We start from the raw sequence: 72089 nt of genomic DNA on the forward strand, positions 1-72089 counted from the left end.
AGTGATGTTTAATTTCAGAAATAGAACTCAAAGACTGATGGCGATGTGGTCTCTGGGTACGAGTCTTTGCTGAAAATACTTAAATGATGAGATTCGCATGTAATGTCAACTTAAAATTCAAATAACAATAAACATGTAATGCTCTGAATTTTCTTTATTTTCTAATAATTCTTTAAACCACTCTACAAAATGCTCTATAACATTACTTAAGAAAACCTCTGCAAAATTTAAGGTGGAAATTAGACTGTTTATCTACCATCAAAATATCGTGCAAACACTTATTTTCTTTGAAAATATTTAACTTTGTGAGATTCTTTAGAGGTGATGGTATATTTTAATTCTATCTATACCACAGAGAATTTACCCCAAACGTATAACTCTTCAAAATAAAATAACATATATTTCTTTGCACTGTCTCTGATTAAGTTTAGTTTGTTTTCCTAGAAGTTAAAACTAAGCTCAACCCCCTTTCCCCAATCATAGCCTTGAGGTTATGGCAGATTTGTACAAAGTATATCAACTACTCCTTGGATTCTTCACCCAGGGACATCAATGGTTCATGTCATCACAGGTAGAAGAGAGAATTGGCTAATTCCAAACTTGGTTCTTTATGGATGCTCTGTGCCACCAGAAAGGTCAGCTTGTGTGCATAGAGGCATGGTGCTGGGATACTGATTAAGCCCTGAGGAAGAAAAGATATTGACCATAATTAAGAGGATAACTTTTTCTTCAAAGTATTTTTTTCTGAGTGTTTTCATCTACTGGTTACATGTACAATATAATATGTTTCTGGGTAAACAATAACCCAATTCAAACAACGAAGGGCAACCTCACTCACTGGGAACTTAAGCTCACTCGGTGAGACAGGGTGGAGGGCCAATCTGGCTTCCCAGTGCTGGGAGCTGGGAGCCAGCGCACTCAGGGTGAATCTCAGTTTCCTATGACCTCATGTTCCAAGGGCTTCAGAGCAAACCTTGGCCTTGGCCAAATGCACAGGAACATGGAGTAGACGCAAGCCTGTTAACACTTCCCGCCAGGCATAACATCTGAGCTGGCTTTAGTTTCCTTATTTGTAACATGGAGATAAAAATACCCTGATTTCCTCCCAGGCTTTATTATTATGTATATAATAAAGTCCTCTAGAAACTATAAGTATTAATTTAGTATAACGGTTATTGCCATTTTGTTTCTATGACAAACTGGGTCCTTCTGCTGTGGACTTAAGGAGTCATTCACTCATTCCTCCTTTGTGAAAAGTCAGGTATTGTGCTATGCCTACGGATACAAAGGTGAATCAGGTGACAATTCCTCGGTGGTAATCTTCAGTACCATACATACTTACACAGGGAAACAGCTTTCACTCACCATCCAATTGTAGTACAAGTGACACATCTTGAATGTAAGTCTCTGCATGTGGTCGGGCTTCAAGCCATTGTCATCATAGATGACATTATAGTAGGTGGGATTAACAGTTCCCCGAGAGGCGGCCTGGCTGACCAAGTAAAAGTCATACCTGAGGGGGAAAAGAAATGAATGAATGTGGGAAAGGAGGCAAACGGAATAAGGCCAAACCTAAACAACACACAATGAACGTTTTGTTAAAAGTTGGTTTCCCAACGGCACTTGCCATTCAGAACGCGTTGCTTGTGAATCCACGACCGTGCCAAGTGGGGGGTTCTCCACGGTTTGGCTCATTTCTGTAAAGAACCGTGGCACACACTTCTTCCTGACCACAATCACCGACAGTTTGGAGCTTAGAACCAGAGAGGCAAAAAATAAGAAGGAGAGAACTAAAACCAATCCAGGTAGCTTTCTGCTTACCAGTTTTTGTGCTTTGTTTTACCATTTTTTAAATTAAATACATATTCCTTAGAAAAACAATGCAAAACAAAGAAAATAAAAAATACCCACAATCTTCCTTTCCCTAGAGATACAATAAAAATTTTCTAAATTAGGAGTTTTTTTCATTTGTTGCAAAAATGTGGTATGCCAAGTCATTTGCTTGATTTATGTCATTTAAAGGGTGCAAAGGAAGGAATGACTAATAGGACAATGAACGTCAATGAGCACTTCCAAACAAAAATTTTCCAGAATTATCCATGGAGACAAGATTTTTCTTTTTTTTTTCTTTGCCATTAGCAATAGTCAACCTATTTCACCTTCACTCTTCCTCTCAATTTTTTTTCTGAGTATCAAAGGAAGAACCCCAAGTTACTCTTACTCCTCTAATCATCCCTTCTGAACCATGGGAAACTCATGCCTGTATGAACCAATGTATGGACTAAATATACATTTTGGCCAAGTGCTGAATGAACAAGTATTAAAGTGTTTCGTAAAGCCAAGGCCAAATCCAAATATTTGCCATCATGGAAGAAACCTCTGGGATGCAAGGATCACTGTGGAGTTTTAAGCATTTTAATTATTTTTTTTAAATATTGTAAATGTTTTCAATATTGAACTTTTAAAAGTTGATGTTATAGTGTGAGAAAAGTAACTCCTTAGCCCTGTCAGCTTCTAAATTTGCTCCTGCATCCCTCAATTGCATACTCATGATTCTTAATAGATACATTCATTGAGATCAGTGGGGAGAGATTTTGGCTCTAACAGTTCGGGTGTAGCTGAAGGTGATACTGCCACCAAGCTACCAGGCTTTCCCTCCTCTCTAACTGGCTGAGGTCAAAACTCAGCTCCTTTGTGACTCCTGGCCACAGTGCTTTGGTTGATGTGTAACCCTACAAACGAAGCTCTGCACTGCTTGGAATTAGATGCTTTCTGAATACTTTAAGAAGCTGACTTAAGGTCCTTGTCCTCCCCCATTTTCCATTTCTAGTATTGTTCTTGCATTTGCCACTTCACATAATCCCTGAGGAAAATTTTGTACTTAATCTAGAAATGTCACAATGGAGCAAGGTGGTCAGTGTTCAAAATGGTCTGATTTCCACCCGCAGTTCAGCTTTCATGGCACTCAGACTCCTCACATCACCTTCCACAGACCTTAACTGTAATTCAGAGGCTTCGGCCCTGTGTGTTGATTTGGGCCTTGAATTTGAAACCACAGCTTGATTTTTTTCATGATATATTAATATGTATGAAGCATCTTCACTTGCCTGCAGCCCTGCAGGCTTCCTGCTAAATCTCAGCATCAACTGCTCCGGAGGACACCTGCTTTCTTCTAGGAGTCCCCACCCAGGGCCCCCAAAGCTTACACCACTATTTATGTTACACCATCCTGACTACCCTCCAATCTAGGGGGAATCCATACAGCTGTACCGGCATTATGCAGAAACAGGGAGAAACTTAACTGCATAAAAGATAAAAGTTATGCTAGCATACCTTGTATTTAACAGTTACAGCTGAATACACTATAATTGGGAGTGTGGGGGATAAAACAATAATTAATTAATACCTGGTATTTGAGCTGGATTCTGTCACACTACTCAGCAGCTGTGGGACTTCGTATTCAAGAAGTGTTTTTAGCTGGCCATCCCCTACCCCATGACGGTAAACAATTATCCGTGCTGGCAAACTATGGTTATATTTGTACCATGTCTTGACTGCTCCTGCAGAATTTGGAGCTAGTAAGAAAAGAATGCCTTGCCCAATGTCAACAAAAAATAACATTTCCATATATTTCAATGTTTAAATAATTTTGCTATTTCAGACCACTGCAAAGTAGGGTAATACCTAATTTGGGTTGTATTTGCAATAATATAAAAATAAGTAAACTTAGGGAGCATTCCTTCCTTCTTCTCTGCTATTTGAAGAATCATAATGGTTTCTATGGCATAATATATTCTTAAACTTAGCATATCTCCTTAGTAATATTTTAATATTTAAGCAACAAATTAAAATATAATTCATGCAGTAGACACACAAATGCCTAAAACCAAATTAACACTAATTTAGTTTCTTCGAGTCTTTAAATCCTCTCAATAGATATGGACTAGATAATTTATATCATTTTCTTAATGAGAATAAATATGAAAACATGAGGAAATGACTTGGCTGCTCCTCTGCAATCATCTCTTCACACTGACTCACCCAATTATGTTCCAATTCTCATTGACGATATGAACTCTGAAAACACTTCCACTCACTCTACCTAGAAATTGCCTAAACAGCAGAAGCCAGGCAGCAACTGCTACCCAGAAGAAACTTTTAATTACAACTGCTAAAAATAATTTACCAGGTTTTGAAGTGAGTGGAAAGTAACATGATGTAATGACTTTTCATATATATACTGCACAATTGTTTTAAAAGATTTTATCATCCAGGAAATTCATTTCAGTCCAATAGAAGATAATCAATAATGTAGTTTCATTACCAACCTGTACCACAGACTTCAAATTTTTTGAAAAAAAATATTTACAACTCCCCAAAGTTTAAAAATGGGAAAATGTAGATTAAGAGAGGGAGGGATTGTACAAGTCACACTGAGAGATCTAGGCCAGGGCTGGTGAGGAAGTGGGAACCCTGCATCCGTCTTTGCACTGCTGTCTTAGCACTGCATCTCGCTGTGAAGAGGCCGTGGTTCCTCATCTGCTGTCTCCCCATCTTCTCCTGCTATGCCACTTTATCTGTTAGCATCCTTATCCCAAGCCCGAAGGCTTCTCTCCTATGTCTAGACTTAACACTGCTGTGTCATAATCCTAGCTCTCTAGGGAGGAGGTGTCTTCTGGCCTTCAAACTGCTTGCCAGGGATACCAGCAGCCACAAAATTTACTTCTAGTTCTTTATTTATCACACACAGACAAATGTAAATGCTACATAATCTGACTAATAACCTGAGTCAGCATATAGCTTTGGGGATCTTCAACTGAGTGACAGTTAACATAGATAGGCTTAGGGGAAGACACCTGTCTGGTCTGATATAAGCATGTGGACTCTAGGTCTGAAGGAACAATCTTGGAGCCCCCCCACATGCTATGTTTTTAGTACCAGTCATGAAAACTTTCAAGCAATCTGCAATATCAGTAGTTGCTTTCTGAAGGATACAGCGGGAAAACCACCTAAAGTAAGCAAAGGACAAAAGCAAAGTTCAACTTCAAGATTTCTACTATAAACATGCATTAATATTAAATTAAGGAATAAACATTATGAGTAAAAATCAATTTTCACAATTTTTCATATGCTATATGATCACAACTATATTAAAAAGTCCCTCTCTCCAAAATAAATTTATTGAGAAGAGAAACTAAAGTGTAGTCATCAGACGTATCTGAGTTCAAATTCTGGCCAGTATACTCACCAGCATGTAACTGTGCCATGTGAACCTAAGCCCAGTTTCCTCATCTGTATCAAGGAGTTTTACAAGATACCATTGTGGTAAAAATTAAATTAGATTATGTAAAATACTTATCGCAATTCTTGGTATACAGTAAACACTAATAAATAGAGGCTACTGTATTATTATTATAAAGGAATGTATTAGTTTAGCAGTAGTTCTGCTTTCAAAATATTCAAAGCTTTCTCAAGCATAAACTTCCATTTCTATAGATGAGCCTTTGGAACTTGAAATCTTAACAAGAGTAATTTATCTAGATTTTAGAAGAAAGAAAGTTCTTTTGCTAACGTCATCAGTTAATTAAAAGCACTTGGAAAATGAAATGACTTAGTGATAAGTATGCACCAACAATATTACAGTTCTCTAAACATATGCAACAATAGTAACACAATTAGGAATGCTGTTAACAAAGTGGAAGCCCTGTGAGAGGTCAGCAAGATCATTTCTCCCCTAGTAGCATCAATTTTGACAACTACCTATAGATGAGAGTACCTCTGTGGGAGTCCAAAAGTCCAATGGAGAAGTTCCAGCACACCGTTGGAGTAAATAATCCAAGAACACATGCATTGAAGAGGGTAAGAAGAACAGATTCACTTTACCTGCATCATACCTTCCCCAAGGCAGCACTGTTTGGTGCCATGAGAGACCTGCTTCAGCCTGTGATTTCTCCCACAGGGGAAAGTGAGGGCACAGTGAGTGAGCACCCAGCCCCTCCAGCTGAGCAGGAGGCTGGCTATGATGCTCACTTCTTTCTCACTTCACCCAGAACACCAAGTTGATTGGCATAGCTGAGAGGTTGGGACAGTCTGGGAGCAAGGAAGAGAGGCTGTGAATCCTACTAATTACTCCATGGGCTCCATAAGGAAGCCCACCCATGAACTACTTGGGATTCCTTGCCTGAAGAACACCCCAAATGGCCCACAGACACCCTAAATGCTCCACACATTGCACTGCTACCACCTCTAGGCCAGCTTCCAGAGTGCTCCCCCACAGATGGTCAGGACAAGTGTCTCATATAGACAGATAGCTCAACTCTGCATGATTAAGAGAAGGCACACAAACTTGAGCATTACAAGGCACCATCACAAGGAAAACAAATGGGAGGCTCTCAGTGCCTGGCTTTGTAAAATTGAGAGAAAGCCTACAAACTTAAGAATTCTTCTCAAGAGGGAACAAGAGGTGTGGAGTGCGCATGTCCATAGAAAAGTGTAAGAGAGCCTCAGAATCCCTAGCCAGGCTGACTGGTGAAGTTGTTTCTCTACTGAAACCAGTCAGTAAAAACTAGAGGAGGATGACTGATTCTGCAAATGTAAAGACAGCAGTGCAAGGCTTCAAGGAACACAAAAAATCAAGGAAATATGACACCACCAAAGGAACACAATAATATTCCAGTAACTGATCCCAAAGAAATTGCCTGACAAAGAATTAAAAATAATTTTTTTAAGAAAGCTCAGCAAGGGCCGAGCCTGTGGCCCAGTCGGGAGAGTGCGGCGCTGGGAGCGCGGCGACTCTCCTGCCGCGGGTTCGGATCCTATATAGGAATGGCCAGTGCACTCACTGGCTGAGTGCCGGTCACGAAAAAGAAAGCTCAGCAAGCTACAAGAAAACAGAGGTAGATCACAATGATAGAGAAAAACAACACATGAACAGAAAATAACTTCAATAAAGAGATAGAAATCATTTAAAAAGAGAACCAAACAAACTCTAGAGCTGAAGAATCCAATAAATGAAATGAAAAATGCAATAAAGAGCATCAACAGCAGACTTGAACAAGTAGAAGAATCTGTGAACTTAAGGACAGGTCATTTGAAAATACCCAGTCAGAAGAGAAAAATGAATAAAAGAATAAAAAGAAATAATGAAAGCCTATGGAATTTATGGGACACCATCAAGAGAGCTAACATCTGCATTATGGGAGTTTCAAAAGGAAAAGAGAGATAGAAAGGGGCAGGAAGTTTATTTAAAGAAATAATGGCTGAAATTTCCCAAATTTGGGGAGAAGTAGGGACACCCAGGTACATGAAACTCAAAAGTTTCCAAATAGCTTTAACCTGTGGAAAAATTCAACATGAACAAAGACAGAGAATTTTGAAAGCAGCAAGAAGAGAGGCTCATCATGTACAAGGGAACCCCCACAGGCTATTAGTAGATTTCGCATCAGAAACCTAATAAGCCAGGAGAGATTGGGATGATATATTCCAAGTGCTGAAAGAAAGAACCTGCCAACCAAGAATACTTTGCTCAGCAAAGCTGTCCTTCAGAAATGAAAGAGAGATAAAGACTTTCCAAGGCAAACAAAAGCTAAGGGAGTCCATTACCACTAGACCTGCCTTACAAGAAATACTAAAGGGAGTTCAAGCTAAAATGAAAGGATCATAATCAATAACATGAGAACATATGAAAGTGTAAAGATAAGCACATAGTTCACTGGTAAAGATAAGCACATAGTTAAATTCAGAATACTGCAATATTGCAATGATAGTGTGTAAGTCACTTATAATTCTAGTATAAGATTGAAAGAAAAAAGTGTTAAAAATAACTATAGCTACAATAACTTGGTAATAAATACACAATATATGAAGATGTAAATTGTGACATCTAAAACATAAAATGTTGAGGGAGGGAGTAAAAATAAAGAGTTTTTGTCTGTGATTGAAATTAAGGTGTAATCAACTTAAAATAGACCATTATTACTATAAGTGGTTTTATTTAAGTCTCACGGTAACCACAAAGCAAAAACCTATAGTAGATACACAAAAGATAAAAAGAATGGAATCCAATCATGTCACTATAGAAAATCATCAAATCACAAAGGAAGACAGCAAGGGAGGAATTAGGAACAAATGATCTACAAAACAGCCAGGAAACACTGAGCAAAATGGCAATAGTAAGTCCTTATGTATCAGTAATTATTTTACATATAAATAGATTAAATTCTCTACTCCAAAGACACAGAGTGGCTAAATGGACAGAAAACAAGACCCAACTATATGCTGCCTACAAGAGATTCACTTCAGCTTTAAGGACACATAGACTGAAAGTAAAGGGATGAAAAAAAAATATCCCATGCAAATAAAAACCCAAAGAGAGCAGAGGTAGCTGTACTCAGATGAAATAGGCTTTTGTCAAAAAACTCATAAAAGATAAAGAAAGTATTTATTTAATGATAAAGGGGTCGATTCATCAAGAGGATATATAAATTGTAAATATATATGCACATAACATCAGAGCACCTAAATATAAGGGTACTTCACAAATTTCATGCAAAAATAGTATCAAAAGGTAATATGAATCTTTCCATGAACATTTTTGAAGTGCCCTTGTATATAAAGCAAATATTAAAAGATCTAATGGGAGAAATAGACAGAACAATACACTCCTTAGCAACCAATAGGTCAAAAAAGAAATCAAAAAATATCTTGAGACAAATAAAAAGGGAAATGCAACATACCAAAATTTATGGGATGTAGCAAAAGCAGTTCTAAGATGAAGTTTATAGTGATAAACACCTTTAGAAGAAAGAAATCTCTTAAATAAAATATCTAACTTTATACCTCAAAGAACTAGAAAAACAAAAAAATGCAAATTAAATCCAAAATTAGCAAAAGGAAGGAAATAATGATTAGGGCAGAACTAAGTAAAATGGAGATGAGAAAAACAACAGAAAAGATAAAAGAAACTAAGAGATGGTTTTTTGAAAAGATAAACAAAATTGACAAACCTGTAGCTAGACTAATAAAAAAAGAAAGAAGGCTCAAATAAATAATATCAGAAATAAAAAAGGAAACATTACAACTGATACCACAGAAACACCCCAAAATTGGATAAAATTGGAGGAGAAATGGATAAATTCCTAAAAACACACAGCCTACCAAGACTGAATCAAGAAGAAATAGAAAATCTGAACAGACCAATAATGAGCATGGAGATTGAATTAGTAATCGAAAATTTCCCAACAAAGAAAACCTGATAGCTTCACTAGCAGATTCTACCAAACGTTAGAGAAGAATTCACAACAATCCTTCTCAAACTTTTCCAAAAAAATTGAAGCTTCCAAACCAATTTTATGAGGCCAACATTATCCTGATACCAAAGCCAGACAAAGACACTTTAAGAGAAAAAATTATAGGCCAATACTGCTGATGAACATAGATGCAAAATCCTTGACAAAACACTAGTAAGCCAAATACAACAACATATTAAAAGAATTGTACACCATGATCAAGTGGGATTTATTGCTAGAATGCAAGGATGGTTACAAGATGAATCAGTTCTGGACATTTAATGTCCAGTATGTTGACTATACTTAATAGTAATGTATTATGTACTTGAAATTTGCCAAGAGAGTAGATCTTAAGTATTCTCACCACACACAAAAAAGGTAACTATGTGAGGTGATGGATATGTGAATTAGCTTGATTGAGGTAATTATTTCACAATGTATTCATATATCAAAACATCATGTTGTACACCTTAAATATATAAAATTTTTATTTGTCAATTATATCTCAGTAAAGCTGGAAAAAACTGATGGAAAAATTTCCCACAAATGGTGACTATTTGGGGAGAAAAACTAAGGTGGATCCCTTCCTCACTCTTTACACCAAAATAAATTCTAGATGCATAAAGAAAAAAAAAAAGGAAGTCCTTTATCAACTTGATTAATGAAGTGACATATTAACAGGAATCTCATAAACCTGTAATGAAGTGTAGGCACACCAAGTCTGGTGCTATTTTTCCTGTTTCCCACAGCCCTTAATGTGTATCTGACTACAAATTTATCAGCACCGTCCTCTAATCAACTGAGCTAACCAGCCAGTCCTTAACTACAAATTTAATGGAGTAAATCAAATAACTTAAGCCAGGAAGAAAACATTTTGCAAGCAACTCCTACAGTTTCAAAACACATTGTTTAGTTGCAAATATTAAAACAATTCTAGGAACTACAATCTAATGCGTACTGTGAGCCAAAGGCATTATCCCTAATGTTGCCTATGTTTTTAATAGCTGTGTGAGCCACATCAAGTGTCTGAGCATCAATAACAATAACAACAACTAGCTCATATTGAGCATTTACTAAGGGTGGCAACGTTCTAAGCACTTTATCTTACATAATTCCCATGAATGCCTTATGAAATAGGCACCATTATTATCCCCATTTGACAGATTACTGCAGTGAGGCACAGAAAAATTAAATAACTAGACCTCGGTTACAGATAAGTAAGCGGCAGATCAGGGTAAAAATCCAGGGAATCGGATTCCAAAACTCAACCGCTTGACATAATATATGTAAAGTACCTAGTACAGTGTCCAGTACAATGTAGACACTCAGAAAATAAATAAATGTACAAGAATTTCTGCACATCCATAATTTGGAGAATATGACTAGAACACAAACAATAGTTTGTCCTAATGAATGTATAAAAAGTTCTTTAATGAGGCTACATATTACCCCAACATCATCAATCACATTTTTATATGTAAGTGCAATTTACGACCATAAGCATTGGTGTATAAAATATAGGTGAATAATACAAACTATTTCTTGCTGTTATGTTCTTCAGTTAAACCACAATTAATAGTCTAACTAACTGAAGAATACGTTAGGTAGATTTGAAGGTACCTGGTGATTCTGGGGTTAACACTGGCCACAAATCCAACCACCACCACTTCCTTGCGGAATGCATCTTTACAGACATCAATACCGACCACCATCAGGGACTTTAACTATAAAATTAAATTTGTCATGATTTAATGGGATGAGATATCACTTCCCCAAACAATGATTTAATATGAAGGGTTTTTTATTTTAATGTTTTAGTTAACATAATGTATCCAAAATGTTTCATTTCAACATGTAATCAGCATTTCAACATATAATCAATATAAAATCTTCTAATGAGATGTGTTACATTTTTTCTAATATGAAGTTTTTTAAAACTGTCCCCAATTTCCAACTTACTTAAGTTAAGCTATGTGTCAGGGAGATCAAGATCCTGATGACACAGATTATTAAACCAGAAACCAGAGAGACTTAAAGATGGAGGGAAGAATATAATACATACTTTGCTTAAAAGACTTGCTATAGTCTAAAATAGCCATCATCCTTCGTGGGGGTGGGCAAGGAGCACCAGTGGCTAAAGAGATTCTGGCAAAGAGGTCAGTCTATTTATCCCATGCCTCTGGTCCAAGGAAACAAGAAGAGGAATTCAATTCCCCATTCTTGAGATCTCACTTGGCTATGCACCTCCGGTGGGGGTGCTAGGGGTAAACGCACCCATTCTGGTTATGTGCATGTAAGAGAAAGGGCAATATGCCCTCATTTCTCATTCTCCTCACTTTCTCCCATGGTGGCTTCAGTTCAGGAAAGAGAAGAGGACTTTCTCAGTTCCCACCACAGTTAGGAGGTTCAGATCACACGCTATGCCAGTTCTCCAAGCTCTGGGGAGGCCTGATCCGAGGTGCAAGGCTATTCTGAGAGTGAGCACCCTGCTGAAAGCAGGTAAAAGCAGAGGCTATGGAACACAGATTTTAAAATAGCAGCTGGGAAGACCCAAATCAAGTTCCTCCAATTCCAGGGCAAACTGGATTCTCTGTCACGATACATTCTAAGTTAGCAGCTTAACAGAAGCTCTTTGAGAACAGTGGCCATACTTCACCTTTTGGATATCCCTGCAGTGCCTTGTGGAATGCCACAGCCCGGGGTAAAAGCTCAACAAACCAATAAACCAAATAATTCTGGGATCATGTGATAATATGAGGGTACTTCAAAAAGTTTGTGGGAAAATGGAATTAAAAGATAATACAAATCTTTCCATGAACTTTTTGAAGACCCCTCGTTATCTCCTACTTTTGTTTTTAAAAAATTAATTGATTAATTGATTACTGAAAGGTAAAACGTGACAGAGTCCTCACAGGTATCTCCACAGCCCATAGCTCGCCTTCGAGTTTGCAGGCCATTTGCATGGCGACCCTGGTGGCAATACTCATCATCATCCCCTGTTTATTCAAGGTCCGAGCAAGGATACACTGGCTTGGGACTGGGCAGTCACAGCTCAAATATTTTTTAATAGAATTATAATAGTTCTGATCAGAAGGCAGAATGCACATCACCTAAAAGCAAAAGACAGCAGAAGATAAAATCAATTTACTTATGCTTAGAAGTAGCTTTTGAAAAAATGAATAATACATGGACTCTTTAAACATCTTTTGCCGTAAGTTCCCCAGAAACAAATATTAACATGCCTACAGTTCCCTTAAATGGCCTTTAAACCATGGGTGAATTGATCAATGCCACTTGAAATGCCTTTTCATCAGCCACTCAGTCTGCAAAGCTCCACTCCAATCCTACCCATTGCCCTTGGCTTTTCCTTCCTCCTCATTTCTCTCCTGACTTGTTAGTCCGCTCAAATTCCTTTCTCACCTAGCGCCTTCTCTGGCTATCTCTGCAAGCCCTCCCCAACCCACTTTGCAGTGGCTCTTGCCTATGGCTTTCTAGCTCTCATTCTCACTGGACCCTTGCTCAACCCCACCCAAAGATAAGGGAAGTGGAGAATTAGCGTAAACGATGGTACTTTTCCCATTGGGTACCAGATAATCAAGACAAAGGAAACAAACCAACCAATCCATTTTTTTTTTTTTTCTTTCTTACTGGGAGTTGAGAATAGGGATATGGGGAAGGGAACATAAGGATAAAGAAGCTTCAGGTCCTCTAGTACTTTTAATTCCACCCATCTTTGTAACTACTCCTACTTATCAGGTGTTTCCCACACTGAAGGGCCCCTCCTGGACTACCCTCGTCTCCTTTCCACCTTTTATTCTCTACCTTCAAAAGCCCCCAAATTGTAGAAGAGGTAGGCATGTTCATGACTAGAAAACAAAAATAAAATGACATTCTACCTATAGAACTGTTTAACATCATAATGTCAAAAGTTAAAATTATTTACATTTAATTATATAAAGTGGGGGAAAATATTTTTAAATTGTCAGCAAAATCCTCATAGAGGCCTTCCTTCCTTCCATCCTAGGAGTTTGGTTCCAAGCTAGGTAAGCAGCAGAACAAGGCAGTTGCCCAATGAGGACAGGACTGAGAGAAGATGGGACCAAACAAGACCAGCTACACACCAGGGATGGAGAAGTCAGCACATACGTGGAGGGAAACAGGAGCCATGTTCCTCACTATCAGAGAAGGAGGCACAGATATGGAGAGGGGAAAAGCTTTTCTGTGTATTGGGTTAGAACTACACACAGTTGTCCCTCGGCATCTGTGTGGGATTGGTTCCAGGACCTCCTATAGACACCAACTGTGGATGTTCAAGTCCCTTATCTAAAAAGGCATAGTATTTGCATATAACCTACGCAATCCTACCGTGTATTCTAAATCATCTCTATATTACTCTTAAAACCTAATACAATGTAAACGTTACGTAAATAGCTGTCATGCTGTTTTAAAAAAAAATTTTTTACTGTTTTATTATTTTTTATTGCTTTTTTTAAAAAAAGATATTTTCAATCTGCAGTTGGTTGAATCTGTAGAGGTGGAACCCACAGATATGGAGGGCCAACTGTAGATATATATGTGTGTGTATATATATGAGTGTGTATACATAAGTAGGTACACACACATATTTCCTAGCTCTGCCCATTGAGAAAGCCTGGAACAGCAACATCCCAGTAACAAATATGCACACGCAGTGCCCACATGCTTTCTAAATACTATTCTCTACCAAAAGGAATCAGGGCTCCTTGGAGCAATATCTGATTCCAGGACTGGAGAGCAAAACTACAAGATGCCAGAAAGTAAGGAAATGTTTCAAGGAAGATGAGGACATATGAAAAAGGCACAGAATCCAGCTTGAATGAGGCTCCCACTGGCAAAATGAGAGACAATTTGTGCATCAAAATAAATAATAATAAATAAATATAGTAACAGATTATAACCCATTAAATAAAATAGGAGTTCATGAGTCAATACTGATATAAATAAACAAGCAAACAAAGAAATGGGAAAAAGAGAAAGTTATTCCTATGCCACCTAATCAATAAAGAAGGAATGACGGAATTAGAAAATCACCATTTGATAGACATCATAGTGATAACAGATTGAGGCAAGAATTATCAATGGATGCTAACACCAGTGGGTAAAAGTTTGATGAGAAATAGGGTACTTATATACTCTCAAATTATCTATACACACACACAAAAAAAATTAACCGCAAAGAGAAAAAGAGTAAGTTAACAGTGGAGAAATCCAGCAGATAGCACTTTAATCAATCAAGCACCAGCTGGTAGGACATAGTAAGAACACAGCATCATTTTAACTCTTGTCAAAAGTGCAATATATGAATTTAATCATGAGAAAACATCGGACAAATCCAAATTGGGGGACATTATCTATACAAAATGACTGGCCTGTACCCTCCAAAACTGGACGGTCATCAAAGTCAAGGAAAAACTAGGGAACTATTCCAGATTGAAGGAGAAACTAAAGAGACAGGATAACTAAGTGCAACGAGTTAGATCCTTTTACTACAGTGGATATTATTGGGACACATGAAGAATAGTTTCCTGATTTTGATGGTTGTCCTTTGATTCTATAGGAGCATAATCTTGTTTATAGGAAATACACTAAAGTATTCAAGGGTAATGGGGCATCGTGTCTGTAACTTACTCTCAAACGGTTCAGGATAAAAGATAGGAAATGATAATGCAAATATGGCAAAATATCAATAATTAGCAATTCTGGGTCAAGTATATACAAGAGTTCTTTCTACTATTCTTGCAACTCATCTGTAAGTTTGATTTTATTTAAGTAAAAAATAAATACTCTTAGGGTGAGAATTTTCTTTAATATAACATCCTTTGGACCATTTTTTTGTGTCTGGCCAAAAGAGAAAAAAAAAAGATAGCTAAGCTAGTTCGCATGAGATATGAACAGGAATGTTGGGAATTGGGTGGAATGAGCTAAGGAGAAGAGAAGAGGGGATGGAACAGACAGAAAAAGCACTGCAGCATCAGGGCAGGCAAGGGCCTAGTAGAAGAGAAAAAATTTCCAGGAAATAGGAATGGTTAAGAGATTTTAAGAACAATGATGTCCATTTTAACTTGTCTGGAATGTTGGAATGTGGTGTAATCATGCCATGGCCCCAAACAGTCTGCAAAGTCAGCTATACACACATGCATGCACAACTTTGGGAAATGATGCAATTTCGGATGTCCCAAAGAGTGATGCGGTACAGGAGGAAATGGCACGCACAAAAGATGAACCACACAGAAGGAGGCAAGAAGTCAGAGAAAGCGGGAACTTGGGACCATAGGGGACTCAGAAAAATCTAAACCCTCCAAGAACCCCTGAAATACTGGGGAGAACGCTGGTTACCCCAGCATTTATGGGATAAGGTGGGAGTCAATTTCACTTAAATATTAAGTAAAAGATCACCCCTAGTAAATTGAAAAATATGCAGACATTCAAGAGGCTAATAAAGGGGTAACAAAAATACTTAAAAATCAATATTAGAAATATAAAAGGGAAATGAAATACTGATTAAAATACACAGATTAGTACTTTCTTGAGTGCTCTGGGGAAATGCAGAGCAATTTATAAACATATCATGGGAGAATATGTTCAGATCCTTTCTAAGACTGTAGATGTAAGGAAAAAATTTAAATTACATATCAAAAAACAAACAGTATCCTATACTTACCAACTGAACACCAGGATCAACATGTTGCTGTACAGCTCTAAAGAATGCAGCTGGGTTTTCTTGTACTTTTATGCTACATAAAAAGATTAATTTTGAAGCTATATAATTCCCTTCTTTGTAGCACATAGTCATATGGCATTAGAACTAGCACAAATAGATTTTCATAACAGACTAGTAATTATAGGAAAAAATCATTAGAGAAAAATGAAAATCTTTTGAGTCTGAAATTGTTTCTATCACTACAAGATATGCCAAAAATATTTTAAAATAATTTTTGTTAGCATAAAAAATAGTGCAGTGGAAAATTAAATTTTCTAAATTGTACAGAATCCCTACGATTAATTCTCTTCTTCAAAGTGGGGTTGAAAGTAAACTTTTAAAATCACAAGTCTCATAATATCAAGTATCTGAAACACGATTCAAGTTAAAGCAGGATTGCTATTTCTCCAGTACTCAATCTCTATGGGAATTTTAAGATAAATGTTTTAGGAATCACCAGGTTTATGAGACCAAGATATTCAGCTAATCTTCATGATTCAGACAAAACAATTTTTCTTCCTTTATAGTGGCCTGTTTGGAAGCTGGAATACCTAGCCTTAATCCATCAATCAGTCAGCAAGTATTTATCAATTAACTCTTCTGCGCCTACATTATGTTAGGGGCTGGAAGCTACAGAAATAATTCCCCCACACGGGAATTTATAAATCTAGTATCCTTATGTAGAATCAGCCTCTTTTATGTGTTTATAATTGAATTGTCTCAATGCCCAGTGACCTTTAAAAACTGCCCAGCAGGTGGCAGAACCACTGACTCCTGATTGCTGATTCTATCAGAGCTACGTGAATGCCTGGCTGCAGCCTTTCCAAACTAAATGCTTCTGACTTTTCCAGTTCAAACTCTTGTGCTCCAACTCAGCCGCTCTTACAGTCCGCTCCTTCTAAAATCATCAGGCAAATGTTTTAAATGGAGAAGCTATGCATATAAATCTAACGGGTAAATGGATACTTCATGAGAAAGAAAAAGGATGGAATAAAACATGGGCTTTCAAATAAAACAGGCCATGGACAGAACCCGGGCTTGGGCTTGTTCCCAGAATTCACATGAGAAAGAGTCTGTGAAGCCAGCCCAGGCTTCTTTCATAATCTTTTCCTGCTTTATTAGCTCATGGGTTAAGAGGAATTAGAGCCATGAAACTCAAACCAGGCGATTTGTTAACAGATTTGGTAAGAGGAGAATTCCAAACAAAGAAGACTTTGGAAGTGACTATGGTTCTCAACAATGCTTGTGCTGCTGATGTAATTAATTAGCAACTGTGTGTTTAATTAATAACTTCCCACCCTGCCAATTAGGACATTTGCACCTCCACTGTAACAAAGAAAAAGAAGTTGATATGATGATCTTTTCTAAGCATACCAAGTTCAGTAAAATGAAGCACGACCAACTTTATGACTTTTCTAATGCAAAACAATATTCAGTTTTGAGTGTGATCGTGTATGTATGCATCCCTTACTAAATTAAAGCAATGTCTTTCTCTTTCTCATCCCCAGCAGCTGGCATAATATCTAGCACAGAGTAGCACTTAATAAATGTTCAAAGAATAAAATAAATGACTGATTTTATCATAGAACTATCTAAATAACTAATCTTATGCTACAGTAACAGTATCAGAAAAGTTTAGTTTAGATCTATTTTTACATTAAATTCTAAACCATAAAGTCTATCAAATAAGTCAGGAAATGAAACTTTTATGTTTTCATATCCTATTTGCTGTTAAGTTTTGTAAAGAACCGATATAAAAGAAGAAAAAAAATTGAGAAGGCAGTATATGAACTTAAGGATTTACATCCCAACTAGTACTGAAAAGATTTTGAGGTAATGAGATTAAGAATAACTATGAAAACAAAGTTTTACAAAGACCAACATAAAATATATTTTAACTTTATATAAAAAATTTACTCATTACAAAATCTACCTACTTCTGACTATTTTCTTGCACTTCATACTCTTATTAGGAATCTTACTGAGATAAAGAAGATTTTGTAGATATGTCAGTCATTATTTCCTAAATTCCGACCAAACCAAATTCATATATGAAAAGAAATTCAGTATATTCTCACATTTTGGGGTAGCTCACATTAAATCCCATGGAACTTCCAACTCTTTTCAAGCAGTTCACAAAGCTTTCAGTCCCATTTTCGGTTCTGTTACTACAAAAAACCAACCATTTATTCAAAGGCTGCGCACTTAAAATCTTGCAAGTTCGAATATCCTTGGACCAATCAGCAGCAGACACAGGTTGACACTGAGAAAAATAATGATCATGAAAGAATTTAGCAAATTTATTCTGAGAACAAATTAAATAAAGATAGTGTGAAGATGGCCAATGTTTGTCACACAGAACTATTTAGTGCAGTTTGCTGTTCACAGTCTTAAAACACAGATGTAAGCACTGCATATCTGAACAGAATACAGGTGCTTTCTGGGAGTTCAGGCATCGGGACATCATCCCAGTCTGCCAGGCACTGGCTGCAGAACCTTGGGTAAGACCTCTGGGTGTCCTCTGTGTGCAAAGAATGGCATCTCATTCAAAGATCTCTGCAGTTCCCCTCCAGCTCTAAAAATCTATGACCTTTATTACAAATAGCTCAGGAAAGCAGGCTGTCCAGTTTGATCTCTTTACTTTAGGGCATCTAGATATCTCAGATAGAAAACAATGATTACTGATACTCTAAGCCCTACCGGGCAGTTAAGACTATACATTAGATGCAAGGAGTAGCTACATCTAGACGCAAAGATAAGGCCAGGGTGCAGGCTCCTTTCTCACTCTCTGAAGGTTCTCCACGTGACCAGGAACAAGCTCCCTGCACTAAAAAGAGGAGAGACTTTAGCCTGGTCCCCAGCCCTCCACTTATATCCACGGACTGTAATCTAATGGTGGGCAGGGAAGACCCACTTTTAGAATTAAGAGGGACTGAAAGGGACCTTAACCAGAAAAACAACCATCTTTAGGGTTAACTAAGACCAAGCAGAATGTTTCAGCCAGCGCCCTTAACTTGGGAACTGATAATCATCAATTCCTTGAGGTTAGCAGAAGAATTGAGAGTCTGCCCAGAGAAGAAATCACCCCCTCTTATGTCTATTTACCTCATCGGTTGTACACCTACAACTAAGGACTGAAAGTAAGTTTCTTATTTTTCCTACCTCTCTAATCAGCTGCAGACAAGAGGAGATAGAAGAGAAGAGGCAAGACAACCTAGCTGGTTGTAAACTTCCCCTCTTAAAGGAAAACTGCATCCATGTTAATTAGAAATCCAAGTTAGGTATTTTTACGATGTTTGACTAAGGTTATTATCCTTGACCTCTCCCTAGGAGATAGACTCCAACCTCAAGGTAACACCAAGGACTTGAAGCTGAGCACAGACTCTGTGACATTGAAGTTTCCAATCCATCATGGGACTCTGACATTTGACTCAGACTATCTGCTGCTCCCAGATTCCCCCCCCCCAACTTTTCCTTCAGAACAAAGACCCTTACCTCATCTTCCTGCCTCTTTCCCTTTTGAAACCCCAGAACAGGCATCAGAAATTGGGATGATTTTAGCCTGGTCATTCCCCAGCTGCCAGTTATCTGAATAAACCTTCTAAACCTTCCACCAACTTCTGGACTTTTGAATCATTTGTTTAATGCAAGAGGGCAAGGGTCTGGCGGTAACAGGATCACATTGTCATCTAAGTCCTTGCTACTCAAAGTGTTGTCTTGTGGGCCAGTGGCATGAGCATCTCCTGGGAGCTTCTTAGAGAAATGCACAGCCCTGGGCCCCAGACCCACTGAATCAGAATCTGCATGTTAACAAGTTCCCCAAGTGAATCAGATGCTCACTAATGTTTAGGAAGCATTCCAATCCCCTTATTCTACAGATTCAGTTATGGAGCCAGTTGACAGCAGTGACAGGTTTAGAGTCTGCTGACACTGGAGCCAGGGCACTTTCTCTCAAGCACTCTGGCTTCCAGCCATCTTCATGATGCCTTCCCATTAGGTGGCAGGCAGGGACTCAGCTCCAGGAGTAGACCTTAGCCCGAGAACAAAGGGAAAGAGCTAGCCTCGCCTAGGTGGTTCTATCTGTAGTCAGTGTTCATTTCTCTCCTTTGCAGTATGAGGAAAGCCACAGCCCTCTTGCTCACAGCATTTCCACCTGCTGTCATCATATGGAGGCTGGGAGGAGACCCAGGACAATGTGCCCAGGCACACCCTGAGGTCTATGAACCTTTAGTTTACTCGGTTCCTAGAACTTAATTTCAGAAAAGCAGAATCAGCCAGGAAGTCAGTGACATAGTAGCCTCTAGCCATCCACTACCTCTAGGGGGCATATTCTCCCGTTTTAATTCCCTTTCTCCTATGGAGACCTATTTCCACACTAAAAAATGCAAAAAAGAAAAAAAAAAAAAAAAAAAAAAGCTCAGGTAAGTATGACTTTACTCAGAGAAGATGAGATGGATCATTTAAGTATCCTAAGTCCTGCTTCACACATGGATCTGAAACTGAGCTTCTCTTCACTAACCCCTGACCAAGACCCTATGTGGCGCATACGTCAGTACTTTTTAAAGTTTCGTTTTGTTTTTTTTCTTTCCCCAGCTCCTCCATTTGTTGCTCGGCTATATTAGTTTAAACATGTTGGTTTACTATACCAAATAGAGCCTTCAAATATGAAATGAAATGTTAACTGGTTTAAAAAAATGGGCAAAACAGAGGAGAAAAGCTGAAAGATAATGCACAATGTCTGCATAAAATTGCTTCATTTCTTCAGCTGGAGCCTGGAAGTGGCAATGATTTGTCTTGTCAGGTTTCAGAATGTCTCTCTCCCAAGTGCTATTTCTGGGGATGAGTTCTATGCAAATTTCTTCAGTTTTGTACCAACTGAGTGGCATTTTACTTTGAAAGATTAACAGACACAACTGACACAGAAACTAAAAAAAACAACTCTGGTATCAAGAAACATAGTCTATTAGAATTAACCTTTACCAGTTAATAGAATTTTCTCAGGTAACTATGTCATTTTTTTTTCAAAGTCACTTAAGAGTAGTACAATACCTATTAATAATAGGCAGGTATGTTTTAATTGCCATGGTTTGAAATATTGTTTTCTAATTGACCTAAATTGTATCTGCTGGTTGACACTAAGTTCATGCAAGTAAATTCAGACTGAAAAGGAAATTAGAGGGGACCTAAAATCTCAGGACAAAGAGAGGACAGGGATGTGGCCATGGAGAAACTAGATGAATAGTCCAAGCCCACTAGTCACTTTGGCAAATGATCAAACTTAACACATATTCAAGTAAATACTTTTAGATGAAAACAAAATCAGAGCACTTACTATGTGGTCTTGCAGTAATATTTTTTCTGAAGGCACAACCCTTCCGGTCAGAGACATCTGGGCTCCAAAATGCAGCCCCCACTTCTCTAGCTCGAAATGTGCATCCTTGTTTCTGTTGACAGAGTTGTTTTAAATCACTAAAGTGTTTACTTTCTAAAGAATTTTAATCATTGGAGATATATTTTTAACTTACTGAATTATTCAGGGTCTGATTTTGTGTCTTTAGGATTCCTGGCTTCTGTTTCTATCTGCCATTTTTTTCCCCTGCTCAAAAGAATAACAGGATAACCATGCCCACCAGAGACATGAAAGGATGGGAAAGGGCTTCCGGGCGGGGTTGGGTGGGCACACCGGTTAGAAAAATCTGACTTCCACCAGAAAGACCTGGGATTGACTCCTAGCTCTACCCTTTAAAAATACGAGGGGTCTTCAAAAAGTTCATGGAAAGATTTCCATTACCTTTTAATTCTATTTTTCCATGAACGTTCTGAAGTATCCTTGAATGTGACTATTAAACAAACTACTAAATCTTTTAAAGCCTTACTTTCCTTACTAGCAAAATGTAGGGATAATAAAAGTAGCTACTTCACAGGGTTGATGTAAAGATTATATATGACAATATATGGCAAGTTACACAATGCCTGGCACATGCTATGTTCTCAATAAATATGGGATATTTTCCTAATGAGAAATTTGTTAATAAGATATTTTGGAGCTGTGGATGTGGAGATGTCTTCTAGGAATATTTGAATTTGTTAGCTTGAGAGTGGATAGATGATAAAGGAAAGGAACATAAGGATTTAAGCTTCAGAAGATTCATAGGATGGACAAGATAGTAGGAAGAGTATGAGAATACTAGTATTAGTAATAATAACAGTACTTTACACTTACATAGTACTTTAAGTTTATAATTTAATAATCATAGTTTATCTCATTGATTACAATATACGGTAATTTCTACTGAGCCATAAACCCCTTGAGAACAGCAACTACATTGACTGTCTCCTGGCTCCTAGGTAGAACCCAAAGCATAATAAGGCAGAAACACACAGAAGACTAATGAGATCCACACTTCTGTTTCCCTATTAAAGCTCTGCCTCGTTCTTTAGGGGAGCTCAAACCTTCTTACCACTGCCTCTATGCAACAGCTCATTATTTTCATCTATTAAGGTTATGTCTTGCCTGGTCACACTGAATCCTTTGAATTAATTATTTTGCTTCAGATACTGTCTGCCTAAGATGAGATGGGTGAGGCCATCATTGGTCAGGAAATGGGGTGAGGTATGTGGCATTACTGAAAGGTGGCAGGTAGATGTGACAGGAAGACTAATCCACAGCCCAGTATAAGAAGAATGAACCAGGAAACTCTTCTCAAGTAGGCATAAGTCTGGGGGATGTCCAGAATAAATGGCAAAGTGTATCCATGCCATGGAAAACTATGAAACCACGAGCATGATATTAGAGTTGCACATTTATCAAATGGAAATGTTCAAGAAAAACCTTTACGTGAAAAAAGCAAGTTACAACACATGATGTATAGCACTACACCATTTTCTTAAAAAGAACAAGATTACATGCATTTTCAAATATCTTAAAGAATATACGCCATTCATTCAATTGATTGATTCATTCATTGAACAAATATTTACTAAGTACACAATATTCTCTTTGTTCTTTTTTCTTATGTAAATTTCCAAATTCCTCATAAGCTAGTATTACTTACAAAAAAATTTTTAAAGAAAAACAACCATTCTACAACAATGTGTCCAAGAGAATTATAAAGCAAGCCACATGTGTAATTTAAAATTTTCTAATAGTGCATTAAAAAAAGTAAAAAGTAACAAATGAAGTAATTTTTAAGATATATATTAATTAACCAAATATATCCAAAATGTTATTTCAAGATGTGTCACTAGGCACATTTCAAGTGTCCAGTAGCACATGGGGCTATATGACCAGACGGTACAGTTTTAGGAGGTCAAAAGGGAGCATCAGGGAAAGGTCAATTTTCCATCGCAGATTACAGCAAACTGTCATAAATGAGGGCAGAAACACAGTCTAAGAATTAGATGGGCTGAACCAGAGGGCACAAAGGCATCTCAAGTTTAAAGAATATACAGTGGGGTTTTCCTAAAGTTCAGTCTACAGAGGCCACCATATTAAGATCTGAGCATTCCTGACCCTGAATACTGGGGACCCGGTATGTGTTTTGGTTGTTTTTGTTTGTTTCATTTGGAGTTTTGTTTTGTTTTTTAGATTATAACCCTTTTCTTCATTCAAAATTTTATCCAGACCTCAATGTATTAAACAGATGTAAGCATAGCTGTCCAGCTGCAGCAGGTGATATCCCATCACTTCCCGCAACCCACTCATCCTGAGCCATCTCAGATGGACTCTGGGCTCTGAACAGCACCATTCGAAAGTGCCTTGCTCTGCATCAACAAGCATGAGACATTTTCATTGTGGAATGAAGCGTTATGTAGTTCATTCAACTCTACACACTCAGCCTTAGGCAAGGTACACGTGGCCTCAGAAAGGCATCGCAGTACCTACCTCTGGATGCTGTCAGCAAGCCTGGCCAGACGCTGCTGCTGGCCCAAAGGACTGATACGTGTTTCATCAGCCACAGCCTTCATGAGCTGGAAATCAGAGGTTGCTTGGCTAGTCAGCCCTATTAAATGCAAACAAAAATAAAGTGAAAAGATGAACATATTCAACATAACCTCAACCCATCTCAGGCACAGTTTAAACTTTTCACTTCAACTGAATCAGATTCACCATCTGGATAGCACTGTTCGATAGAAATGAAAACCACACATCATTCTAAATTTTCTAGTAGCAACACACACACAAAAAGCCAAAAACAAACAGATGAAATTACTTCAAATAGATTTTTTAGCCCAATATATCCAACATATTTTCATTTCATTTCAACATGTAATCAATATAAAAAATTTATTAATGAGGTAGTTTCCACTTTTTTCCATACTAAGCCTTTGAAATCTGGTCTGTACTTTACAACTTACAGCACATCTTCATTCAGTCTTTCAGGCAAGATAGTCACATTTCAAGTGTTCAATAAACCTACATGGTTAGTGGCTATCATATTGGGTTGTGCAGATCTACAATATTAGAATCCCACTAAGGATGAGCACCCCTTCCTTCAAGGATTATATCCTTTTTAATTTTTCTAATTCCAAAATAAATATATATTCATTGTAACTGATTCAAGCAATGCACGAATGTAAAAAGTAGAAAGTCACCCCCTTCTTAGTCTCACCCTATTAATCAAATGAACATCATTAAAAGTACTCGAGATGGTTATTCAGATTCTATTGCATAGTGAGGATTACCTGCTGGAAGCTCATGCAAAAAGAAAAAAAGGATCATTTTGGCACTAGTCTAACAATATACTTGAAGAAAATCAAAGTCAAGAGCAGCATGGTCTTAGGATAGTATTTGGGGGTCTATTTTACGTCAAAGTAACAAATGGAATACAGGAGACAAAGGAAATAGATTCCAGAGGGCTCTCTATCCTCTCATTTGTATCTACTATTGAATAAATTACTTAAAGGGCCCATCCTCCATGGGTTAAATTAATGCTCTGGCACTCAGCTACTTTAAAGAGATTCTGCCCACTGCTAAGTAGTCGGAGCCTATGATCAGGTACCTGACAGAGTTATAAAACATAAACATTACCTGTTAGGAAGCAGAGCTCAGGTATCAGGTGGGCAATCCGAGCCTCAGTGTTGTCATTTCTCTTGCTTTTCAACAGACTAACAAGCAATGGCTGATTTAGGTCAGACAAAGTAATATTGTATTGCTATAAAATGCAAGATTAATGATGGTAAAGTTAACATGGAAACACAGCAAGATATGCATCCTTGTTTATAAGCAACAACGTAATCCCAAAATGGATATATAAGCAAATCTTTCCAGAGAAGGGAAAAAACATCCCATGGTTAACTACTCATTTCTACTTTCTTTTGTATCTGAGGTCCAGTTTTATTATTTTAACTATTATCTTTTATAATGCAACACCGTTTAAAAAATCATTTCTCTGCTCTCTCTGGATTTCATGGAGATTCAGAATAGTCTCCAACCAGTTCTACATCATTCGATTGACCCCACAGGGGATGACTTGAAGCCAGCATTTCCATTATTGATGACTGAGGCAGACTGTGCCATGCTTAACTAACTGGTTCTAAATATCTATATTCATTTTGAAAATATCTACACACAGGTGGAGGCAGGGTTATACTGAGTCAACCTCAGATTTACCAAAAGACCATGACTGTCCTTATCTTCCAGGATAGTATGATGTTACAGGGAAGCAGGTCTGAAGCCTGACAAATATGAGTTTTATCCCCAGCTCTTCTACTTGCTTGGACTGTGACACTGGGGTAAGTGACTTCCTCATGTATGAGCAGTTCGGGGCCATTGTATGTCAACCACTAGCACTGTGTCTGGTTTACAACAAGTCCTCACCAATTGTTACTTCATATCCCACTTCCTTTCCCTTCCTCAACTTGAATTTCAACATTCTTGCCTTGCCAAAAGTTCATTTCCAATGGCATGGCAAAAGTTCCAATTAACACTTATTTCTAGTACTATTTACTCAATACTAATGACATAACAACTGGAATTATAATTTACAATATGCCTGGGCACTATGTGATGCTGACATCAACAACTATAATAGGAAGTAAGATGTGAGCATTTCTCCATTTCAATAAGGACTTTTAGTCAAAAATATAAAACAATTCAGGAATCACATTTTAAAGTGGCAACTGCAGCTAATGCTGTGGCCAAAAAGCTTAGAGAATCCTTTATCAAAAGAGAGATTTTACACGACTTCATTATTTCAGTACATACAGTATGCTTATGATGTTCAGGAACTGCAGTGGTTACAAAGAGACATATTCCCTGCTTTAACATGTAACTGCGTTATCTATAAAGCAGGGCAGAGAAGCACAAATAATAATAATGATATGCTAAGCACTTTTATTTTACCTCATTTCATCTTAACAACATCTATCTATGAGATAGATACCATCCTTGTCCTCTTCACAGATAAAGGAAAACGGTGAGAAAATAAATAACATTCCCAAGGCTCCATAAGCAGAAATTAGCACAGCTAGGATTTATCCCTTAACACTCAGGAAACTCTACTTGTTACACCACTCAGTGTAATACCACTCACTGGGTCCCTGTGCCTGGTAAGTCAGGGAAGGCTTCATGAAGGCAGTAGAGTCCTGGAGAGATCTTGAAGATAATGTGAGAGTATGAAGAGTCCCAGGCATCAGCTCAAGCAAAGCTGGGCATGTTGCAGGAAGAGGCAATTCTATCAAGCTGGAGCAAGGCCGCCAAGAACTCCGCCCCCTAAGCTGCTGTCATAAAGTGAATTTACCCACTCCCTTGCCCCAGTGTTCTTAGCACTTAAAAATATTTTTCATCATAGGATGAAATAGAGAAATATAAAGGACAATATCAGGATGGCTTCCACTTTGAAAACTGACTATATAATAATTTAGTGTTCCTTTTCCAGGACAGAGAGAACATTCTAGAAGTTGACACAATTTTGTTTCCTTTTCTGCCTAATTGCAATATATATGCTGGGAACCACAACTCATTATGAAAAAGTGAGTGGGATTTTTAACCATGATTCCCTTTCCAGAATGTCACAGGTCTTAAAATACATCTGTTCAAATTTAATGATGCAGAAAAGAAACCCAAATGTATAACAAACTCTGGATCTAATAAACAAACATTTACAGAGCACATTTTATGCACAAGATGCTTGGCTAGGTACTATGAGTCAATTAGCCACATAGAGGAAAATGTGCTCTAGAAGCAATGTGGTGCATGGCATAGTGTCTCAGAGAAGAGAACAGCTAGCTCTTTTGTGTGTGTAACAGAAAGCAAAGTCAGAGAGGACTTCACAAATGAGGTGACACTTGACCCTGAAGGTAAGATTTGACCTAGTGGGGAAAGAGAAAGGTACAGTGTGGCTTTATGCAGATGTCTAGTGCACATGTGCAAAGACGAAGGAACGTGCAGTGACTAGTGAGTGTACGTGGGGAGTGGAGAGAGTGTGGGGAAAGGGAGGTGGGGGAGCGATAACACCTTGGGGTGCACAACAGGGATGCTGAGGGATGTGAGGCTAAAGGGTGGGATGGGGTCAAACTGTGTGATGCTAGAGATGAAGAAGGGGAGGACAGAAAAGGAGGGCAGGGTCTCTGCTGTGTACCTGGTGCTCACAATATGCAGGCACCAGGCCAAATGTTCTGCATGCACTATTAATCGCGTTCAGTGTTTACACTCCACCATTAGGGTAGACAGATCAATTCCCTTTACAGACGACACTCCGGGTTTAGTGATTTGCCCAAGGTGACGCAGCTAGAGTCAGGGCCATCTCATTCCAGAGCTTATGCTCTTAACCACGTTTTGGGCAGTGCTTCAGAAAGATCTCTCTGGTGGAAATGAGAACGATGAATGACTGAGGACAGAGCTGGGGCGAGGAGACCGTAGAGAGTGACTGCAACACCCACCCCAGAGGGGAACTGATGAGAGGTCCTGCCTTAATGAAGCAGGAAAAGGGCTGGGGAGGAGGGGAGGGGTCCCGGAGGGAATTCAAGGATAAAGGGGGCAGAATTCATGTTGGTGACAACTGAATGAGGAGGCGGGGGTGAAGAAAAGGAAGAAAGCAAAATGATTCCTAATGGAGCCGCAGAATTCCCAAGGCGAAACAAGAATGGGAAAGACAATGAAGTCAGTTTGAATTAAGTTAGTTTGAGATGCCTGTAGGATATTCATACAAATATGTTCTGAAAATGGAGATGAATATGTAACTTGGGAATGAGAGCAAGGCAAAAATAGTATATTTGAGCAGTCACAAAATACAAAGAAAAGATCCTATACAAGGATGAGGGAGTCATGGTGAATAATGGTTCATTTTGGGGGAAGGAAGGAGGAAAACATCGAAGGAGGCTGAGATGGAACACCTGAAACTTAGCGGAGAAACACAGGAGATGTGTGGCAGGAAGGAACGGAGCAGGTCAGGCAGGTGGGAGTGGTCAAAGGTGTCAAACGCTACGGAAAGCCCCTTAGTTAGAACAGTAGCTGAATTTGACCTTTATAGCGTTATTTCCATAGATACCAGACTGAAGTAAAGAGGTGCTTAGAGCTGGTGTAGATGACTTTCTAAAGCTAGCTAAAGAGGAAAAGAGAACTTTTCCTGAAGGTGTAGAATGACCAAGGCAGAGTTTTTGGGGTTTTTTTGTTTTTTAAGACATCTGTGAGATTTTGGAGACCTGAATTTAATGTATGAACATACATTAAAGAGAAGGCACCTCTGAAAGGAACTGAACACGGAAAGTGGTAAGCAGGGTAATTGTGATCGATGTGAATTGGGCATTAAGAAGCAGCAGGAAATTCCATCAATAAATCTTTCCTGGGAGGGGACAGGGGAGGAGCGGAGAAGTGGTGGACTAATGGGTACAAAACTATACTATCTACCCTAAGTGAATCCTTGTGCAGTACATGCACGTATTGCAACAACACACTGTGCCTTACACATATGTACAAGTAAATGTTTAAAAAAAAATTAATTAAAAAATGTTTCTTATCTACTACATGCAAAGAACTATGTTAGCTATGGGTATCCAGAAATAAAGAGCTCAAGGCACATCCCCAAGAGCTCAAGGTCTAGGAGGGGGACCACCCCATTCATGTCGTGCCTGTGAGGATCTGATGCAGCTAAGTGCAGGGAGGGGAGCCCCTCCTGGCAAGAGTGCCACGGGGCTCCCTGGAGAGTTGACTGCTGAGCTGAGTATGGAAGGGTGTTTCGTGTGTGTCTGGCTATGAATGGGTATCCAGGAAGAGGAGACAACGGATGTGAAAATGTACAGGGGAGAAACTGTGTCAAGGAACCACAAAAGTCAAGTACAACAGAGCATATATGGAAGGGAATGGGAAAGTGGTAAGAGATGGGCTTGAAAGTCAGATCTTAAAAGGCCTTGGAAACTCTGCAAAGGAGCTTATGTTTGGCTCCTAAGGCAATAAGGAACCACAGAAATGTTTTAAGCTTGGAAGTGACACGATCAGATACAATTTTAAGGGAAATTACTCAGAGTCCAGGAAGACGGAAGCAGGAGAAAGGATGAAGGTCAGGAGGAGACAGGGATGTGGGGGGAAGAGACAAGTCAGAGAAGTAGGTAGAAGACAGATTGAGCCTGACCTTCCCGGGATCTGTTGGACTTGGAAAGGAAAAGGGAGACTTCTGTGAGCTAAAAGAAAAGGAGATGAGAATAAAGAAAAAACTGTCCTACCTGCTCGTAATAATCCACATAGGTGATCTCAGTGCCGTCCCGCTTCTTAAAGGTATGCGTGGGCCTCACTGACCAGTCAATGTCATCAATGCGATAGGTTTTGTTATTGTATCTAGCAAATGCAAGAAGTCTTTTAAAAAATTTTTCCAGGGGCTGGCCCGTGCTGATAACACCAAGGTCAAGGGTTTAGATCCCCAAACTGGCCAGATGCCAAAATAATTTTTTTTTTCCAAATCATCTAAGATAAACAGCTACTTCACCACACTTTTAATTCAAAGTAAAGATAAACTCCTGAGTATCAGAAATTACAAAAGATAGTAACACAAGAATATTCACTTTTTTTTTTTTTTTTTAGTGATCAGCTCTTATCTGAGAAGAGCAGTAATTAATTCTTCAGTATACAGGAAGATCTCCATATTCCAACAAACCCCAAGGGAAAGTCACTAGACCACCATCTGTTTTTCTCACTGTAGACACTCTTACTTCGGGTAAATCATTCTTAAGTGTTCAAAGGCCAAAGTATTACTCAAAACTTTCCCATCAGCTTCTCGTGTCACTCAATTTTTGAAGTCTCAGGTAGTCCTTCTGATAAAAAGCAGGCTAATCAACCCCGGAATTCTTGTATCCTACTCAACCTCCCATCTAGGGTTGGCCCTGGTCAAAACTGCAGAACAGGTCAGCTAATATCATTCTAAGCCCCTTCTCCCCTTTAGCACTGTGTAGCCCAGAATGTTCTCTTGTGCTGCCCCAACCTTGGGACAGATTTTTCCAGAACTCTTGGTTCCCTGCAAGGTGACTTTGAAGGATGCGATAAACTAATCCATCAAAATCATGACAGGAGGATGAGAGGGCAGCCTTCTCATCCCACCTCTCTGCTACGTAACCCAGACAAACAACTCCAAGTGGAAATTCCAAGCCCGACTTTGAGAAGGCTAGCATGTCCCCTAAAAGAAGTATCCTGGACTAGCAGCAGTATTTGGTGAGCTTTTTAGTACTCAGGAAGTCATCTAATCTGCTGATGCTTAATTCAGTTCAATATGCACTAAGGGAAAATTATATATAGACAAAGCTAGAGGTTTGCAAAGAGGTAAAACATGGTCTCAGACTAAAGGACCTCAGAATCTTATAGAGAAGGTAAGACATGGACCTCAGGTGTTGTCCTGTAACATAATAAAATGGACAAACGGCCATAAAGACCTGGCTGTAAGCAAAGTGCTATGGGAGCAGCCCAGTGGAGGGGGCTGAATAATTCCATCTGAGTGGGCACGTGGAGGTGTCAGAAAAATGGTGACACTAGAGCTGGGCTTCATGGAAGTCAAAATTTAAAAGGCAGAATTTGGGTTGGGGTTGCAGCACTATTTACAATAGCTAAGAGTTGGAACCAGCCCAAATGTCCATCATCAGATGAGTGGATATGGAAACTGTGGTATATCTATGCAATGGAATACTATTCTGCTATAAAAAAGAATGAAATACTGCTGTTTGCAGCAACATGGATAGACCTAGAGAGAATTATATTAAGTGAAACGAGTCAGGCACAGAAAGAGTCAGGCACAGAAAGAGAAATATCACATGTTCTCGCTTATTTGCGGGAGCTAAAAATAAATAAATAAATACACAAAAAAACCAGGGCAGCGGGGGGGGGGGGGGGGGGGGGGAGAAAACACAACAATTACAATTCCTTGAAGTTGTTATGACAAGCGAACAGATATGAGGTTGTTGGGAGGGAGGGGGGAGCGGGAGGAGGGAGGGAGGATTCGATAATGGGCCACAATAATCAACCACATTGTATATTGACAAAATAAAATTAAATTAAAATTAGAGATGAAATTAATTAATTAATTAACTAATTAATTAATTAATTAATATTTTTTTAAAAGAAAAAAAAATTGGGGGTGGGGAATCCAGGCAGAGGCACTGAAGCAGTAAAATGCACACTGTTGGGGGTTAGTACAGGGAGCGGGGGAGGGGAGGGTACAGCAACAGGTCATTCAGGACCATGTCAGCTTGTGGACAGTCAGACACACGTTAGGAAGTCTGAACTCCAGACAACCGAGAACAGCCAGCTCTTCTACCAGGTGAGTCAACTGATCAGATCTGTGCTCTGGCCAATGCTCCAATGCTATTCCTGTTCCCAAATACCATACATAATTCATTCTCAGAAAATTTATTTAGATACAGGCTTTTACCTTGTCAGGACAATGAGCCCCATCAGTTGTTTCTCACATGTCTCAGTGAAGCAGGACATACCAGTTTTGTGGTAGAGGTCAGTCATGAATTCCAGAACAGTCTCATTCCGGAGGACTTTATAACTCACATTAGCACTAAACAGGAGCCTGCTTTCAAACTGTGATATAGAAATGGCAAACCCAGGCCAAAGGGATAATCTTTATGAACAAATAAAAATAAAAAATGAGTATTTTAAATGTTACAACAGTAAAACAATACACATTTTTAAATGGTGATTTTTTAAATTCTAATCCTCTGGATTTTATAATTTTTTTCTTTAGTCTGATTTCTTCCTGTTGCTGACTGGTTATTTTCAGCTGGGGTGTCTTGAAACATATTTAGGAGAAAACATATTCTCGTAAAGCAGAGTTTCTCACCCTTGGCACTACTGACATTTTGGACTGGTTAATTCTTTGTTAGGGGCTGTTCTGTGCATTGAAGGATGATTAGCAGTATTCCTAGCCTCTACCCACTAGATGCCTGTAGCAGCCCCCCAGCTGTGACAACCAAAAATGTCTCCAATGTCAAATGTCCCCCAGGGGGCAAAAATGCCCTTGGTTGAGAACCACAGCTGTAAGAAAAATAAGTTTATGGGGTGATCTGTCCCAGCATGAAAACATCTCAGTTCAGAAAAGCACACTGAGGGCTGAGCCCGTGGCACGCTCTTGAGAGTGCGGCGCTGGGAACGCGGCGACGCTCCGCCGTGGGTTCGGATCCTATATAGGAATGGCCGGTGCACTCACTGGCTGAGTACCAGTCACGAAAAAGAACAAAAAAAAAAAAGAAAAGAAAAGAAAAGCACACTGAAGCAAAGGTGAAGGTAGTGGATAGATTTAACAATGTGATTAAGAAATACAGAAGTGATATCACGTACAGATAAACAAGAGAAACTGGAGCACAGTCCTTTCCATATAGACTGAAAGGTCTTGAATACAATATTACAGAAATTACATGAAAAAATAGATAAATACTTTTTAAAACCATTCCAGTTTATATTTTGTGGACTTAATTGATTGTGATAGTAAACCAGCCTTCAGTACAAACATGCGTTGAGCACCTACTGAGTTTAGCACAACACTGGACCTATGAGAATTTCTAATCCAGGTATATTAGAAACGGGATGCTTCACAGAGACCACTCTGACACAATGAATGGACATATGGAAATCCTATCATTTTTCCTCCACCTGGCAGAAGGCCAAACACCCCACCCCTATTTTTTATCTTTTATGCACTTCTCTCTCTGCCTGTGTATCTGTCTTTGGGCTACTCATTGCTTCTCTGCCTTTAATTTGACCACAGTATTTTGGAGAGCTGAGTAACAACCAGTGCAATACATAGCTGACCACTTCCTCTCCAGCATCCAGTTCCCAGATTTGGGTGAAAATTCTGCCAGTGTTCATAACAATCTATCCTTCACGAGGATAGTGTGGGTGGATTCTCTGTCTGACATCTGCTTACCCAGTGATTTCATGTCAGCCACCTGGGCTCTGCTAACTTCCTTTCAACAAGAAAACTATGTGCTATAACATAATAGCTTACTCTGCTTTCATTATTACTTGTTATACACAGAACTTTCAGTTTCTGAATTCCTTTTAGGATTTATGATAACGATCAGAACATTAATATAAGAAAACAGGCTGCTAGCTTCACATTCACATCTACCATTCTATTAAAAAACTTGAAAATTAAAAAAAAAATCCATTACATTTCGTATCACAGAGTCTCTCATAGTAGTCAAAATGGTATAATATTGCATCATAAATTATGTTGCTTACATTATAACAGTTTCAAAGTAACAGAAAATATAAATAAACCTACTTGTGCTGGGGAATTTCCACCGGCTCTGAAGGATTATAGTAGTTCCGTCCAATTTGGTACATGGACAACTTTTTTAAGATCCTGCAAGTATATGTTTTTGAATCTTTGGTAAATATCAGTCAATAACTGTAATTCTAAGTTTGTATCCATGCTGAACATGTTAAAAATATATAGAAAGGGCAGAACTTTCATTCTTATAGCACTGGAAGGGTTCAAATACTAAATAAACTCATGAGTGTATACATAAGAGAAGAGCAATGACTTCTTCATACTTGAGAATAATACAACTGAAATTATTTTCGTCTGTCTGGGCTTACCTGCAATAATAAATATGTAGTCAATTCCAGTTATGACTGTGGTCCTAACATTCTGGTCTGCCTGGAAGGAGTGAGGCAAGCCATGTCTGAAGGATCTTTTGGGCTTTTCCTATTTTGAGACAAGGAGTCTGTTTCTAATGAGGGTGCCCAAGCTCCCCACGTGCTGCCAAGTAACCATGGCTGCCTCTTCACTACTAACCCTGGTCACCTTTGGAATGTGAGACATCGCTAATATGAGGCTGTCCGGTGCATGGGGGAAATGGTGGGAGTCTTAAGTCAGAAAACATGGGTTCGGACCCTGTGATTTTGACTACCAAATGTCACCGAGCCTCAACCTCTATCTGTAAAATGGAGATTTTAATACTACTTGCCTCAGGGCACTCTAGTGAGGATCAAGTAAGATAAAACACTAGTAAAAGAGATCTGTCACTGAAAGCACCTTCCAAGTGTCAGCTGATTTAAAATAGTCCTCTCCTAGGAGGGCACATGCAATAGTGGCTTCTCAGAGAGCTGTTCGGCAGCACTGAGCTGAGGCCCAGATATGATGGGGAGATACTGGATAAGACGGCAAGATGTCTGACTAGAATCCGGAAGCAGTGCATCTGCATGGGGAAAGTTCCTTTCTGTGCCCCTGCTACTCAGCAAAACCCCGAACTTCCCAACTTCATCTCCAGAGGCCACTGTTGAGCAAAGGGCTGGCATCTAAGGTTTTGAACAGATCATCTTAACGATCCACACTAGGAGCATGCAAAACTGTGGTTCTCAAGCTTTAGCTTGCTAAAAATGTGGATTTTCAGGCTCCGCCTGTGAAATTCTGTTTACCAGGCTGAGCGAGGGGCCAGGGAATCTGCATTTTGTCGTGTTCCGCCCCACCCCCAAGATGACTTTGGAGCACGTCCACCTTGGACCACTCAGAAGAGCACTGAAAAGCTTAATTACACTCTTCCTTCTATTCCACACATGCATGTACAGGAGGGAAGGGGGCTGAGGGCGTAGGCAGGGCAGAAAGCAGATGCTGATGGACTTTTCCATATCACATCAATCAGCCAAGAGAAAAACAAATACTTCAGTTTATGAAGTCAAACATAGTGAACTTTTAAGTGTGGGGGTAGGGGTGGGAAGACGTACAGAAAAAGAAGAAAAGGAAAAATGCACCCTCCTTGCTACCAGTGAGACAGCAGGAACCCTCGAACTCTTTGTCTTAACTTGCGTAATGTGGATAATGGCGCTCTGTGCCAGTGAGCAGCTGTGGTGGACTGTGCTACACGACTGCTAAGTGCAGGAAAGTACGTGAAAAATGCCCTAACGGTGGCATTGTTGCTGGCACACTGCCTACAAAATGGTTGATGGTTTTAATACCCAGGATCTATGCTGAAAGGTATCATTAGCCCAAATTAAACTCACATTTAAAGCAACTTACTTTTTGAAGATGATATTGAAGACCTGGATGCACACGGGGGAACTCGACAGCACCTCGGTTGTCAGAGTGAGAGTCATCTTCACAGTCTCGCCTCTGTGAGTTTCACTTGACAGTTCCGTGACCTGAGAAAAGAGGTACTTAATATTCACCCTACAGATCATCCCTGTGTGCAGAATGTAGATATTATAAAGCCATCACGATTTAACATGCATTAACCAAAACAAAACTGCAGGTGTTAGTATGTCAGTAATAATCTCATCATCACATTATGTTTGGAGAGTATGTTTTTCTCTTTGTCTTTCTAATCCTAAAAAAGCAACACATTTCTCTACTCTCTAACTTCTTAAGTGAGAATCAAAGCCAGATTCACGGTTCAAAGAATTGATCCAAAGAGAATTCCAGAGCAGTGGCTCTTGATCTTCTTGGGGGGGTCGGAGGAACATGGATCACAAATTACTTGGAGAGTCTGATCAAAGTTACAGACAGTCTCCCAAAGAAAATTTCACATATGTATAAACCACAACAGTGTGCATAATGTACCCATTTTCAGAGGATTCACAGATGCCCAGGAGCCTACCAGTGGACTGCCCTGCCCATCCCAAATTCATGGATTGCAGAGGACAGTCTCTCAAAAGTTTATCCATAAAGAAGAACAGCAAAGAAGAAGAAAGAAAGAAAGCAAAGGAGAGGAGACAGATAAGAGGGAAAGTGAGCATGGGAGAGGGGGAGAAAGTGGGGGAAGTTAGAACAAATACAAAAACTGATTTTATAAATTTCTGAAAGGTCCTTTGAGTTCTTATAACGTGTAACAATGTTCTAGCAATATAACGATTGCATGAATAGGTTTCTATAAAAGCTCCCCAACTAAATGTAAAGCTTCTTGGACCAGACAGGACTTGGAATAGGATTTTGAAGTAAAAAAATAAATATCAACTAATGATCAGGGATTTTCCAAAATCCCTGGGTGAGGAACTAGAAGTCAGTTAATAGGCAAGCATTTATGTATTTTGCCCCTATTTTCCATTGTTATGGTGTAGTTTTAACCACTTTTAAGTTGAACCAAGAATGTAGGGCAGGAACCAGTCACTACATGGAAATGAAGAGAAACTGGTCCTTTCGCGGGGGATGAATTATTTCATGGAGATGATTTCTTGCTTCAGATAGAATTGTATAGAAATCAGAGATGGAGAGCTGCAGGAAGAGCTCATCAACATCGGGAGAAGTCTGGCAGATGGGAGGGGTGCACAACTCTCAAACTGCTGCAGGAATTTGGGGACAAAGGATTAAGACAACAAAGGATGCTGGATGAGAGGGTAAGGGGAGGTGGCAGCAGATGGTCTCGGGAACTGCATTTCCAACAGCCACCTAAGATCAGCCTCCTCAGCTCCCCCCACTCCTCCCCCATCAAACACCAACTCCTCCTTCACTTTCTCCATCTGTTACTGGACCCCGAACCTTCTAGTCCCCAGGCTGCTAACCTCAGGGTGAACTTCCACTTCTCCTCAGTCCACAGTCTAATCAGTTGGCAAGTCTTAGTGCATCTAGATAAGCAATGTGTCTAATCTATCTCAGTTGTTCTAATATCATTATTTACCACAGTGCTAAAGAGCACATGATTTGGAAATGGGCAGGCCCTGGTCCTCTGCTTCTTACTGCCAGTGTGATCTGCAGCAAGTTACTTCAACCCTTTAAGACCTTCCCCCATCTCCAAAGTGGGAATGAGTCCAACTTAAGTCACAGGGCTGTGAAGGTCCTCATCCATACCACAGGCACTCAGGAAGGTTAAATGAACAGCAGCACTCTGTATCTCTGTTCAAGCCCTTCTGACATCCTGCCCAGACTATTCCAGTGACACTATATTAATCTTCACACCTCCTTCTGTACATCATTTAATAGGATGTGATCAGAGTAACTGTAATTTAATACAGCTCCCATGGAAACGTTCTCTCAAAGCCTTCAGTGCTCCATAAAGGACAGTCTCTATTTCTCTGCAGAATAGGACATTTAAAGTTCTCCCTTGGAGCCACAACTTCCACACCTTCCTGGCTAAACCTGAATGACCAAAAGATTCTAAAATATGCCACTCACTTCCTATCACTGTGCCTTTGCCCCTTTTGCCAAGGAATTCCTCTGTCCCCCATTATCCACTTCCCTGATCCAAATTCTACCCAAGAAACTAATTCTCTCTCTCCGTGAAGTGTCCTTCTAGGAATGATCTTGCCTTTCATCAAGCTCTGTATGAGGACCATCGGCAAGATACTTAACTTCTCAAAGGCTCTAGGGTGTTGAGAGAGTTAAACGAGATCATGCTAAAAAGAACGGCAGAGTAAGAGGTCAACAAATGTAATCTTTCAGGCATAATAGTAGCCATCGTGGTAGCAGCTGCTCAAGGGACATAAAGCATAGATCTACTCATCTCAAGGGAGAAGTGCTGGGGCTAATTTGGAGAACAACCAAGCACAGTACTTAACTAGTAGGTGTTTGGTAAGTGTAAGCATAATACAAACACTAATTGTTATTAAGGCACTTATTCTACCTTACACTGTATTTATTTATCTTTGCTTCCTCCATGGTGGTAACACCATGCTAGGTACACAGTAGGCACTTTTTAAGTGCCTGAGAGTGGAAAATAGATGTGAACAATGATAGCAATCTCAGTCATGATGCAGGTGCACAGATGGGTTCTGGAAAGCAGTGGAAGGCCAGGAGGCAGCTGAAGAAGACTTCTAAAACCACGCTATATGGGAGCGCAATAACTGAATTAGTGGAAAGACTCTTGACTACAATAAGCATCCTAGGAAGTGTGTAGGGGGTTAGCATGAGTGCAGGATTAAGCTTTAGTCAATACTAAGATCAAAATAAAAAGTTGAGAACAGCAGTATCTTTGTTAGGACACTTTCTTTTTCACCGTAACTGGGTGGCAGGTCATAGGTAGATAAGAAATAATGCAACACTTTTCTGTTCAAACCCGGTAACACATATGTCTGGGAAATAAAATCAGCAGGCCTGATTTGCCACACCATGTTTTGATGGTATATCTTCTCACCTGCCTCCTCATTAGAGTCCATCACAAGCAACAGAAAAGTGTTTGACACATATTACATGCTCATTTTGAATGAGAAATCAGTAATATTAACTTATTCCTGTATCCGTAGAGTAAAATTTCTCCATTTTGGTTAGGTACCACTGAAGGAAGCTGGATGACCCAAGTGGTGTATAATAATTTTAACATATCTAAATTTCTTTTTTTTAATTTTTCTTTTTGATATTTTATTTTATTTTGTCGATATACAATGTGGTTGATTATTGTGGCCCATTATCATAACATATTTAAATTTCTAAACTGTTACTACTATTGTATCTACAAGAACAAGATGGTCTTTACTGATAAGAACACACTTGAAATGTATCATTTAAATATGAGAAGCCATATTAGCATGCTATCAGCATCTGGTCATAAGACAAAATATTGAAGGATCAATAAGGACTTAATGTGAATAAAAATGTTTCTAAATTTACAGATCCAGATTTTCCAAGCCACTAGATTTAACCATAATGGTAAAATTTTAAAGTTCCATATTGAGATGAAATAATCACTCAATTAGCTCCTATAAATCTCAGCGTCTCATAAAAAGATAAAGGCTTCAAGAGTGCTCAGAAACACATTTCTTGAGGAAATTGATGAAGATCTACCTAACAGTCTAGGAATTTAAATGTATGCTATTGGTATCATACTGTTCAAAATGTTGAATTAAAGGACTAAGCTTTCCAAGGGATAGAAGTATAAAGTTTTAATCCAATGCTCTGTTTTAATTTTTCATACAGAAACTGATTCTTTTTTTCTTGTAGTAATTTTAGGACAAACCATATGATAAAACATCAATACTAATATTTTTATTTTAGGATTGAAAATATTGAAGGTGTAAAAAAATGGAGAAAGGAATATGAAATATTCAATTGCCATTTCCAATGGTTACATTTTTAAAATACTCTTAAGTTGATATCAATAACTCATATTTCATATGATGAACCAAGTTATGAAAGAAAGGGATAAAAGCTCTGAAGCCGTAGGTTAGATGGTTTTTCTTAAAGTCTTGCCTATTTGGGGAAAAGTATAAAAAGGATGCCTATTTCAAGGACATTTACAGCTCTTATGTTTAAAATGCCAGATCATCAGCTTCTTAATTAAGAAAACAATTACTGATGAAGTCTTAATTAAGAAGTCTTTTATCTCTCAAGCAAGGGAACAGGAAAGAGGAAAGGAGTGAGTGAAACACTCATTCCAATTGTCATGAAAATCAATCAATTTTAAAAAATAAACTAGTGTCCCTCAGTATCCATAGGGGATTGATTCCAGGATCTCCTGCAGATACCAAAATCCACGGATGCTGAAGTCCCTGATGTAAAATGGCATAGTATTTGCATATAACCTACACACATCCTCCTGTATATGTTGAGTCATCTCTAAATTACTTATAGTCACTAATACAAGGTGTTTTCAAAAAGTTCATGGAAAGATTTGTATTATCTTTTACTATCAGTTTTCCAAGAACTTTTTGAAGTACCCTCGTACAATGTAAATGCCGCATAAACAGTTGTTATACTGTATTGTTTAGAGAATAATGGTAATGAAAAAAATGTCTGTACACATTCAGTGCAGACGCGATTTTTTTTCGAATATTTTCAACCTGCCATTGGTTGAATCCATGGGTGTGGGCCAATTCCACATGTGTATATATGTATAAGTATGTGTGTGTATATAGGCATATGTATATTTACACACACATATACAGTGAAAAAATTCATCATACTATACCTTTTCTTCTAGTTTTCGTGAGAGAAAAAGAACGGCACCATCGAATGCTTTTGCTTTGTTGGAAATTTCACTATGACTATAAAGCAAAGCAGTTCTCAGCCTTCTGGACTCTAAATCTGGACTGTATGTCACATGGTACTGGTATAGCTGCCAGTTCTGGGGAAAATCTAAATTAAAGAGATTTGTGACTAGTTTCACAGGTATTCCACTGGAACCTGAGGAAGACAAATAAAAAAAGTGCTTTTTAACCAAAAAAAAAAATCACACCATGTTCATATTAATGACATAATATAAAAATTTATTTGCATATGCATAGTAGTTGCTGTAAAGCAAGGATTTTTGCTCATTGACACAAGATAAACTCTAAAACCTGCAGCTTGATAACACTGTTGGGAGTTAAAATGGGATCGTGTGTGAAGCGGGCCTCATACAAACCAAGCTCAGACACTGACATTCTTGTCCTTGGGAGGAGAGAAGCATCTGAACTCAACTGCCCCAGGACTCCTTCCAAAGCTTGCCTTGCAGCTCTGATTCTCTGCAATTCAAATCAGCTCGACTAATATTTTCAGATGCTGCTCTGAAATTATGCTGCTCTTAGATTATAGAGAAATTGTCCAATGCTTACTATGAATTCACCCGCCAACCTCTGGGAAATAATCAAAAGTTAATCATACTTCTGAAAATTCTGAAAAAGTTCAATCAGTGGTTAGACCACTGTACGAGTCCCAGAGAAGGCCTCGGAGACTGATGGGAGGGTTGGGGAGGGTGGAAGGAATTTTCTGTTCTGAAAATAGACAGGGCCTCTGGGCTTCTATTTTCTGCAGGCACATGGAGGCCATGTGTGCTTTCAGGAATCCATCCCCCTACACAAATTTTTATTCATATCTTAAAAGTCTACAGGACAAAATTAGAGATGGCTACGATAGTTGATTAGTGCTCAGGACAGTGTAAGCTCCCCCTAGGACAGAATCTAGGAGGGCACAAAGGAGATAATTCTTGCCTCTCCTTATAGGGAATCATCCAGTTTTTGTCTTATAGAAAAGAATTATATGAAATAGGCACTATTTTGCTTTTCTCATGGAAGAAGTGGGAACATGAACCCCTGAGGCTGGGAGGAAGGAAAAGTGTCATGTGTGCCTCAGCACTTCCTCAGCTTTGACACGGGGTATATATCAGGTAGGAGCTAGGAAATCATTGTGCTATTTTAGGTAAAGAAAAGCTTTCTTTTGTTCTCCCGGATCCTGAGGAAATGGCAACATATTTTAGCTGCATAAGTGGACAGAGAGAAGTCAATCTAGAATATCAGAGCTGGCAAGACCCTTCGAGAGCATCTATACCAGTGTTTTCAAACTGCAGCCAGGCCCCATCAGTGCTGCAGTTGTGAAATTAAGTGAGATGAACTGCATGTTTAAAGAAAAGACCAGTATACAACAGAATGGAGGAGAGTGCCTGACATGTAGTAAGGATGAGCACTGTTTCCTGAAACTTCTGTTTCAATTGTGTGGGTGCAGTCTGTGCTAGACAATGCTGGATAATAATACATCTATTTCTTATTTTGCTGCCTGGTTAAAAAAAAGTTTGAAAAGCACTGATCTGAGTGAGTCAATGAATCCAATGAAAACAACAAGCCTTCTTCCCAGAAAATACATATACCCACAATTGTGCATGCAATTTCAGGGGTGAGCTTGGAATCTGGATGAAGAATTCCCAAAATAGGCCATGTCTTTCTTTTCATGGCTGAAGTCTAGAAGGTTATTATTTCCCCACATAGGATAAAGATTGGGAAAGAGAAGAAGCATCTTTTTAACCCCCACCCCAGGTGTAAGGAGAAAATCTTTTCCAAAAGTGTGGTGTAGTTTTGGGGAAGATATTATTTCTATTAATAAAAGAGAAAATTAAGGCTAAAAAAAATGAAAGCGTCTAGACAACGCCTTGAACATAGCAGATGTCCAGTATATATCTGCTAAATGAATATATGAACTTGTTTATTTTAGACCTAGAAACTGAAATTCCTGAAGCAAGATTTGGTAACATGAAAAAAAAAGTAAGTAACACAAAGACTGGGTACCTGTTTTACAATCTTTCACATGTGCCAATTTCTCTCTGGTACAGATACCCAAATCCATGAAGTTCCGTCCAATTTTCACACCTCTTTCCATGAAGGTACTTCTAACATCACCAGAAGATATGCCATCTTCATCTAAAACATGAAGAGAACACAGTAATATCTCATACTTCACTATAGTTACATTGTTTATAATTACTATATCAGAAAATGCATCTACAATCAAAACTCCAGATTCCTGTAGTTTTTTATAAAACTTGTCCACATTGGTAAAAACATTCATGACTATAAAGAAGTCTTCTGCCTAAAAATTGAAAGTTTTGAAGCGAGCATGGAAGATTTTGTTAGAAGTAAGAGACCTTGAGCTAGTCCTAGCTCTTATAATATTGCAGACTTTCTCTTCTTGGCTAGAAGGAAGCTCTATATAGTTGGTTAGTGCTGTAACTCCCTAGCTCTATCTCCCTGTGCCCCACTCCACTCCTATTTATGGAGGACAGCTCTCCCTCCTTTAGCTCTTGTGTAACACACTGAAAAGTTACACTGTCCGCAACAAATTCTGCACAGAAATGGGCTGAATCTCTCACCTTTGCCACTGAAAAGCAGAGAAATTTCCCAGAACACTGTCATCAGTTTTTATGCTACAAAGCCAGTGTTTCATCTTGGAGCATATCACTTACCATTAGCTCCTAGAAAATAGGAAACTAAAATCTGTTTCCAAATGAGTATTTCCTGTTTAAATTTTAAGACAGGAGAAATTGACTAATTGGATATACCTTTGACACTTTGAAAATAACATTAAAATATAAAAATACAAGATATTACTACAGAGTAATATGACTATTAGCATGATGAATCTCTAGGACTCTGACTTGACCACTGTCCTTTGAGGGAGTGTCTCAAATGGCACTGCCTCTTGCTCAAAACTGCCACCTATATCTTTCTCAGGAGAGTATGAGTCTCCCAGGAAAATCACAAAACTTATTTAATTTTTAAAAATTCTATTTCCCACACTAGTTTGTCTGTGTCATTCACTGCTCTTGGTTTCAAAAGACATTTGGCAGTTTCTAAAATTCAAGCTACCGTAGAATGGTGGTTGCCGGGGACTGGGGTGGAGGAGTAAAGGGGGGTTATTGTTTAATGAGTACAGAGTTTCAGCTTTGTGAGATTAAAAAAGTTCTAGAGATGGATGGTGGTAACAGTGGTACAACAATATGAATGCACTTAATATCCCCAGACTGTACACTTAAACATAGGTTAATATGGTAAATTTTATGTTATTTATATTTTGCCACAATTTAAATAAGAAAATAAATAAAAATTCAATCTGACCTCCACGGATGGAACGTTTCCATCACTTGCTATTCAGAAGAATGTGCAGCAGACATGGAAAGAAAATCCCCCGAGCTGGACTAATGTTTGAATGGTGGCAGCAGTGAGGGGCCTGACGCCCTGCCTCTCAAAGCATATCTTCTGTGCTCACATGCAGCATGTAGATTTGTGTGAGTTCAGATCACAGGGGGTAATTGGGTAGAGCTGGAAAAACCCCAGCAAGAAACAGGAGAGCCAGGCATGAGATGGGTGGAGGGACGAGACCCTCAGAGTCTGGGAGATCTTAAGTGCTTACAGATTGCACATTTATTAGAAATCAATCACTTAACTTCATGGTCAGAACAAGGGAGATGGCTAACAGGTTTCATCTGGGGTTATGGGTTGAATTGTGTTCCCCTAAATTTCATATGTTGAAGTCCTATCCCCCAGTCCCTTAAAATGTAACTGTTTTGGAGATAGAGACTTTAAAGAGTTGATTAGGTTAAAGTGACGTTATTAAGGTGGTCCCTAATCCAATATGACTGATGTCATAAGAGGAATTGGAACACAGAACTGCACAAAGGAAAGATCATGTGAACACAGAGAGAAGAAGCCATCTATCAGCCCAGGAGGGAGGCCTCAGAAGAAACCTATCTTGCTGACACCTGGATCTCAGGCTTCAAGCCTCCAAAATTGTAAGAAAATATACTCCTGTTGTTTACGGCATCTAGTCTGTGCTACTTTGTTAAGGCAGCTCTAGCAAACTAATATATCAGGCATGCCAACTCGCACTATGTGATAGTGGCTCCTCAGAATAGAGTGTTGACAAGTATCCTTAGACCAGATCCGGCTTTGCAGTGAAGTGAGCTACCATCAAATGGAGCTGTCTACCACAGGTGGGACGGAAGAAGGGACCATGGCAGCATGTGTGCCAGGTTTCTACCATCCCTGCAAGGCAACAGTATTGGCATTTGTATACCATGAAGATGTTTTAAATATTTTCTCAAAATTCTTCAGCGAACAGAAAGGATCAGAAACTGGCTTCCTAATGTCTTTGGATTCCCATCTACCAAGCACTGTCAGGAAATTCAGCAGCTGACTCTCTGTCAGGAAGTCCCAAAAGAACATGACAAAGGGGGATTCTTCAAGAAAAGGAAAATGGGATGTTCCAGAAGTGAGCCTGCTGCTATAAGGCTTATGGAGTCACTCCTGCTCCATTCAGATTGAATGAAACTAAATGAAACAGACTGAGTCTCACTTACCTTTCTGTAAAGTCCTTTTTGTTCCCACAAAGCCACTGCTAGAGGATGCTTCATTGTCACTAAGATCAACAGATGGAGGCTAAAATGGGCAAAAAATGTCTTGTTCATATTTAACGGTTAAGTCACAAACCAAAAGCTTATCACAAAATAGGAGTAGTATCATAAATCATTAGTTTAGCATGAACTAAGAAAAAATGTTAAAAAGTAAAAACCCTTGAGAGGTAAGAAGACAATGCCATTCTAGAAAAAGAGGATAAGGACAAACTGTGGTTTTCCCCACTCATCAAACTTTGATTTTAGCACCAACTGTGAACCAGATACAGCTTTAGACCCTGGAGGTGTAAAGAGGCAGGGATGTCATCCTTGTGCCCAGGGAGCTAATCAGAGGGAACACGGCCCAGACGTGCACAGGTCTCATGCTTCCATGGCCCAGAGGACCTGAGTCACCAACTCAGATAATGACGCTATCTGAAAAACTGGGCCAAAATTAGTTCACAAAATACGTAGGTGGAGGGAACCATTAATATTTTCTCTTTTCACAGTCACTACTTCTCTTTTCTCAAGAAGTTACTGTATCTCCATCTGCTACAAAATGAAGTCAGGAAAAGACAACTTCATGAGAGTAAAGGCATAATGACCACAGACGACTCACTTGAGTACTTTTTGGTCTAAGAGGCAGCTCCAAACACTAAGAGTACATAGTTGTAACATCACTCAAAAGTTGTTTATTTGCACGTCAATTCAATCTAGCTGCCAAAGGCCAGCAAGGAGCCCTACCATGGTGGTTGCTCAAGCAACAGTAGTTGTATCTAAACCACATCTGTGTTTGAGATTACTTATATATACCAATACACAAAACAAATTGTATTAGATTATACGCCATGTAATGGTATAAAGGTACATCAATTTTTACCAGGCAATTTAAAACCAAACTGAGCAATTAAAACTCAGAAAGTAGAAGAGAATGACACACTTGCCTCCAATCTGCAGTCTTCTCCACTGAATAATACACCTACATTAACATCTTACTCAGATACCATCCCTAGAAGGAAAAAATGTGAGAACCCCCAGAAAGCCTCAAAGTTGAGAGAAAGGATAACACACTACTTCCTAACAGACAAGAGAAGACAAGCAGAGGAAAGCACTGTCCAGGCTGCAGATAGATAGGAGAGAAGGAAACAATGCGAGCCAGGCATTCTACACACCGAGGGCGAGGCCTGCGGGCGCCCCACTTCCGCGGCTCTGGGGCTGCGGGCGAGGCCTCGCGCCCTCACGCGGGCCCGTCCACTCATGTTCCCGAGGATCCCAGAGTGGCTTCTAGAACTGCGAAGTCTCAAAAGAGTATTTTTTCTTTGCCTAAGATGGCGAGGCTGCGACAGGGAGGCGACAGGTGCGTGGCGTCCTCCTACCTGTGCAGGGGCTGGACACGCAGCCAGGCAAGGCTCACGCATGGACGGAGGCGGCGCACTGGGTGGGGGTGGGGGGACCGCACGTGGGCCTGGGCGGGGCAGGGGTTCCGATTTCCCTTTTCTTCTCATCAGCCCCCACACCTTACATTTGGTATTATCCAACTTTTTAGTTTTTGACAATTTTATACGTGTAAGGTAGCATGCAACTGTTGTGGGGTTTTTATGCTTGTATTTTCTGCTCAGTCATGTGGATACGCACCTCTTCTTATATGTGATAGTTTTGGAGTTTTCCGTTTTCTGAATTGCCTGTTTACATCCATTGCCCATTTTTAAAATCTGGTTTCTCATCATTTTCTTTGTGATTTGGAAGAAACCTTATCGATCTATCTATGTGTATGTATGTATATATATTGCAAATATCTACTCCCAAATCAACCACCTGTTAATTTTGACTGTGCAGTGCTTTATCTCATCAAAATCCTAAATTTTTCTGTATTGAAATCCAGCAATTTTTTATTTTTATAGTTTGTGCATTTGGGGTCTTTTTGAAAGAAAATTTCTCCTGCTCTAAGTTTATAAGGACAAGGACTTCATATGACATTTTCTTTCATTAGCTTTGTAAATTTACTGCTCACATTAAATATCTTCTGTCCCTCAGAAGTTTACACACACAAACATTTGTATATATGTATGTGGTGTGAAGAAGGGAACCCAACCTTATTGCCATATAGTCAGACATTTTTCCTTAACAGCATCCATTAAATTATATCTATTTTCTTTACAGGTTTGGGGAGACACTTCCAACAATGACAAATCCCCATATACACATATAACTGGTTTGTGCCTTCCATTTATATTCTACTTATCTCTTCTGCACCAGGACTTTACCTCTTATTATTATTATTTCTTTTTATTATTCATACAATTTCGTGGGACAAGTCTTCGCTCTTTGATCTTTTTTTCCACGTGATTTATTTATTCAGTAACCTTATTTTTCCATATAAATTTTGAAATATATTTGCCAAGTTGCTTTAGAAATATTGCTTAAATTTCAATATCATTGTATTAAATATATAAATCAATTTGGGAAGAACTTTTATCTTTGCAATGTTAGATTTTGCCATTTATTCAAGTTTTTCTTTGTGCTCCTTAATAGTTTTAATTTTTTCCATAAAAGTATCATGTATTAAGTTAATTTTTGAAAATTTTGTAGTTTTTGTTACTATTGTGAACTGTATCTTGTTTCCATTATATTTCTTAACCAGCAATTACTAGCAATTGGTAATTATTAGTGTAGACACATGATACTGGTTTTTATAAAGTTGATATTGTTTTTCAAGCTTGCTGAACTCCTTGGTTATTATAGCTTGTCTTTGGATTTCATTTAATTTGTATGAATTTCATTGAATTTTGTATCATCTACAAAAACAACAAATTTGTCTCCTCCTTTCTTATTGCTAGTCTCCTTATTTCTTTTTCTTGTCTTATCACATTGGTCAAATTTTTCAGTACAATGTTGAAGGTTTGATAGCTGGAATTCATGTTTTCTTCCTGATTTTAAAGGGATGATCTCTGAAATGTATCTGTTTTGTTTGATGTTTGCTATTGTTGTCCAAAAGGCCACCAGAGCACTCAAATGATAGAAAAGAGAGTTTTATTTGTGGTAATAGTTTGCAAACCAAGCAAACACTGCTTCAGGTGGAAATCAAAACCACCCTCCACCAACAAAGGAAATGGGTTGTCTTATATGGAAAAGGTGCCCATCTTACTTCACACCCAAGTTCTCATGAGTGAAGAATATAGGCTTGTTCAATTTAGATTGGTTGGTTATGGGACATAGTTCTTTGGTCAATTCTGAAGACTGAAATTTGCATTTGGGCCCAGGAAGGAGAGTCAGATTTGCAAATTGACCAAATCAAGAATGACAAATCTGTTTTTTTCAGATAACAGCTGTTGGTCTGATATTTTAATTACAGTGTTTTCAGCTTAAATAGCTCCCCTCACTGACACCATTAGTATGGTGTATGAAGGGCAACAGAGGGATTTAAGAAAGTTGCCACACTTATCAAATCTTGAGCCCTCAGTTCTCAGGTTGTTTTTGTTTCTTCTTAATCTCAAGTGTCTGTCTCAGCTTCTGGTCAAGGTGGGGAGGGGACGGTTATTTTGATTTTCAGATCACACTATAAATATCTACTCTTTATCATTTTAAGGAAGCTTCCCTCTATTCCTAGTTTCAGAGACTAAGTATAAATGTGTAGAACTTTATTAAACACTACTCTGGTTCTACTGAAAAGCTTGTGCTGAGGTTATAAGGGCATATGTACCAATTGCTCATCAGAGTGTTATTTTGGATGGCAGGTAGATGGAGGCAGCCTACGTGTCCATCAAAAGGGGCAATGGATAGGTAAAAAGTGGTAGAGACATAGAGTAGAATACTAGGCTAACATTCAGAAATAATGACCTAGACGTACATTCAGAAACATAAATACATCTTAAACACATTGTGTTGAATGAAGAAAAAATAAAAAAGAAAAAATTGAGATCTATACTATGGCAAACTATCACATGTTAATTTCTAAAATGTTGGGGACACATGTATATGGATATGTACTAATTTTTCTTAAGTAAACATATATCCAAGAATATACAACAGGCGTAATAGATTGAGTATCTTTTTAAGGGAAGAGAACTGGAGTGCGAATAAGGGCAGTGAAAGGGAAAACAAAACACAATGTAATACAAAACTTGCACAGACCATGAAAGCCACATACAATAAATCAAGGACTATGATTAATTCAACTTTTTGTACTTAAGACCCTAAAATGAAATAAATATAATAGCTAATGTTTATTGAATACCTATGGTATGCCAGGCTCTATGGAAGACATTATTGCCCCCATTTCATAGATAAGGAAATTGAAGCTTAGGAAACCTAAAGTGACTCACTTAAGGCTCTACAGCTTTTGTGGCAAGGTTGGGATTTCAATTCATCTGTTTACCTGTAAAGCCCATACCATGTCCACTCATCTCCTTCTTTCCTCCCTCCATGCAGGTGATCTGCCTTACATTTGATACAGCTCTTACTAGAGACAAAAGCCCAGATACAGTATAATATGCCATGTGCTGCCATCTATTTATTCTCCATCAGAATACCCTTTTATCAGGTTCTCTTAGAAACCATTAACCCTCATAGCTGGCAAGTGCAAGAGGTAATGACGGCCTTGGGCAGAGATGGCCAGCATTGGAATTGGTTCAGTGAAACCACTCTAATGAATACATTTTTTTCTGAAAATGAATGAGTCTGAATGTTGTGGGTGGTCATAAACTGCTATGTTAAAAAACGAGGTTCAGTGGAAAACAGGATCTGGACAAGGAATCTACTATTGAAAATCTGTGCTTTGTTTCTGAACATAAGAATAATCTTAATCCATTTTTTTCCAAATTTACCACCTCCTGGTACTATATTCCTTTTCATGTTATTTGTATTGTTGTGACAGTTCTACGGAGTAAGAAGAAAGGCTGAGAACACACGTAAGTGACTTCAAACAGTCAAATCCTTTCAATTTTCCAAATACTGACTCATTACAGAATCAGAAATATCAATGATTTCCAATCATAACTTGTATTTGTCACCTCTCTGCTATGATTACCATAATACTGACATACAAATCAGTCACATTGTGCTCTCCACATGTGATCTTTAAAATGCATTTATTGGTATGTTTTCTGTGCAATAGGGAGGCAGTATGGAATGGTTACAGGTATACATAGGCTTTAGAGTCAGACAGACCAGAGTTTGTATCGCAGTTCCATCACTTAGTAGCTTTCTGACCTGAGGAAATTTACTTAATCTCATTTAGCCTCAGTTTCTTTCACTATAAAATGGGAATACAGACATGCCAGGATTTCTCAGCCTCAGCACTATCTACATTTTGGGCTAGATAATTCTCTATTGTTCTATGTATTGTAGGATGTTTAGCGGTATACCTAACAGCTGCTCACTGGATGTCAAGAGCACCCCCTCTAATTGTGACAATGAAAAATATCTCTAGACATTGTCAAATGCCCCCTGGAGGGCAAATTGCCCCTGGATCATATACAGAGATGTGGCTTCCCCCACCATGGCTGTTTTGAGGATTAAATAAGGTGATAATGATGATGCTTAATGCAGTTTGGCATGTAATAAAAAAATGGATAATAAATTATTAACAAAGAATGTGGTATGGAAATTTTTCATAAAAAATACAATTTTGCTGTATGTCAACCTTTTGCACTTGTGTCACATCATTTTATGTGCATGTATTGACTTGTGATACCTTTAGTCATAGATACCTCTTGTCTTGTACTGCCTTTCACATTTTGCTCATTCCACCCTTTAACTCTAATCATTGCTGTGGCAATCAGCTGCACACAGTGTAACCTGGTAGTGCCTCACCTCACCTGCACCCTGAATCCCTCACTCCTGTCCTTGGGGTTTCTCTCCTGCTGCAAGACAGACACTCACAGGGATCCACTCATCCATTCTGACACAGGAGCAAACCTTGAAGTACGAGGGAGTTAGCACCTCATGGAGCAACCCTTAGCCAAAGGGAGTGGGAGATCAGGGATAAATACTCCCTCTTCCATCTGTTGGGAAGATAATTCTGTGCTGCATTCTATAGCTTCACAGAAGGTCCCTAGTGAGAACAAGTACCAGATGCCACAGCGGTGATGGGCTTGATAATGATCCTTGAATTGACTTTCATCCTTCCCTATTTCACTCTTCCCAGACCCTTTCTTCTATTTCTTGCAATCACTTCCCCAAATAAACTACCAGCAGGCAAGCCCTTATCTTGGTTTCTATTTTGTAGGCAACCTAGGCTAGCATAGTTCAGTAAGAGAATATAGTATGCACTCTAAAACATATTTCATGCCTGCTGTGAAATAATGCCCAAGTATTAGTATCTGAATTTTACCAATGAGAAAAAGCTTAATTCAAAGATTTCCCTAAACTCCTATAAGTTAGCTGTAAAAATCAGTTTTTCAGTTATTAAGTCCTGTGGCTGTACCTTAATTTTTTAACATGATTTGAATTAGGAAAACTCAGTAAATAATGATAAACTACAAGTGCAGACATGTTCATATCAATTAATTTGTTCAATATCCATGGTTCCTGCAAATACAAAATTAATTCCCTAGACACAAGTATAGATGGTTGAACACCTGTGGAATTAGTGCCTCAGTTGTGTTATCTTCATTAGGCCTTATTTCAATGATACTTACTGGATTAATTTTGATTACTTACTGAATTAAATGAAAACAGTCTAATTTTTTTAAACTTTTTATTTTGAAATATATCCTGTTTACAGGAAAGTTGCAAGAATAGCCCAAAGAACACCCATAAGCCTTTCACCAAGATTCATCAAGTTAACATTCTGCCACGTTTGCCTTATTATTTCCTCTTTATATGCATATTTTTTCTGATCCATTTACACACAAATTGGAGATATCATGCCCTTTGAACTTTGAATATTTTACAGTGTATTCGTTAAGAAGAAGAATATTTTCCATTCCTTTATATAACTACAGCACAATGACCTAAATCAGGAGATTTAAAATGGATAAAATTCTACTGTCTAATCAATAGTCCACAGTTAAATTTTGCCAGTTGTTCTCTCAAATGTCCTATAAAACAAACTTTTTTTCTGGTTCAGAATACAGTTAGGGCGGTTAGAATAATGCACTGCATTTAGTTGTCACACTTCTTTAGGCTTCTTTAATCTGTAACATGAATGGTCTCTTTTTTAAAAAAAAAAGAAGGAAAAATTGTGAGAAATACATTATTGAAATGTCCAGAGGAAGAAAAATTGCTATTATGTATTTGATGTTAAACTGCTTAGCCATTGTGATAGAAATCTTTCTACAATGTGTTATCTGCTTCCTTGTCCCATTGCGCTCCAGGAAAGATTTAAGATTACTTACACATGTGCAAGATAAAATAAAAGCCACAATTAGGCAAGCTGCCATCACTGCCCCCGGGGTCCAGCCAGAGTCCTGAGGTATGGAGCCAGGGGAAGCTGAACCCAGCCACAACCAGGTGACGAGCACACCAAAAACACCATTTCCATGTGGGTAGTCCACCGTAACCTCTGCAATTGCTATGGCTGCCCTAAAAGCGGCTAGTCTCCTTAGCAGCAGTCACAGCCACCATGCAGATGGCACGCCAGACTCTCAACTGCATTGACACAAGGAGAGGTGCCAGAGGAGACCACACACACACACACACACAACAAAGAGGTCCTCTCTCACCACAAAGCACACATCAGAGTAACAGAAGAAGCATCGGATGTGCAATAATAGGGGAGGACTTGATCACACGTGTCTCAGTACTGGACAGATCATCTAGGCAACAAACCAACAGAGGAACAGTTAATCTATCAGATGGAGAGAACAAATCTATGGTTATTAGAGGGGGGAGACGGTGGGGGAGGGGAGAGTTGGATAAGGGGCTTAAAGAATAAGCATGATTTGTAATAATGAATATGCTAATAAAAAATAAAAAGATAAAATAAAAGGCAAGTGGTGACAAAGGAGAGATTCTCTACTCCCTCGTTCCTCCCCTGGTTCCCTGGTCATTAGGTTTGCCCTTTCCTTGCACGAGCACTCTCTTTCTCTGAGAAAATCCATCCAACTCCAGCAGGAAGCCCCACTCCAACATCCCCAGGGTGTCATTCGACTTTCCTTGCCTATAAGCACTTTCACCTTTGTGGGCTTATTCTTAAATTAAAAGAAAAATTTTAAAGTTATATCGTACAACTTAGATGATACAAAGATGAATATATTCATTTTATATATTAAAACATTTTGTTCTACTTAAACATATTTTGTCTTTCGATTTTAAAAGAAACGAAAACATTTTCATGGACCCCTGAAAGTACTGTGGGCTCTGTACACTATGCCTATTGTGTCTAGTGGATAAATTGGTCCTGCTCTCTCACCCATGTGCATTTTTGCAAATTTAGTGATTTGATACAGAAGCATACTCAGAGGCTGCAGCAAGAAGGTCAGGAGTGGCCACCGACTCCAAGTCCCCACGGAAGAGTGCAGAAGGTGGAATGGGGGAGGATCCCTGGCCTACTAATATCCATGGCCAATGGTAGACAAGGGTCCTTTGCACTAGTGCCTTGTGTGTAAGCTGCAGGTATGTCCACTTATTTCATTTAATTACGGAATCTGTTAGAATAGTACATGCACCTCTCACAAGGACAGGCAAAATATAGGGTGGGTAGAGGTGGGAGTGGGGGTGGCTGGTTCTGCCTAAATACAAGAGGAAAAGAAACATCTTAATTAGCAAGGCTCCTTCTCCTCCCCTCCAAGTAAGTGGGTCCCCCATTATTGTATGGAGTTGGCTTTGGTGACTTTCCAGCTCTACCTTAAAGCCTACCAGAATAAAAAAAAGAAGTTATATTCTCCCAACACTGGCTGCTTACTTTGTTACCCCAAGAAAGGGCTCCAAATTTATGATTGTAGTAAGGGCTCAAAGCTTTTGATTTTCTCAGTTCTGGTGGTTGGGATGGAGGGACACAGTTTATTAGCAACTTTAACATAAAGGAGCATTACCAGGAGTATGTAAGAAATTGGCCTAAGATCTACAAAGTTCAGAGCTATTGACCTCGACCTGAAAAATTGGGGACAGTAAGTCTTCTGTGTGTTCACTGGATTCAGCTCCACTAATTCCCTTACTAAACTCTTGTCTCAAATAACTATGCCCCCAATATGCCCTATTGTCAGAGTTGATGGCCAAAGTCAGTTCTTTCCAAATGGAGTAATGATAGCTGAGATTTGTCAAGGTGTTAAAATTCTAATTTGGTAAAATCCTAAGTAAATGGTTCTGACCTTGTTTTAGCCTAATACTATGGCAATATTCACCAGGCAAAGAGAAAGTTGCTGGGCCGCATGGGGCTTAGTCACTGAGGGGGAAATTCCTGAGAGGAGTGACTGGGGGGAGAGTGGGGTGACTCAGTTCCAACAGGATGGCTCTGCACTAATCTGTTTCATATATTGGTGATCCACATAAACTTTTGCTTGAAAATTAGATTCTGCACCCACCCCTGCAAAAAAAAGAGTTTAAAAGCCACAAATACAGTCTTTTTCCTTACTTTTAGGCAGGAGTCTACCTAAACAATCCTAAACAGAAGCTTGAAGATTTAGAGTGGTGATATTCCACGCACCTGAAGTCAAGGGAACAAGCAGGCTTGGAGTCCAAGAGGATCCATCTTAGTTCTGCAGTAAGAAGCTGTATGATCTTAAGCAAGTAACTCAGCATCTGCACTATCTATAACATGCGGATCATAAAACTTAACTCACGGGGGTATCACGAGTATAAAATGGGGTAATGTATGTGGGAAAGTACCCATCTTAGATGGCCACATAGCAGGCTCAATAGAGTTCACCTTCTCTGAGCTCCTCCTTCCCCCCTTAGTGCAATCTCATGTACTCTCCCTGTTAAAGGAATTTCTTTCCTACAGGTTCAATATTAGATTAAAATAATTTAATTTATTTTAACTTAAAAATATGTTCAATCCGTGGTACAAAACCCATTTTCTCTTACTTAGGCCTCAGCAAAGACAAAAGACACTGGATATCATTCTGAACAATGAGCCCTCATGTGCTATAGAAAATTATTTACTTGACTACTTGTTTATTTTCTCTTCCTTCCATATGGTTCCATGAGGCCTTAAGCCAGTTCACTGCTTTATTTGCAGCAACTAGAACATTGCCCTGCACTTGGCAAAATATTTGCCGAATGATTGCTGATGACTGATGATCATGAGAAAATTCCACTCAACTTTTTCTTCTCTGGTTTATATTGTCCCATCGCTTCACACTTTCCTTAAAAAACTTTGATTACAACTCTTTAATCATGTTTCCTAAATGACTCAATAATTTTGGCAATTACGAAACAAAGAACAGTTGGTCCTCTGTATCTGCAGGTTCCACATCCAGAGATTCAACCGTGGATCAAAAATATTTGAGAAAAATAACCACAATAAAAACACCAATACAAAAATAAAAATAATACAAATAAAATAACATTACAGTATAACAATTATTTGCATAGCATTTACATTTTATTAGTTATATAACTAATCTAGAAATGATTTAAAGTACATGGGAGGATGTGTGTAGGATATGCAAATACTATTCCATTTTATTTGAGGGATTTGAGCATCTGAGTACTTTGGTATCCACAGGGGTCTTGGAACTAATCCCTGGAGAATACTGAGAGACAACAATAGTTAAAGTAAGACAAATTGTTTACTGTCATGCATTATGATACACAGAAATATATTTGAATCTTTCTTCCTTAGTTCAATTTGCTCACTGCCTATAGTCTAAGTCCCAGACAGTTATATTTAATAAATGAAGTGAAATATTACACCCATAATCTTAAGAGAATGCAAACGGAATTTCAAGCAGAATGACAGGGTTGCCAAAGTTGATGACTAAATAATTATGGTTTATGGTATATGCCACATATGTATAGAATTACTGGACAATGAAGAACCTTAACAAATCTTTAAAGAAGAAACCGAGTAGAGTATGACTAATTTCTTTTTTTTTTTAATTTTATTTTGTCGATATACATTGTAGCTGATTATTGCTCCCCATCACCAAAACCTCCCTCCCTTCTCCCTCCCCCCTCCCCCCCAACAATGTCCTTTCTGTTTGCTTGTTGTATCAACTTCAAATAATTGTGGTTGTTATATCTTCTTCCCCCCCCCCCGGTTTGTGTGTGTGTGTGTGTGTGTGTGTGTATGTGTGTGTGTGAATTTATATATTAATTTTTAGCTCCCTCCAATAAGTGAGAACATGTGGTATTTCTCTTTCTGTGCCTGACTTGTTTCACTTAATATAATTCTCTCAAGGTCCATCCATGTTGTTGCAAATGGCAGTATTTCATTCGTTTTTATAGCTGAGTAGTATTCCATTGTGTAGATGTACCACGAGTATGACTAATTTCTAAAAATGCTACACAATACTTTAGATTAATTTGTTATAACACAATGAATAATAAGTTTAGTACTTTATTGGTTATGCTAGAGGAATGCTAGCAAAATAAAGTGCTTCCAAATAAAGCAAGGTAGATATAATAAATAAAGTCATTCATTTCTTTTGGCTCCAAGTGGAGTTTATCTGTTAAGTCTTGAGGAAAGAATAAATATACTATAGAAAAAGTATTTTTAAAAAAGGAGAAAATGGACTTTTTATTAGAAACTTTTAAAATGGCATCCAAATTGCTGAGGATTTTCTGTTTATGTATGAAACATGAGAAATACATGCTCATTAAAAAACCCAGCAAATATTTCAGGCAAATGTTTATCATGCTCTGAAAACTCAAATAGATACATGGCCAAGGTGAAATAAAGAGGTACTTTGTAGTCTATCTCACTGATTTGCTTTACAGAATGAGAATCAGAGCAAAGCTGCCTGTTCTCTTATGAACTAATCACCTTGATATCACACCAATCCTTCTCCATAAATGAATAACATTATTTCATGCAAAATGACTTGCCTGTTTATTTGTGCGGGGCAATCAACTCCAGGCTTCCTAAGTATGCTGATCTAAAAGAGTAGTACTGACTTAAAATCTAGTACAGCAGCACCCAAAGTTGTTGGCACATTGGCAATTTCAGTCTCCTGATTGAGAGGATACTGAATCATTTCCTTTCCGGTACATTTAGTAAAAGGATAGTATTTCTTTAAATAACAAAGGAGCAGAAGAATGTGGCCATAACAACTAAAGGCAACAATAAAATAATAATTTCCTCTTATTTCTTAGGACATTAAAAACCTGAGAGAATAAGGTTAAGTGGCACAGTTCAAGGGATAAACTTAAATAACTGAACTCTCCCTTAGGCACATTGAATTTCTCATATAACTCTTTAAATTTAAGCTCAGAGGTTGAAGGAAGAATAGTTAATATTATTTTAAAAATCACTGACATATATCTTATGTTTCAGTTTTTAAAAAAGAAAGAAAAAAAATCAAACAGGCAGGCCATTAAAAAAAAGAAGAACTAAGGGAAGAAAGAAAGGCAATAAGCAAAGTGGACAATATGGGTAGATAAAAGTGAACTCTGCTCTGATGTAATAAGTTCTACCAAACATTTAAGGAAGAAATAATACTAGAATTAGTATTATTATAGGAAAGGAGGGAATGTCTCTCAAATCATTGTAGGAAACCAGCTTGACCAAAACCAGGCAAACACATTACAAGAACAAAACTTTTAAAACTACAGACCAATATTTCTCATGAATATAGATGCAAAAATCCTCAACAAAATATTAGCAAACTGAATCTAGCAATATATAACAAGGATAATAACTGATTACTGTTTTAGTCCATTCATGCTGCTACAACGGGACACATTAGACTGGGTAATTTATAAACAATAGAATTTATTGTTACCAGTTCTGGAAGTGGGAAGCCCAAGATGAAGGCCCAGTAGACTTGGTGTCTGGTGATGGCCCCATTCCTCATAGATGGAGACTGCTAGGTGTCCTCACAGAAGGAGCAAACAAGTTCCTTCAGCCTCTTTTATAAGAGCACTAATCTCATTCATGAGCACTAATCCCATTCATTAGGTCCTCATGATCTAATCACCTCCCAAAGGCTCTTAGTACCAACAGCTTGGAAATTAGGTTTCAATATATAAATTTTGGGAAGACATAAACATGCAGACTATAGCAATTACTTACTGAGTTTTATGTTGGGAATGCAGGCTGGTTTAACATTTAAAAATGAATCAATGTAACTCACCATATCAACAGTCTAAAGAAGAAAACCTTATGATCATCTCAATACATGCAAATAAGCACTTGACAAAATTCAGCATACATTCATGATAAAAACTCTCAGTAAACTCACAATAGAAGGTAACTTCCTTGCCCTTACAAAAGGCATCTACAAAAAACCCACAGCTAACATCGTATTTAATAGCAAAAGACTGACTGCTTTTTTTCCAGCATCTGGAACGAGATGAGAATGTCCACTCCCACTCAACATGGTACCGGATGTCCTGCAATGAGGAAAGAAAAAGACATAAAAAGCATAAAGTAAGAAATAAATCTAACTCTATATGCAAATGACATGCCTATGTGGAAAATGCCAAAAAAACTACCAAAAAAGCTATTAGAACTAATAAGCAAGTTTAGCAATGTCACAGGATACAAGGTCTATATACAGAAATCAATGGTATTTCTAGATAAAGCAATGAGTAATTGCAAATTGAAATTTAAAAATCATTACCATTTACAATAGCACCCAAAACCATGAAATAGTTAGGCACAAACCCAACAAAATATGCATAGAATCTGTATGCTGAAAAGAACAAAACAATAATGAAAGAAATTAAAGTAAAGAAATGGAAATATATACTGTACTCAAGAACTGGAAAACTCACAATAAAGATGTCCATTCTCCCCAAATTGATCTACAGCCTCAGTGTAATTCCAATCTAAACCTCCAGCAAACTTTTTAGTAGATATTGATATGCTGATACTAAAATTTATATGAAAAGGCAAAGGACTAGAATAGCCAAACCATTTTGACAAATAAGAAAAAAGCTGGGAGACGTTTTTTCCATACTGCCTGATCCAAGACTTATTATGGTATAAGGCCACAGTGAGTAAAACAGTGTGGTATTGGCAAAGGCATAAAAACATAGATCAAAGGAATAAAATAGAGAGTCCAGAACTAGATGTATGGTCAATTGATTTTAGATAAAGGTGCAAAGACAATTCACTGGAGAAAGGGTAGTCTTTTCAACAAATGGTGCTGGAACAATTATAGCCAAATGCAAAAAATGAACCTCACGTTATATATAAAAATTAATTCAAAACCATAGGATTTTAGACCTAAATATAAAATCTAAAGCTATGCAATTTGTAGAAGAAAACATAGCAGAAAATGCTTAGTGACCTGTTCAGAGTTTGAAGGAAGAACAGTCAATGTTATAAAAAAAAAAAAAAAATCACTGACATATACCTTATATTCCAGTTTAAAAAGAAAAAAAGAAAAAAATAGCAAACAGACAGGCCATAAAAAAAAAGGTAATAAGCAACATGGACAATGTAGGTAAGTAAAAGTGTACTCTGCAAAGATTATGCAAGATTTCTTAGCTACAGCACCAAAAGCATAAAAGAAAAACCTTGATAAACTGGACTTCATCAAAATTTAAAATTTCTGTTTTTCAAAAGTCAAAGAGAATAAAAAGAGAAAGACAATATCAAGAAAATAACTTAGAAGAAAATCGTCATGACCTTGGGTGTGGAGATGAATTTTACATACAATTCCAAAAGCATAATCAAAACCAAAATAAAATATTGGTAAATCTGACATAATCAAAATTAAAAACTTATGCTCTGTGTAAAAAGGATCAAAAGACAAACAACATAATGGCTAAAATATTTGCAAAACACATATCTGATAAAGAACTTGCGTACACAATATATAAAGATTTAATGAAATACCATTCAGCAGTAAAAAGGAAAGAACTATTGATACATTCAATAATATGGAGAAGCCTCAAATGCACGATGTTAAGTGAAAGAAGCCAGATTGAAAGCTGCATACTGCTTGGTTTCATTTATATGACATTTTAGAAAAAGCCATAACAATAGAAAATGGATCAGTGGTTGTCAGGAGCTGGGGTGGTGGGAGAAGCTGTGTCTGAAGAGGCATAAGAAAATTTTTGGAATGATAGAACTTGATCACAAGCCCTGTTTCCTAGATCCTGCAGTGGCATGGCAGTGTTACACCACCAGAGTCAGCAAAGTGAATTAATTGAACTAACTAAATTTATTGGGCTCCTGACAAGCAAATGGGACATGGTTAACCTAACACCTAGGACGGCTGCCTGCTCAAAAATCTGTAAAGAGAAGAAGCATGGCAAAGACTATCTCTCCTCTTTGGTGTTTATTCTGAGCAACGCAAACGGAATCCCTCAGTGGTTACCCCTCACTTTTAGGGAAAAAACCCATAGTTCTTAGGTTAGTTTACAACGCTCTTTATGATCAAACCTTGCTTTCCTCCCCAGGATCCTCTTGTCCTCTCCCAACCTCTCATTCCTGCCTCATCCCACCCTGTTTTCTAGTCCAGAATTACAAGCAGTTCCTCTAACCTACCATATTCTCTCTCACTTATGAAAAAACTAGCTCTTGCCCATGCTAGTTCCTCCCAAATACGTATCTCTTACTCTCAGCTCTAAAGTGTACTGGCAACTCCTCTTCGTATTTAAAGACTCATCCAAACATCCCTTCCAGATCAGGACACTTTCCCTAATTTCCACTCACCCTCAGCACCCAAGCTGAATTAGATACCCTCATTGAGCTCCCATACACTCGTTACAGTCCCCTACCATGACTCTTCTCCAGCCATTTGAAAACTGTCACTTCATTTGTCTGTGTCTGCTTCTACACTATGATCTCCTTGAGGGCAGGGACTATGTTTTTCACCTCTGTGTCCCCAGAGTCTAGCAAAGTGCCTATCATGTATAAATATACATGGAGTAAATGAATGGCTGGATGGATTCTTGGATAGATGTGAATGGGTGGATTATGGATGGATAGATAAATAAAAGCTATAAAACAAGTATGTAAAAAATACTCTAGGAACTATAAACTTGTGTCCCTGTGATCCTTCTGCATCAATCAATCTGATTGACTGGTTTGGATTTACAGTTATCCCACTACCACTCCCTGTTTTCAGATATGAAATTTACACGGATGAGTTAGATTACAATAGCTGTAGGAGATAATACATACCAGGTTGGAGGGGATTCACATATTTGGGCATTCACTGGCCACAGATCACCTCTACGGCAGCACCATTCTGGAAATACTAGTCCCATCACTTACACAATATCAAGATGACCAGGCAAATCAGATGGGTCAAAGTACTTTACACTGTTCCACGCTGATAATGGTTTTATAGGCCCAGATTTAATCCCACTCTCAACAAGTATTTAAAAAAACAAGATATAACTACAATTCTTCCTAAGGTGTAGCTACAATTATATCTACTCCGCACTGAGGGAAAGAAAGAAGTACAGGAATGAGGAGAGGGGAGGAGGAGGACACAATGTACTTGGATAATTAGCTGGGGACAGGACTAGGCTTAGATGATGAAAGAAAAATTAATAAATTAGTACACGTAAGAGAGCAACCTAAAAATTAAAAAGTACTTTTAATGTACTTTTGGCATAACGATATTTTCTTCCAAATATCTTTTCAATGTAATAAGTTGGTGTAATATATAATTCAAGTAATATAAATAACTATAAATTTGCACATAATGGGGTATGAAAAGAAAATCAAGCAATTGTCAGGCTATTATTATTAAAATAGTATTGAAAACCTCTGTAATAATTTTGAGTTCTGGAAATTGGAATGACTATCAAATTTTATCATAACTTCTATTTATTTCTGTTAGCCTGTAGTTTAAGTAATATAAACCTAATAAGAGAAACATAATTCTGAAACAAAGATGCTTAGATATAAACATAATTCCAGAGTAAGAACTCTGTAATAAGAAAGGAAATTGGTGATTTTTTTAGAGGAGATAAATATATTCTAGTGTTGTAGAGAAGCCCACGTAAGGGGTAATTCATACATTCATACTACACCAATAACACTTAAATCAAAAAGCTGTAGATAGGTACCATATTCCTTTGTTAACCTTTTTAAAAAAAAAATTTTTTTTAAGTGTTCTTCAATTTTTCAGATTGAATCCAAGAGAGTGTTTCCTGAGCAAACCCTTTTTCAATCACTAAGCTTCTGGTTCTCTAAGCAAAGAAATAATCAGAAGCCCCCAGTGGGCAGCTCAGCGCATCTTCCTGATCACCGCCCCGTACCACGACACCCACACATCTCCCCTTCCCATTCATTCACAGCCAAAAAGACTTTGTCCAGATTGGGTTGGGTCATCCAAGCCAGATGGCCTAAACCTTCAATCACCAATCTGTGAACAGGGAAGCTGTCTTCTAATGTTATAGTACCGTATTTTCAAACCTAAAATTGGGAAATATGGATAAGTATGCATACATTACAAAATATTATAAATTGGGGGCATGTGAGGAAATCCAGGACTATGGCTGCAATAAATGGGGACTGAAGTCAATGTGCTTGACTCCTTGTCACTCTAGAGCCAGCACTATTTCTTCAGGTTACCAGTATTCCCTGTCCTTCCATCAGTGAAAATGCAGAGAACTAGAAAACTAGTGAAATAATGAGGAACTTGGCACTAGAGTGACTCCCAGAGAAGAACACTTGTTTTCCAGTCTCTCCTTCCCCAGCTCTGCTCAGGAGAAGACCCAGAATCTTCTCTAGCTCTTGCCAACTTCTTTCTCCTACAGACAGGACCCCATTTCCTGTGCTCCTGGCCAGTGACTGTGATCAGGCTCCAAACCACAAAGACTGGCTACCCACCTGGCCCCAAGTCCTATCTACCTGGAGCTCTTGTACTTATCCCACAAGATCACAACTTGTTAATTTGATACTCGCCCTCACCATAAGGCTTCTGGACTCTTGTAGATACCATAAAAGCTGTGGGCAACCACCCAAAGGCATTGCCTCTAGTGAGTCAGCCCACCTTGTATAAGCCCTTCCCAGTCCTGTCTCCTGCTTCATTCCAAATGTCCAGACACCTTGGTCCCAGCAAGCCTCCTGGTAAGCCAGTGCTAGATACGTGCCTCCATATTTTATAGATGAAAAAACTCAAATTCAGAGTAGTTAAGAAAATTGTCCCTATAAGCAGCTAAAGGTCAGTGAAACTGATGTAAACTGGGATACCATGGCATATATCATATATCACTATTATTGCAAATGTAAACTGAAAAAAAGACAGAGTACTATGATGAAAGAGCACAGACTTTTGAGTCAAAAGGACACATGTTAAAACCCTGGCTCAGTTATCATCTGCATGAATATACATAATTAACTTGTTTGAATCTCAGTTTTCTTATCCTAAAAACAGGAATAAAACTCCCATTCATTATCTACTGCTGCATAACAAATACCCCCAAACAAACCCTTAAGCAATAAACATTTTTTATCTCTCAGACCACATGGGTCAGGAATCCAGGGTACTCAGGTAGGGGCCTCTGGCCCAGGGTCTCTCATGAGGTTCCAGTTAAGATGTCAGCCAAGCCTGGGATCTCATCTGAAGCCTCAACTTGGGGAGAATCACTTACAAGCTCACTCGTGGCTGACAGGACTCTGTTCTTAGCAAGCTATTGAACTGAGGGCCTCAGAGGCCTCCCTCAGTTTTCTACCACAGAGCAGTTCACATCATGTCATTGGCTTCTTTCAGAGTGAGCAAGCTAGAGTGAGAAAGGGCCCCTACAAAGGACGCCTGTCTTTTTATAACTTAATCTCAGAAGTCTCAGCCTTTTACTCCTCCCATATTCTATTCTTTAGAAGTGAATCACTAAATCAAACCAAACTCTAGGGGAAAAGATGACAGGAGGACATGTATACCAGGAGGCAGGGACCGATGGGAGTCATCTTGGCTGCCTACCACAGTGCCTTTAATTGAATGGTTAAAAAATAGAAAACAATATATGTGTAAAGCATCCTGCATATAGCAGGAGCTTAATAAATAACAAATACTAGTGAATTACAACTTCTGGCAAAGAATTCTTATTTAAAAGCCACAAATTTGTTCTGTCCCCCAAAGCGTGATAAACTCAAAGTATCTAAAGTTATCTAAAGGTATTACTGTTTGATCACCAAGATGGCTGTGTTTAAGTGTATTTCAGAATGTTTCAGTTAATGGAATAGATATTTCTAAAATATTTACTTAGCATTATGAAAATGAGAAAAGTCACAGAATAACGGCAGGTGTTCCTAGTTGCTATGAGAGCAAAATCCCTACAGAGATTAGTCATTTTGAAGATGAGGTTTAATAATGACATTTATTTTTAACACGAGTATTAGTGAAAACAATCAGGTAAAGTTTTGAGACCAGAAACTACAGCACTTGTATTTTTCAGAAATAACATCAAGAAGACTTAGTCTGTAATGAAGTTCATTCCTCAAATGTAATCCTCTGACAACTCTGAGGCTCGTACTAAGTTTGTTTAAATTCTGTGATTCTACATATGATCTAATACGTTCTTCCTATGACATGCTTATATTATAACACTTACCATGTGTTGGGATTATTTGTCAACATGTCTGTTTCCCCAACTAAAACATACACTTTTTAAGTACAGAACCTTTGCCTTAGTTCTATTTACATCCCAAGTCCTAGCACAGTGCCTGCACTTAGAAGGCACTCAAAAAATGTTTGTTAAATGTTGTTGAATAGTCCCATTTCTCCCCCTTTTAAAAATAATTCCGAATAAGATACTTACCTCTCACGGTTTAATAAGGCATTTTTTTTTAGCACATTAGGTGAAATTCAGTAACTTTTAAAAACATTATTCAAAGATCTGAAAATGAATGTCATAAAAATCCAATTCTTTAAAACTTACCTGAAATAGTCTTATAATAAATTTCTACAGGAAACTAATAAATACATTAAGTGTACTACATCCTTTACATATTTTTGTCTTTTTTTTAAAGAGTAAATTGGTGCTTATGGCTATATAAAAAAATAGACTTCTTTAAAAGTAGATATTGAGTACAGATGAGGTATGCTGACCAAGGAGTGAAAAACACTACAATGAATGTGATTTTCCCAAGATGAAAAAAGCAGCTTCATAATAGTTGAAGACTCTGTTGCAATGAACCAATGGACAGTCTTTTATTTCTACTGAAAGGTTAGTTTCTTCCTTGTCAAGTTGCTGCCTTTCCCTGTGAGTTCAGACTTCCTGACTTCACCCCACATTTGCCAAACAGATGATGCATTTCAAACTGGAACAAAGGTTTCTTTTCAGCAGAGAGGCACTGAATCCTGGATTTTAAACGATTTCCTTATTCTCTTTACATATTCCTCTTCTATGCTACCTCTTTTGTTTTCTTTCAACCCTTATCTTTCCTGTTTCTGTCCGCTTTCCACTCCCTTTCTTCTATCTGATCTTCTCACCTTCTCTTCAAACACTTTGTACTCATATACCCCAATGTCTTTCCTTTTTCTTTTTTCCTCTTCACTCCCCATCTGTATTCACCACCTCTCTATTTTATAATGTACTTTCCTTTTTCTCATTCATTGTTGAATACTCTTTTCTAGCCAGTTCCACTCCTACCCTCAACTGGCCAACATCATTTTTGAAAGTCTGTACTTAAATGAGCATGTCAGTGTGTGTGCCTGTGTTAGAGGATGGCAGGTAGGAAAGAAGAGAAAATATTCAGTGTTTCTTCCAACTTAATATTTTCCTGTCAATAATTCAATCACCACCTGTTAAGAAGAAAGCTTACCTCCTCTGTTCTCTGCTCACCATTGTGTTCCCAGTCCTTATTCCAAATGGCATTATTTAATTTAGTGAACAGGAGCCACATACAGTATGTGGACTGCATCGGGGCAAGCAGTACAACAAACTTGACTGAGGGAAAGGAGCATACTACTTACGCCCTGGAGATGAGCCACCAGGTCAAAGTAAAGAGGCCTGGCAAGAAAGGCAAGAGGACAAGCTGAATTGGACCTAATGCAACTCAGAGGAGACAACGCCATCACATTTCAGTTATCAATCTAGAACTACTGAACTTGTAGAAACTTTCCCTAACTGAAAGGACGAGTCGACACCAGTTGACGATCCACCAGAGAGAGCCTGTTTATTAGGCGGCACACACACATATATATATAGGGCTTTTAGGGAAGGCTGATTGGCTTAAAATACAATCCCTACTTAGCATACCGCATGGGGCTTGGGGTGAGCTGATTGGTGTGCGATTCGTGCCGGCGGGAAGGAGAGTACGGAAGAGAAGGGCAACCAGCGCCATGATGGGGTGTGGCCGAGAAGGACTTATGTGATCAGGGTGTGATCCCTTGGGGCATTTGGGTTCTTACACTAACTGAGGAATAATCTCATGTGTGTGGGTCATGGTAGAACACATAGTGAATGAGGGATATACATTACAAACAAGGAGTCATTTTCCATCTCATTATTTTAATCATTTTGTTAAAAATAGTCTGAACATGTGTACATAAATATTTGACTTATAAAAAGAACGTGTACCATAAAAGTCCCTGAGATACATCCAGGAATGACTTGAAACATATTCAATGCAATTATTCACCAAAATAATTACCAAGGACTAGGCTCCTTTCCCTGATATCTGGCACATGTGAAGCTTTAAATATACATATACAGTACAGATACAGATATATATATATATATATATATATACACACACACACACACACACACACGTACATATATATATATTTAAAGCCAAAGGGTGACCCCCTTTCTGGTGCCTGGTTTTCAGCCAGTTTCCTACTCCTATATATTAAGTCATTTCCAGCCCCTAAGGAAGGCACGTTGGGAGGTGAATTAACTCTTTAAGCCCTAGAGAGCCAGTTAGTAGAATGATAGCAAGTGGTACTAGAAGGTACCAAGAAATGATTTTTGTACAACCCTCTCATTTTGCAGCTCAAGTGACAGAGACTCAAAGGGGTTGTGACTTGCACAAGCAAGGCTGGTTCTGCCACTACTACTGTAACCTTAGGCAAGTCCTTCAGTGGATCTGAGCCTTGGCTCCTTCCTCTGTAAAACGGACTGATGATAATCACAGCTAACATTTTCCAGGTGCTTCCTACATACCAGGCACTACATGAGTAATTTAAGTGTCTTATCTAATCCTCTCAATACCTACATAAATTATATATGATTACCTTTAATTAAAGACGAGACTCTAAACACAGAAAGCTTAAATAATTTGCTCAAGATTATACAATTAGGAAATGTTGCAAAGCTGGTCTAGGGATCCAGGAATAACTGCCTCCAGAATTAAGAATTCTTAAATTCCAATTCTTAAATCCTTCTAAGAACCCCCTATCAAGTAGTATCCCAAACTCCATACATCTCTAAAAGTCTAGAGAAGAGTTGGCAAACTATAGCCCGTGGGTCAAATCCAGCCACCCATTTGTTTATGTGCTGTCTGTGGCTGCTTTTGCACTCCAACAGCAGAGCTGAGTAGTGGCAACAGAGACTGTATGGCCTGCAAAGCCTGAATATTTATTTTCCGGCCCTTTACAGAAAAAGTGTGCTCACTCCTGGTTTAGAGCCTTGAAAACTTAGAAAATCCTATAACCATATAGCAATTTACAATGTACAATGCATCTTGTCATATGTCATCACATTTAATCATTGTCTTGCAGGGCTATTCATGCATTATAAGGCAGGAAGCTAAAACTCAGAGTTTAAGTAACCTCCCTAATCAAGGCCACAGGAGCAGAAAGTAGAGAGCCACATACCCAGGTTCTGACTCCAAACTGAAGCCACCCTACCCTGTTTCTCCTAAATTACTGCCAGGAAAAGGATTGGAAACTGGAAAGAACGTGTGAATATTGAAAGGAAGTCAGACTGTCTTCCGATGTAAATATCATTCTAGGTGCACTCATGTAATTAGTCACCAGGTGCTAAAAATATTAAACTTGTAATAAATTTGAAAGAAAAGTTTAAGCCTTAAAGGAGGGCATGACAATCACAGGAAGTACATTTTGAAATATATACGATGCATTTATATGCATTTTTATATTAAGGTATGTTATATTTGAACGCATTCAATTTAGAATATGAGAAATATCATAAAATGAATAACTACCACATTTCTCTTGCTCTTTGATGAGATCAGCCTAAAAATATATTTTATTCCATACTAAAACCTTGCACATGAATAAAACTGTAATTACACCTTCCTATGCTAAATATTCATAAATATATGGTTAGTTTTAAATGGACTTAATATTAAAAAAACATTGGTAAATTAAGATACTAATTTAACTACATAGCTTTACCAAAACAAAAACAAATTTATTTTCACAGAAAGCATAGGTGCTCCTTCCTAGACTGCAAATTCAAGCTTAATCTAAATGGTAATGATTCTTAAAATATGACTTAGTTCTAGGGACTCATTTAAAATATATGATAGGAGGCATCTTCCTTTTTATCTTTTTATTTCAGATTTATTCTGTAACATATCTCAAGATTTAATGTTAGACATATAAAGGGATATAGAGGCATCCTGAAATCACTGCAAGGAAGGAAGGATTTGATATATATATATATATATATATATCATCATCGAGTGCCTGCTATGTGTTAGGCACCTTCATTTATCTTATTTCTTGAAATGCTCACAATGACCTGTGAAGTATTTTCCTCCTTCTTTTTATAGATGAGGAAGCTGAGGCTGAGGATTATTATTAATTTGTCCAAGATTACACAGCTGGAATGCAAATCTAAGACAGATTTCCTTCAAAACTTAAACTCTCTCAGATTGCCCCATGTAGATTCCCAATAAAAGCATGGTCACTGGCCAATATCTCATAAATACTCATTTTAAGAATAGAACTTTTATCTTTATTGGATGGCTGATACTTTGTCGTTGTAATTCTGCCCACACTATAATATATATATATATATTTATTATTATTATTTTTTTTTTCTTTTTTTAAAGATGACCAGTAAGGGGATCTTAACCCTTGACTTGGTGTTGTAAGCACCACAACTCTCCTAAGTGAGCTAACCGGCCATCCCTATATATGGATCTGAACCCATGGCTTTGGTGTTATCAGCACCACACTCTCCCAAGTGAGCCATGGACCGGCCCAGCCACACCATAATATTTTAATGAGGAAATTTCATCTATAGCTTTTAATTTCTCCTTTCAAGGAAAAGAGAGAATTCTAGCTCCTAGATTTAAATGAGTTCAAGTGTGTCTACAACAAAAACACATAGAGGTAAAACTTACTTTATGACTAAGCTATCTGTACTAATCAAACGCAAAATTACTGTTGACAGAAGAACTCTGTATAAAACTAATTAATCTTGGACCTTACCCATAATAATTAGTCACTGAGTGTCCTCATTATAATAAGTAGAGGGGAAAAGTCCCATTATTTCAGGCTTTAAATCAAATGGCTTTCTGATCATTGATTTATGTCCGTACCACTAAGAATGCCACATTAATCAAATAGGTTTGCCAATTATTTTAACAAAGTCACTATTTATTTTTTGACCGTGGTAAACTGTAAGAGCCCTAAAGAGAAGTATCTTGTCTTAAACATTTGTGTATCTTTTCTGGAGTGTTTGGCACAGAGTAGGCACATAGTGACACCTGTTGAATACATTGCTCATTCAACAACTTGTAAAGTCAACACATATATTTTCAAGATTGGTCCCATAGCACAGTCTCAAGGACACTAGAAATGTGAAGATATGCTGGATTACTATGGAGAGGACTAGGAGACTAGGAGAGGAGCCTGCTGGTACCAGGGGCAACTGCAGATTTAGCCTTTAACAAAAGACAGAGTAAGTTATTGTAGGCACTAATTTAGTTCCATTCCCTAGAATCTAAACATTTAAAGAAAAATCGACAGATAGAAACAAAAACTACCACTGACAGACACCATGAAACTTTTTTTTCCTTTTACATGACTCCAGAATACAGTGCAATCTCTTTCACTGTTCTGCACACAGATTAGTAATGTCAGTACTCCTGAAGGACTGACATTCCAGTTTAAGTTTTGGGTCCAGAAAACAAATGAAATAAATAATTTTAGGAAACGTGACATTGTGGCTTCCTTCTCTACTGTTTGTAAACACAAGCTGGTTTTCTGGGAAGAGGAGAGAAGGTTGCTTCTGCTTTATTTTCACATCTGTAACCTCAATATGCTTTTTCAAAAAAATTATAGAAAAACATAAAGACAGAAGAAATAAATTATGAGGTGATTATTCACATTGTAAAGGGATTCTTCATAGGATTACATTAAATACTGAAGTCCCCTAAAGCACTGATTTTGGGATTTGATTTAAATACAGCTTTTCAGGAACACATTTCTTGTGTAAAATGAGGTACACCCATATATTCATCTTAACTCTCCTCCAAAGACAATCCAGCATCTTTTTTTCATTCCTAGGGCAGGGGAACAAACAGTGCTTGTTAAGGAAGTCAATGGCTTTTTGGACGCTGAAGCTTTGAGGGATCCAACCCAAAAAGAAAAAGATGCACTTGTGACCACAGTACTCCCACTGTCCGGCAACAAGGCTCTTCCTAAAACCAGCGCTTTGCTTCACCTTGGTCCACGGCAGTGGGAGTCGGGGAGCAGTGTGCATGAAACATGGAGGCTGCACAGGTCACAAATCTGGCCTGTGGCAGACGAGAAAATTTAGAGAAACAGCTTGTTGTAGCTTATTCTATTCCTTCACCTCTACACCGGTTATAAGGTTTAGAAGGGACTCCTTCTTCACCCCTGAACACTGATGCCCATTGACAGCAGAGGGAGCCCAACTGCTAACTGTGCAAAGAACACAAGAACCCCGGGATCCTACCCACCCCGTCTTTGCGCTGAATATTATTAATTGGTAAATCACCTTTTTCCCATAGAGCAAAAACAGGTATTTTGAGAACTTAATCCCGTGATTCAGCAGTCAAGGAGATGCACAGTAGAGGAGCAAAAGCCTGACAACTTGGCCTGCCTGGGTCCTATCCAGAGAGGATGGCTTTACCGCTCAAACCAGCGGGCCAAGTTGCGTATGCTCTTGGGCCGGTCCCCAGCCATCTGCACAGCCTGGCAGGCCCGGCACCAAGGTTCGTCCCAGAAAGAGGTGATGTGCACGGCATAGCTCCGGCGCCAGTTGAAGTAGCGGCGGTAGACGGTGGGGTGGCGGTCGAGGAAGAGCAGGTAGGCGGCCAGGGAGGAGGCACTAGGGAAGTCGTCGACGTGAATGAAGGCTCCACGGGGCACGAAGCGCTCGTAGTTGGCACGCTCTGGGCCCAGCACCACTGGCACCGCCCCAGCCAGCAACGCGTTGCGCCAGAGCTTCTCTGTGATATAATCCAGGTGCTGCGAGTTCTCGAAAGCCAGATAGAACTTGTAGCGGGCCACTGTGTGCAGGAGCCCGCTGTCGGGCACAGGCCGCCCTGGCCCGCCCCGGCCAAACACATCCACGGGCACATACTGGCTCAGCTGGTAGTAGTAGTGGACCCGGGCCTGGCGCTCATTCCAGTGGCTCACCACCCAGGCCACCAGCCCCCGTTTCCGGGACAGCGGTGGGACCAGGCCTGGCGGCTGGTCGCTGGGGTGGCTCCTGGGATAGAGGTAGCCATAAGGCACGAAGATGTCCGAGTCGGCCCGGTAGGAAAGCGTCCAGTTGAAGAGGTTACCTGCCAGGCTTCGCAGCCCCGGGGAGTGGGAGGGCGACTCGAAGTTCATCCACACCCAGCGCTGGCCCGGGGGTCTGGGGCCCGAGTTCGCCAGAGCTGCTTCTGCCGCCGTCGCCGCCGCTTCCTCCTCGTCGTCCAACACACGCAGCTCCAGCTCCTCCGCTGTGCGCATCCGGACGCCCCAGGGCGGGGGCCAGTCGGTGGATCCCTTCATGAGGTCGCGGTGGTGGAACAGCACGGCCTGAGCCTCTGCGTAGGCCGCACGGTCGGTGAGCAGGCGGCAGCCGCTGATGTTGAAGCGCAGCCGGCAGTCGGGGGGCGGCCTCGCGCCGCCGCCGCGCCCCCCGAAGGGCTCCCACCACAGCAGCACGCTCACCGGCTGCGGCGGGGCGGCGGACGCCCAGGGCAGCGGCGGCAGCTGCCCCCAGAAGGCGTAGGC

At 38.8% G+C, this 72089-nt stretch overlaps 2 protein-coding genes across 2 annotated transcripts in view; both read right to left on the reverse strand.

Annotated features, from left to right (window-relative positions):
* Window positions 1-565: 565 nt before the first annotated feature.
* On the reverse strand, window positions 566-46217 carry PIWIL4 (piwi like RNA-mediated gene silencing 4). The gene is made up of 20 exons (XM_063095590.1): window positions 46131-46217; window positions 44926-45004; window positions 42359-42490; window positions 40291-40505; window positions 35475-35596; window positions 33738-33818; window positions 31878-32075; window positions 29689-29800; window positions 25058-25181; window positions 23912-24029; window positions 21359-21470; window positions 18105-18289; window positions 15988-16060; window positions 12200-12397; window positions 10908-11011; window positions 4939-5009; window positions 3407-3560; window positions 1628-1753; window positions 1366-1513; window positions 566-682 (listed from the first exon to the last, which is right to left on the reverse strand). The coding sequence occupies exons 1-20, from the start codon at window positions 46215-46217 to the stop codon at window positions 566-568; spliced, it is 2556 nt and encodes an 851-aa protein (XP_062951660.1).
* Window positions 46218-70988: 24771 nt separating this feature from the next.
* Window positions 70989-72089, reverse strand: part of FUT4 (fucosyltransferase 4) — a 1894-nt gene continuing 793 nt past the window's right edge. Inside the window, exon 2 of the mRNA XM_063094841.1 lies at window positions 70989-72089. This exon is cut by the window's right edge and continues 572 nt beyond it. Within this exon, the coding sequence (XP_062950911.1) occupies window positions 70989-72089 (1101 nt within the window).

Source organism: Cynocephalus volans, chromosome 4 (assembly GCF_027409185.1).
Source record: "Cynocephalus volans isolate mCynVol1 chromosome 4, mCynVol1.pri, whole genome shotgun sequence".
NCBI lineage: Eukaryota > Metazoa > Chordata > Mammalia > Dermoptera > Cynocephalidae > Cynocephalus > Cynocephalus volans.

Bases quoted from the DNA above. Each gene is read 5' to 3' on its own strand.
- PIWIL4 (XM_063095590.1), bottom strand. From the start codon at position 46,217: ATGAGTGGACGGGCCCGCGTGAGGGCGCGAGGCCTCGCCCGCAGCCCC. The intron at 5,010-10,907 runs GTACCTTCAAAT...TGCTTACTTTAG, and splicing joins GTTAACCCCAGAATCACCAG to GTGGTTTTCCCGCTGTATCC. The intron at 683-1,365 runs GTGAGTGAAAGC...TTTCTTCCTCAG, and splicing joins ACTTGTACTACAATTGGATG to GGCTTAATCAGTATCCCAGC.